The sequence below is a fragment of a genome, unplaced genomic scaffold (genome assembly GCF_019419815.1).
Source record: "Pyrus x bretschneideri cultivar Hongxiangsu unplaced genomic scaffold, Pyrus_bretschneideri_v1 Contig25, whole genome shotgun sequence".
NCBI lineage: Eukaryota > Viridiplantae > Streptophyta > Magnoliopsida > Rosales > Rosaceae > Pyrus > Pyrus x bretschneideri.
Genome location: NW_025999557.1, coordinates 1801737 through 1873825, shown reverse-complemented (window position 1 = coordinate 1873825; position 72089 = coordinate 1801737). Strand labels below are relative to the sequence as shown.

Genomic DNA, 72089 nt, shown 5'->3' with positions numbered 1-72089 from the left:
ACAATCTTGACCATTAAGGAGGCAATCTATTCTCCACGTTCTGGTAGAACGTTACTGAGTTTTAGAGATATTCGAGATAATAAATATCATCTTGAAACCACTAAAGATCATAGTTCTGAATTTTTTTGTATCACTTCATACGAATATGGCCAGAAACATATTCACGAGAAGTTGGAACGTCTGCTGGGTGGGTTGTACATCACAACCATTCACGACATAGAACGTTAAAAGCCCACAGTGTGGCCGGCCCTATGCCTGAGTTCCAGGACATTTTGTCGCTTTGGCATGATCGTTTGGGACATACTAGACGTGACATGATGTGCCATATCCTCAAATCTTCTCACGGGCATAAGTTGCATCCCTATGTTGGATTTCCGTCATGCAAAGCGTGTTCTTTAGGGAAGTTGAATATTTAACCCTCCTATACAAAGATTATTTACGACCCCCCTAAATTTCTTCAGAGGATTCAAAAGGACATTTGTGGACCTATCCAACCAACATGCGGACCATTTAAATATTTTATGGTGTTGATGCTCACATGTTTGCTTGTTGTCCACACGCAACGCCGCATTTGCTAAACCGCTAGCTCAAATCACTAAACTAAGGGCTCACCACCCTGATTATCTGATTAAGTCGATTCGGCTCGATAACGCTGGAAAGTTTATGTCACAGACTTTTGACGATTATTGCATGTTAGTAGAGATTGATGTGGAACATTATGTGCCCCATGTTCACACCCAAAACGGCCTGGCAGAAGCTTTCATAAAGCGCCTTTAATTGATAGCTCGAACTTTGGTTAAGAGAACCAAATTGCCAGTATTTGCCTGAGGCTATGCAATATTGCACGCAGCTATGTTGGTCCGCCTGATGCCCACCGTTACCCAACCACATTCACCATTACAGTTGGTCACTGGATAAGAGCCTGACGTCTTGCATTTATGTGCCAATAGCGCCGCCATTACGTAGCAAAATGGATCATCAGAGAAAAATGGGAATCTATGTCGGTTATGATTCGCCATCAATTGTTCGATACTTAGAACCCTTGACAGGAGATATCTTTATTGCACGTTTTGCGAATTGTAATTTTGATGAAACAGTTTTTCTGTCATTAGGAGGAGATAAGCATGTTAACATTCCCGTAGAACGCCACGAATTGTCGTGGTATGCTCCCACTATGTCTCATTTAGATCCCTGCACTGCCCAGTCTGAAACTGAGGTGCGTCGAATTATAGATTTTCAAAGCATTGCTCAAAGCATGCCAGATGCTTTTAATGATCTAGCTAAGGTAACAAGATCACATATACCTATTGCAAACATACCTGTAAGGATAAATGTACCCCGGATACGTCAACAACCAGTCTGGGAAGTCTGGACCATCCCCTAAGGTAGGGATGCCGTACCTTCCACGCGGTAAGGTACATTGACGGCTAACCCATCATCTGCTCCGACCCTGAAACGTGGCAGACCCCTTGGTTCAAAGGATTCACAACCCTGGAAGAGGAAAATGGCATCAATTAGTGACCCTAGTTTGAATCCAACCATCGCTCACTCATCCGTTCCAACGCATGAGGTTATTCTAGATTATGGTGATGCATCAAACGAAACATGTCGGTCTTCCGAGAATCACGAGATTTCGGTCCACTGCACAGTATTGGATGAGGTTTAAAATAGGAATAAGATGATCGTTCACGATGCATTCGCGTACTCAGTAGCTACTGACATCATGCTTAGCAATGCCATTGAACCACATTCCGTTGATGAATGCAGACGTAGAACCGATTGGTCAAACTGCAAACAAGCAATCCAGGCCGAACTCGATTCGCTCGCGAAACGTAAAGTGTTTGGACATATCGTTCCTACACCACCACGTGTAAAGCCTGTTGGCTACAAGTGGGTTTTCATAAGGAAGCGTAATGAGAAGAATGAAATAGTACGATACAAAGCACGCCTAGTAGTGCAAGGCTTCTCTCAGCGCCATAAGATTGATTACAAGAAGACGTATTCCCCCGTAATGGACGTTATAACATTCCGCTACCTAATCAGTTTGGTAGTTTCTGAAAAATAGAATATGCAGCTTATGGATATGGTAACCGCGTATCTTTATGGGGATCTAGATACGGAAATCTATATGAAAGTTCCAGAATGACTTCCATTGACTGGTTCAAATAGTTCTAGACCATGGAACACTCTCTCAATTAGGTTGAGGAGGTCACTCTACGGATTGAAACAATCCGGGCGGATGTGGTATAACCGTTTGAGTGAATATTTGACAAGTCAGGGTTATGTGAACAACGAACTATGCCCATACGTGTTCATAAAGAAGTCATATTTCGGATTTGTAATTGTTGCAGTTTATGTCAATGACATAAACCTCATTGGGACTCCAGCAAAGCTTGAGGAAATTGCTGCACACCTGAAATCGGAATTTGAGATGAAGGATCTTGGGAAAACTCGATGTTATCTCGGCCTGGAGATCAAGCATTGTTCGAATGGAATCCTAGTACATTAATCGAAATACATCCAAAAGGTGTTGCGTCGTTTTAATGAGGATAAAGCGAAGCCTTCGAGTACACCCATGGTCGTTCGAACTCTAGATGCTAAACGAGATCTTTTCCGTCCAAAGAAGGATGAGGAAGAGATTTTGGAACTCGAAGGTCCTTATGTAAGTGCAATTAGGGCTTTATTGTACTTGGCTCAGTGCACTAGACCTGACATCTCCTTCGCTGTGAATTTATTGGCTAAATACAACAATGCACCCACGCGCAGACACTGGAATGGTGTTAAAGACATTTTTCACTACCTCAAAGGTACTACGGATTTGGGATTGCTCTATACCTGCTAATCTCCGAGTGTTGCCGCCCCCTATAGCTCTCAGATTGATTCTCGCCTTGTTGGTTACTCAAATGCTGGATATCTGTCTGATCTACATAGAGCACATTCTCAAACGGGCTATGTCTTTACCGTTAGAGACCAAGCAAACGCTAGTTGCGATTTCGTCTAACCATGCTGAGATTCTTGCCATGCATAAAGTATCACGTGAGTGTTTTTGGCTAAGAGAAGTTATGAGACATATTCGAAGCACTAGTGGTCTTACATCAGTCGTTGACCTTCCTACGACGATCTTTGAAGACAATGCAGCATGTATCGAGCAGCTGAAGAAAGGATCCATCAAGGGAGACAACACCAAGCACATAACACTAAAGTTCTTTTACTCACAATAGCAGCAGCAACATCAGAACATTGAAGTCAAGCAAATCCGTTCCCAAGACAACTTAGCCGATCTTTTTACCAAGTCATTGCCTAAGTGTACATTTCAGAAGCTCATCCAAGGAATCGGTATGCGTAAATTATCTAAGTTGATTCACTTGTAGTTCTCTTATTTAGAAGTTATGTCAAACTCAGAGGGAGTATCTTGAAGTATACTCACATGATCTTAATGTACTCTTTTTCCCTATGATTAGGAGCGTTTTTCCCATTGGATTTTTGCTACCTAACTAGGTTTTAATGAGGCACCCATCTCGGGATGATCATACTCCGTTAAGTTCACTACCTTCGTCCAGTTTGACGAGCGTTTTAGACATTATGCATATTTTCTTACTTTTCTTTTTAGTCTATGGGTTTTCCCCATTCCTTGGGTTTTACCATAGCAAGGTTTTTGTGAGTTTTTACAGATGCATACTTCAACGTAAATTTGAGACTTGCGATCACCCGTTGTGCCGATGACTTCATCAACTATTTTACCTTATCTGCTGAAGATCTATGTGATGGTTTCTTGAGTATTTACACATTCAAGGGGGAGTGTTGCAGTCATATTTAGAATAGGAATGTGATTGTGTAAATCCCAGGGAATCTGGGAAAGTATTATATATTCCCATTAAGATTAGATTACTTATTAAATGTTGTAATCCTAAAGGGAAAAGTTTTACCCTTTCTACTACTATAAATAAAGGCACAATGGGGTGAGTCAAACACACTTCACAATTAAATCAATCTCTCTTCTCCCTCAATCTTGCTGCACCCCTTTCTCTCTATACCCTTGAGCGCTCAATCAAATAGGCCTACAACAAAATTGTTATTTTTATTATTTTTTAAACCTCAATTGTATGAGGAGAATTTTTATTGCTAAAGAATATAATAAAAAAAATACTCTTATAATTTTTTAATCTCAATGGTATGGGGAGAATTTTTATTGATAACGAATATAATAATACAATGTTATTTTTATTTTTATTATTTTTTAAACATCAACTAGGAGAAAATTTATTGAACGAATATAATATAAAAAAACTATTATGTCACTAGCAACTTTAAACAGTGAGGTTTATTAATACAACCAACTGCACACTATAAGAAACATTATTTCACTAGAACTTGTATATGAATCGATTAATTTCAAATCGTTGTAACCCCATATGGTAGGATGAATTAAAACTGTTAATACCAATCCTTAACATATTGCATCAATGGTTAACAAGTGCTTACTGACATAGGAGCGGCTATCTCATGCATACATCATGATGCGATTGTATAACTTCTTGTGTTTTGGGGCATGAAAGACGGATCGTCTTTCACCTTGCTACATATCCAAATATTTTTCCATTTTTATATGCTATGTGTTTTCCTTGAAAAGCCGAAATAAACTACAACTTATATTTTTGATAGATTTTAAACTATACCTTTCAAAATGTAATGGAATAATAATTGGACTAGAAAAATTATTAAACCAAATATGAATAGAGTATAAAAATAGCAAAGTCATCCCCTTCTTTATTTGTTTCGCGTACTAGAATATTAAACGAAGATGAATGTTAAGGAAACTTTTTTAAAATTAGAATTTTTCATGAATTTTCTATCACTTTAACGTCAATTCTTATATCAACATTATAAAATATTATGTCAAAAACATAATATGACAAAAAATTAATAAAGAGTTATATTTTGAAAGAGTCTCAGTAACATTTCTCTTAAACCAAACAAAATTCATGGTGGGACGATTTGTAAACCTTAAAATTTGCGAACGTACTTTAAATAAATTTGATCCCTTCTTTTGAAGTTCTGTATCGAAAGGTCGCAAAAAAGTTGTTCAAAACGCTTTGCCCAACGTATCATTTGTGACTGCTCTATGCTAACATATTTCGTGCCGTGGCAGCACTTGGGTTGAATCGATCGACATAACAACAGTGAACAGGCGCAATGTTCTAGGCTTGCCAAGTTGCAGATACACAGCTATCTCTTGACAATTGCCTTGTTGTGAGCTTAAACACACAGGCTACGTACGAGTGTGCTCAGTGTGCGTGCTCAAGGTAGCCAACTTTTTAGGCACGGTTATAAGATACCCGGCCCCTTCGTAAAGTGATTAGTACAAGGGAGCAAGAAGGAAATGTTTTTTTATTTTATATTTTATCAAACAATAAATTTGTTAAATTAAAAAACCGATGGGGTTTCAATCTATACTGTGGACCGTGGTGCAAAGCCAATACTCTTTTTCACCATTGTGGTAAATGACCATTTGTGAATAACAAGGAAGTTGAATTACTATATAATTAAGTGATTAGTCAACAATTACTTATAAATACTTATAATGTTTTTTTTTCTTATCTTGACATATGGTTAATAGACTAGTTGAAAATCAAAGTACGAATAACAAACGAATGGACATAGTATGAAATTACAAACATTATTTAATAATGAAAAACAAATAAATAAGATTATCGAGACGGCTACAACTTGAGGGCTACATTTTGACTTACTTGGGCAAATTGGAATTACAGAACCTCTTATTAATAAATAACTAACTAAAATTAATAATAGACAAAGAATCCAAATTCTTAACCTACGAGAAAACCCTAAGACATACATAACAAAATACCCTTACATACTTTTCCAATAAGAATCTGCAGTGGTAAGTTGTTGATTTAACTATAGTAGCTTATTGGCCAAATCAAATACAATACATAAAATATGGTTTTTAGAAAACAAGAATGTGACTATGGAATATACAATTTAAATTGAAAAATTTCAAAACTGGACAAAGAAGATGTAAATAAGGACTGAGATGCAAATTAAGTGACACTAAGTGTGATTAAACATGTATATAGGATACTCTACGTAAAAAATTATATAGGGTAGGTTGAGACTAGTTGATAACTTGATATCTAAAATGCCTTAACTCAACCAAAATAAAACCCGCATTGGATCAATTTTTTTATTTTCTTTGTATGGAAAGAAATTCCATTAAAAATAATAAAATCATACATATGACAAACACGTATTAAACTTGCCTTTTGGAATAACTCAAGAGATTGCACATGTCAAACCAACATCACAATCCTACAATGACAAACCCATAAAAAATAGGGAGTTTTAATAAAAAGCTCGTAGTACTGTTCACTTTAACGAAAAACCATATTTTTACACTAAAAAGTTAAACCTCGTACTATTCACTTGACCCTTTATTTTGTCCTTATCGTTAAAACTCAAAGTTTTCAAACCATTTTCATTAGTTTTCCTTAAAAAAAATATCATGAATAAAGTGACGCATAAAATAGTATCATGAATAAGGTGTCAATGCAAAAGAACAATGCGATCCTATTCTTAATTATTCTTTTTTGCCAAAGATATTATTCTTATTTTTAATTAGCGATTTTCTTTAATAGTACGTAATACTAAATGGTATGAAAAATAAATAACTGAGATTGAAAATAGGAATTCTAATAGTTGTAAAAACAAAATCTAATGGCTAAAACACATGTGGCACCAAATGTTACTAGCATTGAAGTCACAACTTTGATTAGTACTAATTATAATTTGTAGGTGCAGTGTCGTTACTGATAAAATGATCTTGGAAACAACTCATATCTCAAATTTTAGGTCCCAGCTAATGCAGATCGTTTCATTTGTTTACATTCACGTCACTTTGAACCTCATTTATTTATAAGTATTTTTTATGTATACGCCGTATAAGTTGAAATAGAAAAGTTGAGTTTTCATAATACATTATTAATTAGAAATTTTAAAATGCATAATAACCCACGGGCTTCCATTTTATTATTAATTTTGTTTTTCTTTTTGTTGACCGACTCTCTTAAAATGACATGATAAAATAGACAACTAACATGAATTATTGATTTGTACCAAAAATAAAATTAATAAGGTGTTGACTAACTTTCGTGGTCTAAAATCATGCAATGGCCCCCGATGAGGATATTGCCAAACCAAATCATTTTCGGCAGAAAAAAAAAAGTTAAAACTAGGTAAGAAACCTTTCAATTGAAATATCAACTAATAAAAGAAAAAAAAAACGATAAAGCACCAATAATTTCAAATTAAATATTTCAGATTTTGAATAAGATGTGTCTAAATTGCTACGTATATACTTTCTTGTATCATATATTTCTTCTCATTATTTGCACTAATCTGCAAGTTGGATTATTTTAACTACTTGATTAGCACCTAACACAACAAGCAAACAAAGCTTGAAACATGGGGCCAGCTGGTTACTTTGTTACGACAATCAACTCTTTTGAAGGTTGCGAAGACTTACGTAGGCATTTTAACCTTCCTCTGATCATCATCGTGTGATTCACCAGTACCAGAAATCAAAATTAAATGTGCCGTAGTATACGAGCTTGGAATTCCTAGGTGACCTTGTGGTGGTTCTGCTAATATCCCTTCACTCCTACTTAATGGTTGGTGCTAAGATAAATATATCATACATATAGCATAAAATAAATCTCATAGTTAAATATATAAACATTCCTATGTTAAAAGGATAGGACTTGGCTACTAACCCATCAATGTCAAATCAAGCACAATCCACATTTTCATATAATAAAAACAGGTCCGCCTCCAAAAAATTGTTCTCAAGAATATATCATATGATATTGATAATGATGTTGATCAGTCTTTATTTGTTATTTTGGTAAAATTTTGAAACTTTGTTATATATTTTCAATGTAAAACATTCTACTTTCTCTGGAGTAAAAAGTGATTAAATGGATGAATTTTGAAGCAATTCCAATTGGAGGATGTTTGTGAGTCTTTCAAGATGATTGTATCAAAATCTCTGATTTTTCTACTAAGTCGTTTGACTGTGACGATGAAATAAAGGCCCAGCGTGCAGCTTTCCCAAATTGATATTTTTGGACGTTTTGGGTATTTTGAAGGTTAAGATGACATATTTTGAGGAAGATTCCTTCTGAGGATTTGTAGGGGACGTCTTCACCTTTCAAAAGAGACCTTTTAGGACCAAATCGAAGTTGATTTGGTCGGTTAAAAATCTGATTTCTTGAGAAGTCCGAATTTCAGTTTAAACAGGAAACCTTTTATTTCCTAGTTATCTTATGTTTCCTAGTTTTTAGAAGACCTTTTCTAGGAAGGATTTTATTTTCTAGTAGTATAAATAAGGCTATTTATCCATTAGAAGGGGGATGCATCAATTTGGAGAACTTAGCTAGGCTTTGACGATTTGTATTTCAAGGTGTTTTCTATGCCTTTTTCTATTTCAATAAAATTCTTCTTGTTTTATGGTTGTTCGTAACTAATTTCCATTTGCTAGGGCGAAGCCTCGAGCCTTAACATGAATATGTAGTTTTTATTTAATTGCTTTTGATATTATTTATGCATATTTTGAATTATTAATCACTGTGTTTAAACTGTCTCTGTATCTTAATGCTTGGCTACCATTAGGATATTTAGATAAGTAATCGGATGCAATTTGATCGGAATGCCACCGGAGGATTGAGTATTGCTTCTTGTGATTGATAGTTGTAACTTCACCTAGGGCGAATGCCACGTCTTAGGGGTTGAATGGTTTTTCAAAAGGTTTTCGCAAAGCGTAATGAGTCATGCATGTTTATATTTGATCTGAATGCCACAGACAGATTGCATGTTTCATAAATGTTCTAGCTTGAATGCCACAAGTAGAATATGCATAAGGAAAACCTAACCTTCAAAGTTGCATGTGTAATTCATAAGTAATTGGTAAAACTACATAAGATTGTTAAAATGATGGCGGAACCCTAGTGTCCTTTTATCATTATTTTCTAAAATTGTTCCCTTTCAAATTGGTTTCTTTAATTGTTTTAATTTAAAATTCGTTTTTAATATTCTAGGTCATAAAATCAACATTTTTGAAACTTTGTTTTAAATAGTTAACTAAGAATTAGTTTAAATACAAATTATTCAATCAATCCATGTGGAAACAACCTTGCTTGAGCTGCGATACTACGATAATTTTGTACCCTTGCAAGTATTTTTATCTCTACTTTAACAAGTGGTAAAAATTCCTATCAGAAGTTGTAATGTGGAGTTTCAAAATTGAAAAGATCGTGGTGGATAACAAGTTATGACATGTGAAAGCTAGCCTTAACAGAGTTTCGAGATGAAAATTTTTAGTTTTATCATCGTCAAAGGTTTAGCATGTTACATTGTAATTATAAGATCAATTTAGAATGATTTAATTCCATCATTATAATCAGTTTAACATGTTATGTTCAAAGAGATCAATCTAATAGTTTAGCTCATCATTTAACATATTAGATATTTAAGAGAGAGAGAAACAATTATTTTTACATGTTAGAATAATATGTATAGCATTGGACCCTTAAGAAAACAAACTACGGTAAGTACAGATTTTACCGACTCTCTTACATGAAGTGTCAAAATTTGCAGACAGCTGCTTGATTTCATGAAGATGACTTGCATGCATCAATACTCACAACTATATAGTACGTAGTGAGTTGTATTCCCACCCTTCATGTTTGTGAAACCTACACATTAGTGAGGACAAACAAGATCAGCTTTGGGCAAGTGGCCATCTACCACAATGGTGAAGAAGAATGTTGTCATTGCATCATTGCATAGGTTCAATCCCCGCCAGCTCTCTAATCGAATATTTAATCTAACAAATCTATTGTTTGACAAAAAAAATAAAATAAAACAAGATCAGCCTAGGGATGCATTCGCGATTACAACGATATGTTTATACTAAAGGGATAGGAAAATAAACTGGTATCGAACTTGTCGTTTACAAGATTTGAACTTACAACCTCTTACTTAAGTAAAAAAAAAAAAAAATCTCTAAACCGTATATTAAGTGGCTAAAAGTACCTTTGTTAAAAAATATAATATTAAAAGGACATAGAGCATTGATGATTAAACCACCACATAGTGTAGGTAGGTAAAGCTCGTTCATACCAGACATTCACCAAAATGGAGAAACGAGATCCGAATAAGAAGGTGGCCACTCATAACAGTACAACAAAATTATCTAGGCTATGAAATTGCGAAGAAAACAATGAGCAGGAAGAGAGAGATTTGAGAGATAGAGAGAAGGTAAAGATTTGTATATTTCACATTGAAAACCAAATGACTCTTACATTATGGTTATATAGCAACCATTCTTACAACCATAATGTCTATATTGCCCTCTAACAATCCCCCTTTAACTAACTACAATCACAACTAACTCAATCAATTACACATTGACAAGTGTCATCATCTTAGCTTTACAATTGTCAACATCTTAATATGTCCATTACTCCCGCCTCAAACTTAGCTAGGAGCTCCTAGACTAAGTTTGTGACAATGTCGAATGAAGACTGGACTATGTAGTCCCTTAGTAAAAATGTTTGCCACTTGGTCTTCAGTTGGAATGTATTGGACTTTCAAGTCACCGTTTTGAACCTTTTTTTTTGAACAAAATGATAACCGGTGTCGAGATGCTTTATCGGAGAATGGAAAAGAGAATTTGAAGTCAAAGCTAGTGCAAAAAGGTTATCACAATGTAGACATGGAGGTTCTAATATAGTTTCATGAATGTCTTTGAGTAACGACCTTATCCAATACATATCTGCAACACAATGTGCAAGAGCCTTGTATTCTACTTCTGTTGAGCTCCTGGAAACAGTAGCTTACTTCTTTAATTGCCAGGAAATCGGATTGGAACCTAAGAAGACCGCATAACCAGTTATTGATCTTCTTGTGTTTATATCCGCAGCCAATATGAATCTGAATATGCTGAAATATTGAACTCATAAGATTTGGTATATCTCAAACCACATGTCAAAGTGCCTTGTAAATATCTCAGAATTCTTTTGACCAAATGGTAATGAAGCTTTTTAGGATTAGTCATAAACTGACAAACCATATTAACTGAGTGTGCTATGTTAGGTCTAGTAAAGGTAAGGTATTGTAGAGCTCCTACAATGCTTTTGTAGTGAGTTGGATCTGCAACAGGTGTGCCTTCATCAACAAGTAATTGAGTATGTGGCTTAGCTAATGTAGAAGTAGGTTTATAGGTCGCCATTCCTGCTTTCTTGAGGAGTTCTTTGATATATTTTGATTGATTGATAAATAAAGATCCATCTGTCTCATATTGAATCTGTAATCCCAAAAAATATGTGAGCTGGCCCATATCCTTGAGAGCAAATACCTAATCAAGACTTGAAATCACACACTGAATTTTTGCAGAATTTGACCCAGTTAGGATAATATCATTCACATATAACAAAATCAATATAATATCACATATAAAGCCAAATCATAGTTTAAAAAAATAGATAAGGGACATGCATTGCATGGAAACATATTTTGGAAAAATAGATAAAAGTTCAAGTATTTAAATATTCAGCCAATCAGTAATTTTTACCTTCCTGCAATTTTTTTAACATTTCGAATAAGTGTATCCAGGTTTATAAAATAGTTAAATTTATATACTCCTTAATTTCTTCCCCTTGTTTTAATGTTCTATATGGTTCTGATAAGCAGCATGGGGCGATTGAGCACTTTCTTATATGTTTTTTTTATCTTTGAAGGAGAAAATGCACATCATGCGTAAAATCACATCACCCTCTAATAATCTTGCAATTGTCAACAAATTAAGAACTACTTTTGCCTTTAACTATTACTGAACTTCTTCCTCACAGTCATTTGCCAAGCGCACAAACTATAAGAAGCACAAAATGCTCTACTCAACGAAGCTAGAGAGTGGATATAACCAAAAAGACTTTTATCCATAAACGCAAAAATAGCGACCACGACAAAAAGATGTATATAATTATAAGATAAGAAAAACATGAAAGAGAAGAGAGGAAGAGAGCAAGACAAATTATTGCCGACCTCAAAGCACAATGCATGAATCGAACTAAAAATTTACTATATTAATTCATGCTAATTAAAACACGTAACTTTGATGAATTGTTGGATGATCAAATACGAGGACAATATAACTTGGAGCTCTTTTATGCGATGCTGCTCCTTATTCACGAACTGATGGGGAGATTTAGAGTTTGTGATGTGATAGGAAAGTGCATAGAGACGTTAAACTTATATAAGCATCTTGTCTCAAGTACCCTACCCACTAACGAATTCTAGAAATCCTAACGAGCTTATAGCTAGTATCCTAAAGCCCATTAAATCGTATTCCACGCAGAAACTCCTTAAGCCTAAAGGAATTAAAGCCAGGTCAAAGATTCAATGAAATATGAGAGTTGCTTATTTATCCAGAAACAAAAAGAGAGAGAGTTTGTTTATTAGTTATAAGTTGGTGGCTCTAGAACTTCTTGAAAATAGCAGATTTAATATAAGACAAAGCCAGATAAAGATTTGGATAATACAGTTCTCTAAACAAGTGAGGGTCCAATAGAAAGGCAGAAATCAAAACTACGAGAACAATTCGTAAAAGACAGTGAGCAAAATAATTGCAAAAATTCGACACGGACTCGAGCCAACCAAAATGTAGTGAGGATCCGAAAACCTTGAAAACCCAGAGCTGCATGAGACTTGATGGATGAGATCATTACCTCGAGACATTTAGGCATGTTTACAAGTATAAATTGGGTTATGAACATATTAGAATAATTTTTTAAATGTCCCGAATTGAAATGAAATGGAAATAATGTTGATTTCCAATAACTTGTTTACTATTAACTACAAAAGATCAGATGAAAATTAGTTTGTTAATTTACTAATAACTACAAAAGATCGGACTCGAGCCAACCAAAATGTTGATTTCACGTAATCCTCCCGACTTAAGTACAACTTCTTTTTTCGTTATAAATAAATTTTTCCTCATAGTGTTTAAAAAAAAAAAAAAATTTAGATTCCCAACTACCTTTAATGAATCCCATTTCTTATAAATTAGGAATGTCATGTAGGACATTCTTATTTAAATAAACAAAGAGGTAACCTGAAATGGGAATTAAAATTTAGTGAATCTCATTCTTCACATTCTCATATTAGTAAACATGCAGGGTAGTACCAAGGAAGGGAATTGTCGTCGAACGACCACTCTTGAAACCAGAAAGAGTATCACCAAGCCTCTACGCCAACACGGGGTCTCGACAACACCAACTAAAGTAGATCCATCATAGAAACCAAGTGGAATTTGACCTCAACAAAGTTTGAGTTTAGACTCATTTTTCTGGTGCGTGTTATTATTATCATCTTTTTTTAATCGGGACGAAGTAGTACAATTCTTAAGGGAAAGAAGGAAGAAAAAATTTGAAGCACCATTATTTATTGTTTGTTGAAAGCAGGGCCAAGAGTCTAAACAAAACTAAGCAATAATAAATTTAGACTTAAACATTCTGAGTCGATCCTCACGAACAAAATTATTTTCTAATGTGTTATCGTTCCCTTAAAAAACATTTTAAAATTCTACTAGAGTCACTTCCACGTTATAGTTCATGCTAACCACTTTTAGTCAAGAAAAAGTCATGATCATTTAGCCTTGAATTGGTGCAGCCAATCAAAACTATGAAAAGCCAGTTTTGAGGAGTTTGAAGAATGAAGCATGATGAGGACTCAGAATTAAAATTTTTAATGTGCCCTAATCGATAACCTTGATTAGGGTTCGTGGTCATTGATCAAACTAGTATGATCTTATCTCCCTAATCAGCACAATTTCTTGATTAGGATTCCTCCTGTTGGTAAAAAAAAAAAATGGTAAATAAAAAAATCTTGATGCCTAGGAAGATTGTGTAACAACAAATGTGATGTTAAATTAAAAAAAGAAAAGAAAGCCGTTACGATTTACATAGTTGAAATATGCTTTAAGATAGCTGAAATATGTTTTAAGAAGAGAGATAGAGGAGATGAGAGAGAGTTATATCAGTAGAGACTATTTTTCTTCATTAGAAAACCATACGATTTACATAGTTCATTTATATAGAAGTTTGCCAAACTTGCAGAGCAAGTACTCCTCTTTAACTACCTCCTTATACCAACTAATTCACTCTAACAAGATTCTAACTAACCAACTATATGTATAATAACCTATTTAATCTTTTGACAAGTGGCTTTGTTTTGGCCATTGATAACTTCCTCACATGGATCACATTTTGAACTTTTATTCTTCTTACATCCTCCCTCAAGCTGATGCTCGAGAACACTAAGCATCAGATTGTTGCAATGGTGTTGAAATAATGGTGCAGACAAGCCCTTTGTTAGGATATTCGCGGATTGGTCTGTCGAAGACACATGTTGAACTTGAAGATCACCCCGAGTGACTCTCTCACGGACAAAATGGTAGTCGATCTCAATGTGTTTGGATTTGGCATGGAACACAGGATTTGTAAAGAGGGCAAGAGCTGAGACATTGTCACAATATATCAACGGAGAGGAATGTAAAGGTATATGCATATCACAGAATAGTTGTCGAATCCAGGCAAGTTCTGCAGCCGTGATTGCCAAAGCTCGATACTCAGCTTCTGTGGATGATCGGGATACCGTGTGTTGCTTCTTTGATGCCCATGAGATGGGGTTGGAACCAAGAAATACAACAAAGCCTGAAGTGGATCTGCGATCATTTGGATCACCTGCCCAATCTGCATCACTATAAGATTGCAGATGCAATGGTCCAGGTTTAAAATGAATGCCATAAGTGGATGTCCCTTTGAGATACCAGAGGATTCGCTTAACTACAATAACATGAGAAATCATAGGATTGTGCATAAATTGACAAGCTTGATTGACAGAAAATGCTATGTCAGGTCTTGTGAAAGTAAGATACTGCAGAGCGCTAACAACACTTCTATATTGATCCGGACTGTGATACGGCTTCCCATCATCCTTGAGAAGTCTGTGATATGGGAGACATGGTGTAGCACACGGTTTAGAGTCCTGGAGGTCAACTTTATCAACTAACTCATTAATATACTTTGCTTGAGACACAAACAATCCTTCTGAGGTGTAACTGATCTGCAATCCTAGGAAGTAGTGCAGAAGACCCAAGTCCTTCATTTCGAATTCTGCAGTGAGTGCTGTGATCACTTGGTTGATCAATGGAGAGCTGCTACCTGTGAGAATGACATCATCAACATACAAAAGCAATAACACCGTGCCCTTGGAAGACTGTTGTATAAACAGCGAGGGATCAGCCTATGAAACTTGAAATCCCAAGCTTGGTAAGAAGCTGGTGAACCGTTCATTCCAGGCTCGAGGAGCCTGTTTGAGACCATATAAAGATTTGTGAAGTTTGCAAACATAGTGTGAAGGATGTGTGACACTCGCAAACCCCGGAAGTTGTGCCATATATACTTCCTCTTGAATAATGCCATGTAAGAAGGCATTTTTGACATCTAGCTGCCTAAGAGACCACTTGAATTGAGCAGCTAAGGCAAAGATCAGCCTTATAGTTGTAGGTTTTACCACAGGGTTGAAGGTCTCCAAATAATCAACACCCTCTTCATGACTATACCCTTGTGCTACAAGTCAGGCTTTGTACCTTGCCACAGACCCATCTGCATGTGTTTTTATTTTGTAGATCCATTTGCATCCAACTAAATTCTTATTAGGTGGTAATGGAACTAAAGACCAAGTCTGTTGAGAATGAAGAGCCTCTATTTCCTCTTGCATGGCAATCTGCCATTCAGACACTTGGGAAGCAGTTTTGAAAGTTTTTGGTTCAGAAGCAATTGTAGCTAACAAAGCTTTCTTTTTGAACACCCCATTCTTGGACCTTGTTTGCATGAGATGCATATTCATTGGGATGGGCAGAACCACATTGAGTCTCTCAGGGTGGAAATCAGGATCCACAGGGATATAGTGCTGTGTACTGGAGCTAGGTGGAGGGAACTGCTGTAAGGAAGAGGCACAAGGTATGTGTAATGCAGGTGTGTTATGTGCAGGGAAATAATCAAACTCTGGAGCACAAGATGCATTGGGTTCCAAGGATTCTGAGGTTCGAGATGCAGAAGAAGATTCTGAAGCACTAGATGAATGCATAGACAATGACTCTGTGGTGGGAGATAAGATGGAATGAAATGAGGGTGTAACTGCTTGATTTGTTGATGTGATGACTGGAGATAACATGGGTGGATGCAATGTAATAGGTGATGCAGAAGATAATTTTGAAGTGTGTGACACTGTGAAGGTTGAGTATGGAAAACTGGCTTCATCAAATAAAACATGTCTGGACACTCGAATTTTCCCAGTGGCTATATCTAGACATAGGAACCCCTTGTATTGACTAGCATATCCCAAAAACACACAAGTTGCTGTCTTAGGTTGAAGTTTAGAAGAAGTATATGGTTTGAGCAAAGGAAAACATGCATAACCAAAAACCCTGAGATGATTAATCGCAGGAACAGTGTTATATAGCATTTGAAAAGGGGACTTCATGTGTAAAGAAGCATAAGGCATCCTATTTATCAAGTAAGTAGCTGTAGCACAAGCATGAACCCAAAATTGGTTAGGGAGTTTGGCAGTTTGAAGAAGGGTGACAGCTGTTTCTACAATATGCCTGTGTTTTCTCTCTGCTAAACCATTCTGTTCAGGTGTATAGGGACATGATTTGTGATCTAAAATCCCATGTTGTGCTAAAAATTGGTGAAACTTGGTACTTTTATACTCACCACCACCATCACTTTGAAATATTTTAACTATAGCAGAAAACTGTGTACTCAAATAGGCATGAAAATGAACAAAAGTGGCAAACACTTCTGATTTATTTCTTAATGGAAAAATCCATGTGTAACGAGTACAATCATCTATGAAGGTTACATAATACCTAAATCCTTCATAGGATAGTAAAGGGGCAGGTCCCCATACATCACTGTGGATTTTTTCTAAAGGATGTACAGATCTGTTTACAGGGAATTGAAATGGTAATTTGGTGAACTTGCACTCTAAACATGGTGTACAAATGGATGAACATGTGTCTAGTGATGCAGGTACTTGAGATTGATGTAGAATTGCAGAAGTAATTGCATTGGATGTGTGCCCTAGCCTTTTGTGCCATATGCTGGAGTGAACTAGTTTTGCAAGGAAACATGAATGAGATGTAGGTGATGAAGCTTGCTTCTGTGAAATGGTGAATGGTATAGGATAGTAACCAGATCTACACAGCCCCTTGAGTAGGATTGTCCCTGTGGATTTGTCCTGAACCCAAAAAGACACATCATCACAAATGAATCTGCACCTATTGTCTTTGCATAGTTGATAAACGGATAACAGATGCTGAGAAAGCTTTGGAACATGTAATACATTCTTAAGAGTGAGGGAATGATGAGGAACAACCAATTTAGACGTGCCAATATTGGAAATATGCAAACTTGCACCACTTGCAGTGGTAATTGTATCAGTTCCTTGATATGAAGTAGAGAGGTCCAAATTTGCCAAGTCAGATGTCATGTGTGATGTAGCACCCGTGTCTGCAAGCCAAAATTGGTCAGATGATGCTGAAGCTTGATGATTGGCATGCATAGCACTGAGATTAGTGGTTGGAGGCCTCCCTTGATACGCAAAATTACTTATGTGATAGCATTGAAGAGCTGAGTGTCCATATTTCCAACAGATCTAACATTGAATAAGAGAGCTCGAGGCAGTGTTGGTATGTCTTTGAAAGCAATCTGCAGCAACATGACCCTTTTTGTTGCATATTTGACAAGTAGGAATCTCAGAAGGGTGATCCGGGCAGTGAGATTGATATGGCTTTGGAGTACTAAGAATACCAGGATTACCGTTGGAAAATCTAGGACCTGAATTGTATTGGAATATGCCTATCCCTTTGCCCCTGAAATTGTTACCCTTAAAGTTGCCAAAGTTGTGGTAACTCCCAGTGTTGTAAGATCCAGTAGTATGATTGGAATTAGGAAGACTGGATCTTCCATTGTGCCTGAAAGATGGATCAGAGGATGATCGTGGTTAATCTTGATCAAGAACAAGTGCTTTCCCTTTGTCAGATTGAATTCCAGCAACCATGGCACTACCAAAGGACAATCCAGAAGAACTGTCAAAAGACTGATCAATGATAGCTTCTTTAGCCAGGAGTTGAGACCTGAAGTCTTTGAGAGATATCCCATTCTCCCTGCCTCTGATCACACATCGAAATGTGTTAAAGTCTGCAGGTAGTCCTTTTAATGCAAGAATTATAATATCTTTATCATAAAAAATTACTCCATCTGCGGCAAGGTGATCTCTTGCATCCTTAATCTTTTGGAGATAAACAGAAACCGATTCTGACCCTTTCTTGATATTCTGAAGTTCTGTCTTCATCTGAAAGATCGTTGCTTTTGTCACAGCAGAGAATCGCTCAGTGAGATTCAACCACATCTCGGCAGAACTGTTGCATCCAATGATGTAGGAAATGGCAGTGGTTGATAATGTGGCAATGAGCAACTGCATTAGTGCATGATCGTGCATTTTCCAAACCAGGTATTCATCATTTTCAACCCCTTTAACTTCAGAATTGTCGTTGAACCGTGGAGGGCACTTTCTTGAACGATCAAGAAATCCCATAATTCCATGGCTTTCCAGAAGCAATCGGACCTGAACGCTCCAAGTAAGATAATTGGAATCATCAAGCTTTACTGTAACAGAAGTGGAGACAATGGAGAAAACACTGGTAATCGGCGACTGAACAATCTGTAATTGAGCTGCAGTGACCATGTTGCAGATTTCATGAACAATCATTGGCTGAGACGTTTGATCAAACAGTTGGTGGGCAAACGAGAAGAAACCAACTTTCTGAGCGACTGGTATGTTTTCCGTCGCAAAAAATATCACAGAAAGATGCAAACTAGAGGGTAGAGAAGAGAAAGAAATGCTTTAGAGGTTGAGCGGAAGCATCGGATCGGCCGGCAATGATACCATATCAAGATAGCTAAATATGTTTTAAGAAGAGAGATAGAGGAGATGAGAGAGAGTTGTATCAGTAGAGACTATTTTTCTTCATTAGAAAACCATACGATTTACATAGTTCATTTATATAGAAGTTTGCCAAACTTGTAGAGCAAGTACTCCTCTTTAACTACCTCCTTATACCAACTAATTCACTCTAACAAGATTCTAACTAACCAACTATATGTATAACAACCTATTTAATCTTTTGACAAGTGGCTTTGTTTTGGCCATTGATAACTTCCTCACATGGATCACACTTTTGAACTTTTATTCTTCTTACAGTTTAGTGATATTTTTTTTTTTTAATTTGTAAGTGAGATGTTTTAGGTTTAATTTTTGTCAAATGTGAATTTGAACCACATTATTATGGTAAGCTCATTGTCAGACTTAGCCCACAACCCCTCACCTCTTAATGTAGATACTTTCATTTGTTCAAAAAGAAAAGCATTCTCTCATGAAGAGAACAATTTTATTTCTATTTGTTAAAGAGGAACACATAAATTGTTTTTTTTTTATTTATTGTTTTTTGCAAATAAAGAAAATAGATTTATCTCTACTAATTAATAAAGAGCAATGTTATTTCCACCTCAATGTCTTATCTTCTCACCCACCTGTTAATGATTTTTTTAATTACAAATTTGTTCATTTACAAAAAGATTGATAAGGACATTAATTATCTTATTTTGCTTAATTTTTTTTAAAAAAGGTTGGGCGTGGGAGACGACTTCTCTACCTTAAAACCCTAACTCATATTTTCATCTCTTTTCATTAAGAAAAAGTAAAAAAAATATCAATGGACTTAGAAGATGACTTTTTCATTGAACAGGTGGAAGATGACGCTTCTACAGAAGAGGTAAAAGATTCTGTTTCCATTTAAAAGGTAGAAGAATAATTTGAGTGTAGGTCATTTGAATTTGTTCATCGTATTTTTGAATTTGTCGTTGTCAAATTTTTTTAAATTTGGATACCTCTGTCGTTTCCATATGAATTTGCAGACTTTAGTGGTTTTCATTTACATATTATTTGTTATATTTTTTATAAGTTCATATGTATGTATATATTAAAGGTTATTTTGGGAATAATAGTTGGAGGGGAAATAACATTTTAATTTTTTAACTTTTTAAGGTGGGTGAGATTATAACGTGAGTGGAAAAATAAGACAATGTGGTGGGTCTAGTAGCTTCCTTAATAAAACACTCATTGTCAACCAAAACCCTGTGAAATTACTATTTTAACCCTCTAATTAAAATAGAATATGAATAAGAAATATGAAAAAAAAAAAAAAAAAAAAAAACAAACGAAACAAAACAAAACTTCTCACTCTCACATTCTCTATCACTCTTCCTTTCTCCTTCTATTTCAAAAACAAAAATAAAAAATTTTCTCACACACTTTGTGTGTACCCATATACTAATAGATAATAAAAAAACTCGTTCCTTTGAGGACTTCCAATAAAATTGGAAGAAAACCCTCATCGAGCTTAAGTCATACATTCCGCTCGTATATAAGTAAAAAAGCAACAAGCATTCTCAAACTATGCATTTTTAGGACTAGACTTTTTTCTTTTAAAAAAGGTAAATTCTCACAATATGGTGATACTTTTGCAAAGCACTATTCTCTTATTGGATAGAGATTCCTAAACCCTAAACCCAATCTCTTATTGGTTAGGGAAACTGAGCAACACAATTAGATCGATCTCATGGTTTATATTAGTTAATGATTATGAGAATTTTAAATATAAATAATAAAAAAGATTATATTTAAAACATGTCAATGAGTTTTGAATGAATTGTAGTATTACATAGTAAAATTCAATGACAAACCAAGTTCCACACAACTTTCTCTTATTTTTTGATCCATCATAAGTATCATATAAAACATTTTAGCCCAAAACCTCCTCTGACATTCAACTTTTTTGACAACCACAATCATTGCAGGGTTTACAGCATAATATAAACATATTTTTTTTCCATATGCTACTTTTATACCATCTTTATTTTTCACTTAAAGATGCTAATTTTATACATTAAAATCTTTTCATCCGTACAAGATTACATTAATTTGTTAAAAAGAGTAGTATGAGAAGAAAAGAAAAGACATTTCCCAAAAACACCATGTAAATTGTAAAGTAACGAGTAAACCAGAATACAAATTAACAAAAAAGTGATCTGAAAGAAGGACACTGTGGCTTAGCAAAAGAAAGAAAATACTTCTACCAAAAAAAAAAAAAAAAGAAAAAGAAAAAGAAAGAAAATGCAGGAAAATACAGAAAAAGATAAGCTGTTGCTTTTGCTTAACCCTTCTGTCTGAGAGAGATAGAGAGAGAGAGATAGAGAGAGAGCATAAAAAGTTTGAAGGGGGGGTGTCACTTTCAAAAGGCGTGGGTGGTGGCATATAAAGGATCTAATCTACCAGAGCATCCTGCAGACGGTGAGTGCCCTTGACCTCAAACCAACGGTTCTAACTTATGCCCACCAAGTAAAACCCTGAAAATTAAAACAACCTCGAGAGAGAGAGAGAGGAGGATAAATTTCGATAGATTTATCTGATTAGATCAGCTTTTAAGTCGTACAAGATTAGTGTAGGTAAAGACTTGGTATGCAATGCCACGAGTTTAAATTTTATCACATAATATTATACTATTGGTGCTGTGGGGATCATAGTGAAAGCAAACATAGAAGATATGTTTGTGTGATATGCTTTAAAACCTATGTGCCTTGAGGATATTTGTGCTAACCCACATAATACGTCAACTATAACGATTAGATATTTTATACATAATTTAATGAAGAATATTACTAAACCGTACTGATAGGCAGAAAACAAAAAGAAAGTAAAATTGGAAAGAGTAATACTTGCATCTCACCATGCGAAGAATGCACATATCTTCCTATATGTGAATAACGTGTCTTGACCGGATAAGTTCATTGATCGAAACCGTTCAATTTATTAATCTTCATTTATAGATCACTCTTACAAAAAATCATTCAAATTGGAGATCTTTTAATCATCCAAAACGCATCAAACAAATGAACGACTCATTATGAATATATTATTTGGTATTTACGCAGTAAGTTTGTTTATATATTTGAATGACTAAATGATCTCAGATTGAAATAATTTTTTTATATAAGTGATACAGAAATAAAAATTAAAAAGCTTTGAACAAGTCGGATTATAAAATTTATTAGATCAAAATATGTTATTTACAAAGAGAGAATACAGGTATATCCAATTGTAAAAAAAAAAAGGGAGAGTTAAAAGGAATTGAAAGGAAGGGATGAGGATCCTCTTTATGAGGAGCCTAGGATTCTAATATCTTGACCGTTTATCGTATATTGTGTGGTCAGTTTTCGTTAGGTACTATTTGTGTTTAATTTTAAATAAAAAAATTCAAAATGATTTCTCGTTGCATAATGTACAATAAACGGTTATGATGTAAGAATTTGTAGAATCTTCACAAATTGAATTCGGATGGGATTCAAATATGAAAGAGGAATTAAATTTTGGAGCTGACTGATTGAAAGAAATGGAGAAAACCTAGAACAAAATAGTTTGATAATCTCCTACTTAAACGATTACGGTTAAGTTATATCAATATTTTATATTTTTTTATAAAAACAATAAAATTAAAAATAAAATAAAATATAAAAGGAGACGAGAGAAAGGAATGAAAATAAAAAGAAGGAGAATCTTACTTTTTTTTACCTTTTCTTTCCGTGTATTTTGTATAGTTGAAGTGTTGTGAAGGAGGTGCAGATATATGGTACAATGAAAGCAGAGAGAGAGAGAGCAGACGCAATGATGAGATCACAGAGATCTTTAATCCTCTTTCTGACCAAACACTGCCACCCTTACCACTGCCATCATCAACTCCACCTGTACATATAGGAGGAGAAAACAATTTAAAGTGTGTAATTTTTCTCTCCTCCCTTTAATTCCCCCAATTTCTCACTTTATTTCTCTAGAAATTGGGATTTAGTTTTCTTGTTGTTGGGTTTGCCTGCTCTGCTGGGTAGTGTTAACCCCTATATATAACCAGTTCTGGTAATTAAGTTAGTCAGTCCACATAATAAAGCTGAAGAAGTGTACAATTAAGAGGCACAAATACCAAAAGGAGAGAGAGAGAGAGAGAGAGAGAGAGAGAGATGGGTTAGGCTGGCAGGGGAGCTGGTTTAGCCTTTCTCTTTCAGTCTGGTTTGGGTTTAGATTATGGTGGTAGGGGTGGGGGTGTTCGTGATATGGAACTGAAAACATTGACTGACAGAGGCTTTTGGGAGAGCCAGAAGCAGGAAAAGCAGAAGCAGCTTCAGGGCTCAGAGGAGAGGTGGCAGCACAAGCATCAGGAGATCCCAGCGGCAAAGAAAAACCACTAGCAAAAAGAAGTCTATTTGTAAAAGTAATTGTTGTAGAAGCAGAAGCAGAAGCAGGTGTACTGTTCCATTAAAAACTGGAAGAGGAAAATCACAAGGGTCTGACTCTGGATCCTCAAAGGAATCACCACCATTATCTCCACCAAAACCCAATTCTCAATTTTAACCATCTTGTCCAAGGAGAAGAAGAAACCCAGCAACAAACCCAGCAGAATCACCACCAAGCTTTCAACTTTCCGTATTTCCAGCAAGACCCACAAACCCAGCACCAGCACCAGCATTTCTTTGGAGAAACCCAGCAGTTGCAGCTGCAAGAGCAGCAGCAAGCTCCAAAGAAACGCAGCTTCACTTCTTCTTCTTCTTCAACTTTTGGGGAACAGAGCATCGAATATGCAAGATCAAAAATGGGGGATTCTCACCACCACCAAGCAACGACGTCGTCTCGCCTGGGGATAAGGCCGCCGTCCTCGGGCGGAGGAGTAGTCAGCACCGACATCGTGGAGGTGGTACGAGGCAGCCACATTGTCCGGGCGACGGGCCGGAAAGACAGGCACAGCAAGGTCTGCACGGCTAAAGGCCCGAGGGACCGCCGCGTCCGGCTCGCCGCTCACACCGCCATTCAATTCTACGACGTCCAGGACCGGCTCGGCTATGACCGACCCAGCAAGGCCGTCGATTGGCTAATCAAGAAGGCCAAGGCCGCCATAGACGAGCTAGACGAGCTTCCCTCATGGAACCTATATTCGACTTCAACCACCGCGTCGGTTCCGGGCGTGGAGACCCACAATCCGACCACGACCGGCATACACTGCTTCGCGGGAGTGGACGCAATTGGGTCTGCTAATCGAAGGACAACAATGGTGGGGAGTGGAGTTTCGGAACAGCAAATTGTTCAGAACCCAAATAGCAACTTGACTTTCCTCCCGCCGTCGCTCGACTCGGACGCCATTGCAGACACCATAAAGTCCTTTTTCCCAACGGGTGCTTCCGCAATCGCAGCTGCAGCCGAGGCTCCGTCGTCGACGATACAGTTTCATCAGAACTACCCACCTGATTTACTCTCCAGAACCAGCAGCCAGAGCCAAGATCTGCGCCTCTCTCTGCAATCCTTCCAAGACCCAATTCTCCTCCACCAGCACCACGCTCATACCCATCAAAACGAGCAATCCCTTTTCTCCGGATCCCAAAACCCGCTCGGGTTTGATGGGTCCTCCGCCGCGTGGGCAGAGCATCACCACAACCAGCAGCAGCAAGAGATAAACAGATTCCAGCGAATGGTGGCTTGGAACAGCGGAGACGGAGATAGCGGTGATAACGGCGGTGGATCATCGTCGTCAGGCGGGTTTACATTCAACTCGCTGCTACCAACACAGCAGAGTAGTACTAGTTCTTTGCAGCAGCAGCAGTCGTTGTTCGGCCAAAGCCAGTTCTTTTTTCAGAGGGGACCCCTTCAGTCCAGTAACTCGCCGTCAATTCGTGCTTGGATGATGGACCAGCAAAACCAACAATCCATTTCTCACGACCATCATCATCAAATCTCGCAATCCATTCATCACCAACCGTCCTTTTCCAGTATGGGATTCACCTCCGGAGGTGAATTCTCCGGCTTCCACATCCCGGCACGAATTCACGGCGAGGAGGAGCACGACGGCATCTCTGACAAGCCGTCCTCTGCTTCCTCCAATTCTCGCCATTGAACCGAAACAAAAAGACTGAACTTCTCTTCAAAAGGTGCTACCTTTGTAAATTTTGGTTCTGATTTTTATCCCCTGTTTTGCTTGTTTTGGATCAATTTTCACACATTGTGTGCTTGTTGTGTTGGTTTTTGTCATTGCAGGGCTCAAGCTCTCATCTCATCTCTCCCTTCCACAGGGAGATTACAAGAGCTACCTGTTGATTCCCAATTCAGATGTGGCCAGGGAGAAGATTTTTCGGTCGCTTTGGTTCAATGGCGTACGCCTTGGGAAGAAGAAATCTGAGTGCATTTTCGGGTTTTTTCCGCTCCCTCGGTTCGTTTTAGGTTTGATTTCATCAGTTTGTTGCTTGTTATGTTGTTGTAGCAGCTCTGTTTACATGTTTGAGTTGAGCACTTAAAGCTCAAACTTTTTGCTTGCTTTATATTTGGTTTGTGTTTCTGTTGCTAGACTAGCAATATGTTGCTAATCTGCTTTATTTTCATTCGTAGAGTTAAATGGAAGTTCTGTGTGTTTTGATACATTAGCACAAACCTGAACCCCAAAATCGGAATTGTTCCGAAAAAGATTGAGAGAACCCCATATCACCCTATATAGGAAATTTGCAGGTTTTAGCCTCTTTCACTCCAGAAATGAGAGAGAAGCACAAAGGGAATTAAGGCCTTTTTTCTTCATCTATTTGTAAATAGTAAACTTCTCATTAGGAGAAAGAGTAGCCTCTAGTTCCCTATGTCATTCTTTTGTTCTTTACTACTTTTCAGTGAAAGGGTTCAAAGTCCTCAGCAGCTTGCTCAAACCTGCAAAAAGAAATTGAAAGCTGAATGCATTGGCTTTTGTTTATCAATCCTTTTGTTTCTGCTTCATGCAAGTCCCTCTCCTGGTTTCCGAAGACGGAACAAAAATCATGTTCCATAAGCAGTAGAAATTGTTGGGGATGCAGTAGACTCGTAGCTTCTTGTTTAAGTCCATTTTTTTGGTAAATTCCCGACTTAAGCAGGGTTTTCCCTTTTAGCTCCATATTGCTCTGCTTTGGCATTGCAGCATATAAGGAGTAAAATTTGAATGTGGAGACTAGAATTTTGAAATGGCTAAAACATCTCTTGTTTCTTGTGAAAGTGACAGCATAGTTTGATGAATCTTGAAAACCACATTTACCCAATTTAGTGTGAGCTGAACATGGTCCTGTCGACACTTTGACTGCAACAAGAATCATTGTCAACCTTTTTACCTACATTGAATCCCTTTTTTACCTCAACTGGTAGAATTTTTTGTTCAACTAGCTTAGTTTGGTTCAACTGGCTAGGGTATCTGACCGCATCATCTGTAGGGACATCTTTCTTAAAAGTATGCGACCCCTTGTATTTTGATGTCACCCGGTTCCACATTGGACCCAACTGATGTGATAATCACCCTAGTCCATAAAACTACCGCAACGATTTACCTACACTAAATATAACTTGCGGTAGTATCCTGAATCAATAACGCAATGTCGTGAATTTTAACTTTGCCACATAATACTTTGTTATTAGCTTGAGACACTATCACAGTTGCACTCTCCTGTAACCGGTGTAGGCAAGTCACCCTCCAAAGTTACATTTGAGTTTTGACACAAGGGTGCGTCCATGTTTTGGAAGGAATCTAAGGGTCATGATCTATGTGAACTAAAATGATTAGGGTAAAAGACCAAGTGGGGCTAAGTGGAGTACATCTGGAGGAGGAGGAGGAGGTGGAGGAGGAGGAGGGAGCCATGAAGGGGTGGGGATTGGGATGATCACAAACAGACTCTCAATTATGGAGAGAATGAAAACACAGATGGATACCACCAAAAAATCTGGTACTTGCCAATCTGTCCAGAATGGTCCCCTCCCCTCTCTAACCCCTGTAAATCTCAGTGCCCTAATAAAAATCTTTTTAAGGCTCCTAGCTGGAAATCCATTTTTTATTTGGTATTTTTTTTTAAATTTTTTTGCCCATCAAGATAAAACATCTATTAGGTAGCTTCTATTGCGATGGTGACACTGCAATAGAAAGAAATGTGCAAATATGGAGTTTTCGATTTTTTTTTTTTTTTTTTTTGTGCAAGTTCAACGGACACGTAGAAGATAAGACGGTTGGGTTTGAGTCGCTTTGAAATTGCGTTGGCAGTCAATCCCACTTCGATTCTCAAAAGAATTCCTCTCGAGTTACCACCGCTTTTAGCGCTCACTGTAATTATTCATAAAATGGTTGGGATTTAGGTCGCGATGGAATTGTGCTCGCATGCAATCCCACTTCGATTCTCGAAAAGAATTTCTCGAGTTACAATCGCTTTTAGTGCCCTTCGTTACTCTTCATATGGCGGTTGGGGTTTGAATCGCATTGCAATGGTGCTCACATGCAATCGCACTTTGATTCTCAAAAAGAATTTCTCTTGAGTTAATATCGCTTTTAGCTTTTTGTTATTATTCATAGGACGTTTAGGATTTGAGTTGCATTACTATTGTGCTCACATGCAATCCCACTTCGAAAGGAAATCCTCTCGACAAACTACTACTTTTAGCACTCTTTGGCAATATTCATGTTCAAGATGGAGTTGCTAGATAAATATGCACGTTTGCACAATTTTTACTTTTTAAAGTCGGATTGGAAAGATTTTAAGTTAAGAATGTATTGTTGGGTTTCAAGATCATTTCTACGGTAAGATATAGCAAAACGTGAAAACTATTCCACCATATCATAGCGTTTTGGACTACTAATACAAAATCACGTATCTTTTCATATGACGTTGTATTATGATTGAGTACGCCACAGTCATAGTGAACTCATCTCCTTATCTCATGTCTGAATTTAGATGACCTAACAAAGCATTTGGGTAATGAATGAATAATGTGAATCCAATTATATTAGTTATTACTAAAAAAATATATTAATTAAGCTGCGGTGAAACTAATATACTATACGTTCACTCACGCATGTAAGGTGAAAGCTTATTTATCTTTTCCCTGCATGCTGGTTTTCTGCTCTACAGCTTTCAGCCCATATTCCGCCCCACATTTCAAAGAAACTTCTCTTGAGAATACGGTTTGTTATACCAAATATAATAATATAATAAATTAAATATTTTTGTAAGTTTCTAACCAATTGTATTATTACATTTTATATACCGAACCGTGTTCCACCACAGTAAAAACTCTTCGCAGATTTCGTCACAATTTCTTATTCATTAATTAATACAGAATTAAAAAAACATAAAAGAAATGATTGGAGATTAAAGAATTTAAATCATTGAGTTGAGCAGTTGAGATTATAGGTTAAGGACACACACAAGATCTTGAATTGCACGGATGGGCATTAAAAATAACAAGTAATATATTTTATGCAATATAATATTAATTATAAGAAGCCAGCATACAAAGCTCGTTAGGTCGCACCAACGACATGCGTACAAAAGCAGCACACAATGAAAAATGAACCCTATTCTAACCATGATTTGTTTAATGGGAGTGATTTCAGCACTACTTTTTTATCTTTTACACTCCTCTCAATTTTGTTCGTTGGTTATTCTTTTAATTTTTCAATCTAATAACTAGAAACGAGAAGAAAGTGAAAACATTTTTTTTTGGTTACTCACTTCTCCTTATTTCTGGCAATAAAATTAAATTATTTACACAAAAACAAGGACATAGTTAAACATACGTGTGCGAGGAAGAAAAGCAGTGTGATTATCATTGAATTAACTCTTCAATTATTCAAGATAATTTGATTTAACGGCACGCAAAGTTTCACTTTATAACTTAAAGAGATAGAGTAGTTTTAATCTCGTGAATGACAATTGTTGATTAACAAAACAAGAAATAACTCTTCGCTTCCTATTTGAAAATTGCTTGATACAGAGTTTGGAATAAGCATAAACTCACAAGACTCGTCGTGAAACCATAACTTCAACAGTAGTGTTCTCTGAGTCGTCCACCTGGAGCTCACCAGTTATGCTGGCATGCATTCAATGCCAGATGATCTTATCAGATCGTACAATTGGATTAAGATCCATTTCCCAGGAAAAAAAAAAATCTGAAACACACATTAATCTGTTGGCCTTTGTTATCGCCATTCCTTGGAAATGGACCGCTGGAGGTGCAATGATTACTCGAATTGCCAAAGGACCAGACAATGCATTTATTTTTTCCTTACATTTGTTGCAGAAGTATCCCTGAGCTATACAAGCCACAGTTGGAGTCCAGGTTGTCCGACAAAGGTCTTATTTGAGTTTTGATTGCATCAACCATCGTCGGTGAGATTTGGAGCCGTGACTTACTTTGACAAAATAAAGACGGAGTATTGCTAGGCGATAATCGAATATTCCATACTTTGTTATATTCTGGAAATGATTTGTTAAGAATCCTTTAGCAAACTCATTCGAGTGGGGGCAAATAACACTTTAAGGAAACCATTTAAGTCATATATCAAAGTTATCATTCAAGTTATTCTCTATATTTTTACATTTATTCTAACAATTGTTTAGATTACCTTAAAGTCATCATTTAGCAAACTCATTCGAGTGGAGGCAAATAACAATTGTTTCTTGAGTGCTGCTAAGACGCTCCCACTCCGACTATATGGATTTCCATTAGATTACCTCAATGATAATTGACCACCAAAATTCTTGATCCATGGTGAACAAAAGAATAAGCCTATATGGACACTAGTAAGGCGATATAATCTCACATCGAAATGTACTACAATAATCTACAAGTAAAAAATACGTGATCTATTGCTAATAGCATTGATGCCTTTTAAGATAAAACTTCATACCTATAAGGGACTCAATTTGAATGTCATTAGGTTATATAATTTTAGCCTTCTATATATTTCCATTATTAAGAGTTCACAAAGAGAGTTTGAGTTGATAAGCTAAGCCCGCAAAACCAAGTTCATACGGTTCTTCTATCTCATTCAATGCGTTGCAACAAAAATCTTCTACTCAGTTTCAATGGTTCAACGATCATGCAGCCTAAGGATTTGAATTATGTAATGTATGTATTGATCTCTTTCGTTACTACTTGTGTTTTTAAAGAGTTTGGTTTCATACTTTCTACTCTAAAATTATCTAGCCACGTTACATTCAATTGAGTCCCTTAGTAGTATCATCCCTCTGCGTCTAACGACATCCCTCTCCACGCCATATTGCTCTTTTCGTTGTTGTCTCTAGTCCCAATGTGGCCAACTTTCTCAATTCTCACTATTAAGTTGGATCATAACAACTATCCATTGCGGAAGACTCAATTCATCCCTCTCCTTCGTAGTCGGGGTCTCTTGCCTTTTGTTGATGGTTCATCTCAGTATCCTTCTGCCTTCGTAATTGATGATAAAGGAAATTTGACTGATGATGAAGTCAATCCAGTTTTGAAGCATGGATCCAGTAAGACCAATTAGTCTTGTTGAAGCATGGATTGACTTCATCAGTCAAATTTCCTTCATCATCAGCGATAAGGGCAGGACACACACAAGATCTTTAACTGCACGGATGGGCATTAAAAATAACAAGTAATATATTTATGCAATAAAACGAACAATATAATATAAAGCATAGGAATCCACAAACAAAGCTCATTAGGTCGCACCAACCACAAATGTACAAAAGCAGCACACAATGAAAAAAGAAACCCTATTCTAACATGATTTGTTTGATGGAATAAGGATAAACTCACAAGACTCGTCGTGAAACCGTAACTTCAACAGTTGTCCTTCACCTGGAACTCACCAGTCATGCTGCCATGCATTCAATGCCAGATAATCTTATCAGATTGTACAATTGGATTAAGATCCATTTTCCAGAAGAAGAAAAATATCTGAACTCACCATGCATTCAATGCCATGCATTCAAACTGATTAGAAGCTTTCTGTTGCAACGGATTGGATGAGATAGAAGAACCATTTGAATTTGGTTGGCCAGCTTAGCTTATCACTCCACACCAAGAACCAACAACATTTGATTCTCTGCATTCATGAGTATTCTTTGTGTTTGTCTCTTTTGTAATTTGTTGTGTTTTTGAAGAGTTTGGTTTTATTTGGAACTCCCTTTGTCAACTCTATATAATGAAAATTTATAGAGGGCTAAAATTATATAGCCTAATTACATTCAAATTGAGTACCTTACTAGTTTCATCCCCCTCTGCGTCTAACGACATCCCTCTTTACCCCATGACTCTTCGCTGCTGTTTATGGTCCCAATGTCGCCAACTTCTTACTATTAAGTTGGATCGTAACAACTATCCATTGCAGAAGTCTCAATTCATCCCTCCCCTCGTTAGTAGGGGTCTTCTGCCATTTGTTGATGGTTCATCTGTGTCCTCATGCCTTTATCACTGACGATGAAGGAAATTTGACTCCTAATTTGACGCATGGATTCAACAAGACCAAGTAGTCTTGTCGACGTTGTCGTGGCTGCTCAGTTCTCTCACTCCCAATGTGCTGTCTGTTATTAAAAGTTTTTGTTGCTGCTAAGACCCCCCAGGAACGATATGCTTCATCACGCAATCGTGTGCTTCAACATCGTCGTGAGTTAATGAATCTAGGATTGACTTCATCAGCCAAGTTTCCTTCATCATTAGTGATAACTGGAGGAGGACACTAAGATGAACCATCAACAAATGGCAGAAGACCCCTACTACGAAGCAGAGGGATGAATTGAGCCCTCCATAGTTGTTACGATTCAATTTAATAGTGAGAAAGTTGGCGACATTGAGACTCAAACGTCAGCAGAAAGAGCCACGGGGTGAAGAGGGATGTCTTTGTACGCAGAGATGGATGGTACCGGTAAGGTATTCAGTTTGAATGTAATTAGGCTAGATAATTTTAAACTTCTCTATACTTCCATTATATAGAGTTTACAAAGAGAGTTTCAGATGAAACCAAACTCTTTAAAAACATAACAGATAACAAAAGAAAGAAATAAATACATATATATATATATATATATATATTACAAAAATACTTAATTCAAAACCCCAAGGCTGCAGAATCGTAGAATCGTTCAAACTGAGTAGAAGCTTTCTGTTGCGACGCACTGCATGAGATAGAATAACCAGTCCAATTTGGTTTTGGTGGGCTTAGCTCATTAATACCTAAGTCCATGTGACCTGACATGGACAACTAGCTAGCCTTTGCTTCAATTTCAGACCTAACAAGGACTATAAAAGTTCACGCAAACAAAAGTTTATGGTGCATGCATTTTGCTGCTTCACCTACGACAGACATGGGCAGTAATGCGTTTCACAACAGCAAAACTGGGTTAATCTGGTTTCACTTAGAAGAAATTGATTCACTTTGGAAAGAATGGACAAAATAGACTCCGTTGTTGGTCGCAGTTCTTATTGATGAAAAGTTCACAAGAAATGGCAAGGGAAATGTGGTAAAGAATGTTTAAAACAGATAGAAAACTGTAGCTAACAACCGAGGACGCAGAAGTTAAACAGGAGTAAATTCTGTTATGAGTACCAAAAGGGCAAAACAACGTACCTGCAAAGGAAGGTAAAGAAAAGATGCCGTTGGCAAGTAGATGAAAATTAGGTTAACCTCCACACAACACGTATTAATCCTTGGAATGCTACGAAATGGCCCTCGTTGCTCATACAGAAAAGCAAAAAACAAAAAGACTCGGTACAATTAGTAGTTGAACACTTCACTATATTTGTATTTTATTTTGTCAATTTTCTGTTGTGATATTGTTACATTCTTCAACGTTACCTCAAGTTTCTTAAGCTTAATGTGTGTGGATCCCTTGACCATGGCGAGATCAAATTTGATCTTATTCTATTCCCCTAAATGTAAATACTCAGTGCAGTTGTTGCTTGTACCCTAAACCATTTCACCTTTAGTCAAATATTGATATCTAGCTCACTGCTCCCCTTGGATGAAATAATTTCTTTCTTGCATACCATTTGATTTTCTGCATCATAAATGAATGATACTACAAGAACAAAGAGTTTAAAAAAAATACAAATGACTTAATCATACCGAAGCACATACTCACACGAAAATCTTTTATATAGAAAGCAGAGCCCCACTTTGGCGTCACGGCTTCAACAAAAATCAATAGGACAAAATTGCCCTTCAACCAAAAAAATCCAAAAGGAGCTTAATATAATATATCAAATAATGCATAGGTAATTTGGTCATTATAAAATATAATATAAATATAAGTGGGAAGAGAAAAAAGAACAAAAAAAATAGAATGATGAGCGAAAGTTGATGGTGCCCACGTGAAGAGGAAAGAAAAATATAATAAAAAATAAGAAAAATCATGAATGTTGTGTTTAAAACATCTTAAGAGGCATGTAATGCCAGTTATAAAAAAGGTATTTCGGACGTAGATAATAATGTGATTAAATAAGTTGTCAAATGATTGTTTTTTTTTTAACAAACGATATTATCTACACTAAGGGAAATGGGGTGTGGCGGCTTAGCCTCACAATGGGCTAGCAATAATATGATTCAATCAATTGTTTATTAAATATTATTTTCTTTATAAAAAAAGTCTTTCGCTCGCGGATATTAATGTGATTAAATTAATTGTCAAATGATTTTTTTCTTTCTTTCTAATAAACGATATTATCTACAACTAAGGGGAAGGGAGTGGGCTTAGCCTCAGAATGGACTAGCAATAATGTGATTCAATCAATTATATATTAAATATTATTTTTTCTATTCTTAATCTAAATTCTATAGAAACCAATTTTATTATGTGAATTCAGCTACTTTAATTGGTTTATGAGGGGTTTTTTCTAGTATAATCTAAAATTATTCATTTACTTCAAATATCTGACTTTTCTTTTGTCAATTTACGCATATAAATACATTTAAAATGTGTAAGTCGTGCGTAGCATGCCGTGATTTAAAAAATATCTTCTGCACGCGTGTGAGCGCGTGCATGAAAGCTAGTTATAATATTCGCGCGCGTGCATGAAAGCTAGTTAGAATATACAACCGAAGCGCGAAAATATTGTACACATTATAATGATTTACCTTAGATGTCAGAAATGAAGCTTAAATCTGAGCGGCAGCTTACCAGGACCTGCATTTGATTTTTGGACACCAGATTGTACCTGCCTTAAAATAGGGTATCAATGCAGATTAGAATAGTAACAGACACAAAATTTGAGAGGCAATTCTTCAGCAAAAGTTGATGAGCCAATCAATTTCCCAATGAAAAACTTTAATACAAGTAAAAGTAATTTACGTTGCTTCCATGTTCAATCTTTCTTTCCGGAGATTAACCATCTTCATTAACCCGAATCTCTCCCTGTACTCATTCGTATTAATCAAGATGCTGCTAATATGCCACAGTACAGAACACTTCACATATACCAGATACAATTCAGAAAACTGCAGAATTTCCTTCACAAATCAACCACATAAATCACTTGCTCTATCACATAAACCACATTACAAGTGCTAGGAAATTGTGAGGACACATACCAAAATATACAAAACGGGATCGAAAGAGGAACCAAATGATTCCGGATCGAAACCTAGAACTCTAGATAAAAATCAATAAAAATACACTAAACAGTCAAACAATATAAAACGCAGAGTCTCGTATGCTTGCAGAATATCAAATGGTTAATATGGTGAAATTTCGATGAAGTGTACAAAAATAAGGTTAAAAAATTCAAACATAACTGAAAATATGGTCCCGGCGGGGCTCGAACCCGCGACCTTCGGCTCATAAGACCAACGCTCTAACCAACTGAGCTACGGGACCTATTTGTTGTAATAAATTGATTTAACATTCTTATAACAGATTGCGGATTGAAAATTCTAAGAACAATTATATGGCTATTCTATTAATTCACACCTGTTCATATGATTCGTAAAGGGGTTTTTTTTCTAGATGGAGTAGAGTCCAACCAAAAAATAGGAAGCACCCACACCTAGCTGTTCATTCACCTAATTTATGTCTATACTCCTTATTAAACGTTAGTTTGAAAGTATTTTGACTAAAAATGTTTTTGGATTTCAAAAGTACTTGAAGTGCTTTTTGCAAGAAATACTATGCACTTATGAGTTATGTGCTTCTTGCAAGATGCACTTCAAGTGTATTTCCAAGATTCACTTGCATTTTTATTATGAATTGGTTCTATAAACATTTTCACCGTAAGCGCTTTCATTCATTTCAAAAAGAGCCCTCATAAGACATTTTTTGTCAATCAAAAGATGGTGAAGGGGCCATTCTAAAAATCTATCCATAAAACTAAAGAAAAATAATCAAAATAAAAATTATGGCCAATATGATAAGGGTTTTATCATAAATGGTCTCTGGAATTGACTTACATCATCAAGATGATATCTGAAATAAAAGATCAATCAATGTAGTCTCTGAAAATAAGTGCCGCAGATCAATGTAGTCTTTCAGTCACAATTCTGCCAAAAATTCTATTATATGTTGATATGACACATAAATGGGTCTCATAAGATTTACGAGTTTTAATAACAAATGTCCTTGAAATGACCCCACACCATCAAGATAGTTTCTGAAATTGAAAATCGATCACTGTAATCTCTGAATATAGGTGTCGCTAATCAATATGGTCATTCCATTACAATTCAGTCAAAATTTTTTGTTATGTGCTGATGTGGGATTAATAATTTAGTAATTAATTTAAAAAGTTATCAAAATACCTTTATGCAAAGTGACATTATCTCAAGGCAAAGCTCGCCGTTCTCCGCGTCACAAGGATCACCAGATTAGTGCCCAACAAGCTCTTTAAGATTAGGGTTGTGAGGAAGTCGATCGCCCAAATTTTAACATTGACATCATAAAACCAATCTAAGCCGTCACAAAGGTGATATCGATCTTGGTCCAATTTGTTTAAGGGTGTCAAAGAGTATAAAGATGAGTGTCGTAAGAATTTTTTTTCAAAGAAGAGATGGCGAAGGCTACCATAGATAAAAGTAGAGGAGTGTGGGTTGGGATTGGAGTTAATTGCGAGATTGGGTTTTTGGGTTGACAAATTTTTAATTATTAAATTATTAAACCTTTTTTTCCAATTTACTTTTAATTTAATTAGACTTGTGAAACAAATTTATGTGTTATCAGCACAGAACATATTTTTTTGACATAATTGTGACAGAATGATCATATTGATATGAGACACTTATTTCAAGGACTACATTAATTGATTTTCATTTTGATGGAGTGGGTTAATTTCAGGATCATTTGTAAGAAAAAATGACTTATGGTGCCCATTTATGTGCATATCAGCATATAACAGAAATTTTGACAAAATTATGACGGAATGACCGTATTAATTTGCGACGCCTATCTTTTCTTCCTCCTCTCTCTCTCTCTCTTCCACGTTGTTCTCCTAAATATAATAAACTTTTAATGACGAAACATTTACCATAAACAGTAACTTAAAATATAAACTACCTCTTTAGCGACCAAAAACTGTTTGAAGGTCGTCACAAAAAACTTTTAGCGACCAAAACTATTTATATTTTCTCTCTTTTAATTTTATTTTTTACTTTAATAATCATGTGCATAGTATGTGTACAATTGCTTGTATATATTATGATTTATGATATGCCGATCTTGACTTGGGAAGAGAAAATCATTTAGAAATGATTGCCAATGTTGCTAGATTTTTTTTCTTTTCGTTTTACATTCAAAATATATTTTTTTTTTTTTGAATAGGTATCAAATTACATTAACTATTATAAATTGTCTTTCCACAATAAACGCAGCAAATAGGTATCAAATTCTTGTTCATCATGGGATTTAAATTTGAAACCTACTCCCAAAAACTGAAGAGTAAAACCAGTTCTTGGATCAATAGGCAAATCTCATTATTTATTATGTATGATTGGCATGTGAACCTCAAGAAAATTCACTCAAGATCCTAATTTAATTCCAATTAGAGCTAGAAAACATGAAAGAACAAGATTTTATGGAATGAATAAGTGACATTTTTCACGGTTTTGTTTCATCGATGGGCAAATAGCGTACGTTCTGCAAATATAAGTATATTTAGATAATTTTTTTTACTCAAAAGAAGAAATGTTTGTCTAATATCTGTCTGTATATAAATGGTGGATTGCCTTGGTACCTATGGTCGTCCTCTTCATCGGTCATCGGACATAGGTAACAACGTCGTTTTCATTTGCTGATTTGGTTTGAGTGTTTTTGTGGATTAATTCTTAGTTCAATTTCTATCTAACATTTGGTTACAACTGTATGAAATTTGATTTGGGCTTTGTCTTAGTTTAGTGTGCTTGTGTATTGAAGGTGTGTTAAAAGGAATTATTTTCTCATGTCATTTCTCAGCTTCAATTAGTCTTAACTTTTTCTTTTGGTATTACTTTTATTTTAATAGATATTTATTCTATCAAGCAGAGGAAATAGTTAATGTATTTCAAAAGAATAACTAGCCGGACGATAACCTCAAGGAATGCAATTGCATGTGATTATGGAAGAGCTCAAAAAATGACGACCAAGTGAAGAACTTTTGTAGAAGATTATGAACACATGCCAACAAGTCATTTTAGTGATCGCTTTTTTTTCCTTCATGTTTTACATTATTGCAAGTGTTGGGAAAAAATGTAAATAGTATGTTTGTTTCTAATTAAATTTTGAATGCTCTTCCCTTTTAGATGGAAAAAAAAGTACTGGTCATTTGGGAGCATGAGTGGGTTCAGTTTCCTCAGTTAAAGGCTATAGCAAGAAATATTTACCTTGGCAAATGTCTCTTATGCCGAAGAAATTGTAAATTCCTCGCAGACGTTGTGAGTTTTTTTAGTTTTTGCTATAATCTATAGCGACAAAAGAACTATTTACGCGACAAAATATGGACCCATCAAGGATTGTTCCTTGCAATAGGGGCTCAACAGCGGGAAATATTTTTCTTCGCGTAGTCTTTCCCCCAAGGAGCCTACTACGAGGACCTAGCAAGGATAAAATTATTTCCTCACTAAAACTCTATTACGATGAAATTATGACTTTTAGCACATAAATAATTTCTCAGCAAACAACTATTTTATTGTAGTGTCAAACTCAGTCTCAATTTTTTAAGGATGCGTTATTTTCATACACCCCATTTTACCTCTCATGCACCTTTTGATTTTAATTTTTTAATATTTTTTAGAGTCTGTGTGATGTAAATTGTCGTGCCAACCATGACATACTGATTTTGTGTCAATCGGTAATGGTACGGTATTGGTAATGGATACCATCATCACGGTATTACCGTACCGAAAATATAACATAATATATAATTATATTAACACATATTTATAATATTCCATTGCTTGCTTGATTTGTATAATGAGTATAAGAGATTAAAAAAAATGCTTGCTTGATTTGTATAATGAGTATGAGAGATTAAAAAAAATGCTTGCTTGATTTGTATAATGAGTATTGGAGGGGTAGTTCTTCTACTACCATTGGGGCTCTATTGGAAGATGTGGAACTAAATGAGGAGTTCATAATTCAAGCTTATGGGGGTGATGTGAACAAAATTGAAATGATGAAGGAGCTTATACAAAAAAGAAGGAAGCAACGCCTTTTGGAGATATCCAATGAAGTTGATAAGTACTTCGCTGCTCCTTATATTAGCATTGTTGTTGGTGGCTTTGATCTCTTGAGTTTGTGGAAATCAAACACAAAAGAGTTCCCAATTCTTTTCCAAATAGCCAAGGATATCTTTGCAATCCCCACTTCTACCGTTGCTAGTGAAAATGCATTTAGATTAGGGAGGAGGGTTGTGGACTCTTTTAGGGTATCTTTGACTCCTAAAATGGTAGAGGCACTAGTGTGTACTAGTATTTAGTTTAGGGCGGATGAAGTAAACTTCTACAAGGAACCAACGGAAGATATACTTCAATTTTACAAGGAAGTGGAAGAAGTGGAAATAAGTAAGATATGCTTAATTTTTTTAGTAAATTTGTTGTTAAATGGTTTTCAACTTTAATTCTTCTAGCTACTATTATGTTTTCTTTGTTTGTAATGTAGGCTTGACACAAGCTCAATCTTCTACAAGTTCAATGCCTCCTCCAAAAGCTTTGACATCTCAAACTTGAAGAATTGATCAATGAATTTTACTTTTTGAAGTTTAGTTCCAATTTTCATTTGGTTTGAAACTTTAACTTCTATTTGGATTGTTAATTTCTATTTGTTTTGGTTCGTAACTTCTATTTGGATTGTAAGCTTAATTTTCGTCATGATCTTGATACATCATTTGAATTATTGTGTGTGTGAATTGTGAATGGTGAATAATAGATGAATTTAGGCTACACTGTATGAGACAAAGGTACAAAAAAAAGTTTTGCCCTTGTATTGGGTTAAAAAAACAAAAAATAGATTTTGTCCCAAAACAAAGTGGCAATTACCATTGCCATACCATGCCAACCGAACTTCGGTATACTGAAAGTTTGGTACAGTAATGGTAATAGTTTTTGCCAAACCGAAAGTTTGGTACGGTAATTGGTACGAGAGTTTTGATATGGTAACTATACCAAACCTACCCCTACATTAAACACCGAGTAATGTGTTTATTTAGTCGCCAAAGTTATTACACGATTGAATATTAGGTCCCTAAATTGTTTTTTTTTCTCAGTAATATAAGTCCTGAAACTCATTAACAATTGTCAATTTCATCCCCTACTTATATAGATCTTAAACTATTTTATTCAACTTTTCATCGATTCAAGTCACGTGACTTTCATATGATACACATTGGAGAATATATTGGCAGTTTTCATTGAGTTTAAGTACTTATCTTATTGTATGAAGTTAACTTTAGGGATAAATTGGTTAGATTTGCAACGCTAAGGGCTTATGGTGAGGAAATGACGATATATCCTCTAAATAGTGTCATGTGCAAGTCAGATGACTTAAATCAACAAAACATTGAATATAATAGCTTCAAATATAAAAGTAGGGATGAAATTGGTAATTTTAATCCATTTAAGAACTTATTTTACCATAAAAATAATCTAGAGAACTAATTTTCACTTTTGTTTTTGTACTGGTTGCCTCATAGCTTTATATATAGAGTAAACTATAACAATGATTCCTTAACTTTAACTCAACTGGAGAATGGTCGCTCAACTAAAAATCCATTGTCATTGGTCCCTCAACTTTAATCCAACTGGAGAAACGGTCTCTCAACTTTAATCCAATTTGAGCAATAGTCTCTCAACTTTAACCTAATTGTAGCAATGGTCCTTCCAACATAACTCATTTTGACAAAATTCTAACGAAATTGATGAAAAGGATCGTAGTTACACGTTTTGATGAGTTGACGGATACCAATTGTAGCAAGGATCCTACCAACATAACTTATTTTGACAAAATTCTAGCGAAGTTGATAAAAAGGATCATCGCTACACATTTTCATGAGTTGAGGGACCAATGGTACTTGATTTTTAGTTGAGGGACCATTGCTCCAATTTGATTAAAGTTGAAGGATCATTGCTACAATTTACTCTTATATCTATATTGAGGTGAGACGAAAGTGGTATTAAGATGTTAAGAAAATGTACAAACTTTCAAATAGGGTTCTCTGGACTAAATCAATAGGGTTTTCAAGCCAAAAAGAGTGGTGTCATGGAGGCTCCACTGTCCTTTTCTATGGAATATATGGGCGGTGGGTGGCTGGTTTTTCTTGAAAGGCACCATTTTTGTTTTGTTATGAAAAACTTGGGATAGTTTGTTGTGGCCAAAGTAGGGTCCCTCAAGAAAGTTAGAGATTAGCTTTGCTCAGTGGTATGTCACAAAGCAAGATTGGAGGATTCAAATTACAGTGACCTCTCATCTTGTGTTATCTATTTTCTATTTCAGATTATTAAATTTATAATTAGATTATGATTACCTTAATTAATTGACTCAAATCCTGAATTGGCTGAGAATCTAAGATTGCTGTCAAATTCTTATTGGATGGGATTTAAATTTAAGTATCTAACCTATGAGCTTATGGCTCATAAACCAAATGAAAATGAAATAAAATAGGATCTAGCGTGTCCAAATTTGGTAGATTTTTATTTTTCATGATACATATTAGATATCGCTTAAAACCTAAACCAACTTCTGATCACCAATAAGTTTGAGAAATCTCATATTCTAATCCTTTTAATTATTCACTTAATTTATAAAGCTAAACCATGCGGAACTATACGTCTTGGTTCATAAACATTTGGTGATCTAAGTGATCCAACTAGATTAACTAAAAAGGAAAACTAATGAAAATGGCTTGAAAACTTTGAATTTAATGACAAATACAAAATAAAGGGTAAAGTGAATAGTATCATGATTAACTTTTTAGTATAAAAATGTGGTTTTTCGTTAAAGTAAACTGTACAACGCGTTTTTCGTTAAAACTTCCTAACTGAAATCAACTACGTGATAGTCACTTGAAAGCAAACATCATATGTACGAAAAGCAAGCACTTTATACTTTTCAGTGTAGATTTTTATATTATTTGTAAATGTGTACATAAATATATATACATATATATATATATTACTATTTTTTTTATGAGAGGTACCATACCGAAGAGCCTAATATATAGCACGAAAGCTTTTGATGAAAGTATGTTCAATTGAAGGGAAAAACATATAAAAAATTGATCCATGTTGTATCTCTTCAACTATGTTCTTGCTCTCAGAGCCGGCTCTGAGGGTGTGCAAAATGTGCTACTGCACAGGACCCTTGATTTAGAAGGGCTCCCAAATTTTCATTACATGTATGCAGATACATATAAAATAAATTAGATGCAAAAGACAATCATATATGTGGTTCTAAGTGTAGCGGTTTAGCTCTTTTACCTTATAGCCCATGTGTTGGGTTCGAATCCATGTGCTATTGCTTTGCTATTTTTCAAGCTTTTGCAAATTTGTAAACTTAAAAAGCAGATAACAAAAACGCATCTATCATGTATCGAACTCAAGACCTTTGAAGGTAAGGAAAAAAACTTGGCCGATCAAACAACTTATTTTTGTTGCAATAACCTGTAATATTTTAGTTTTATAGATGAAAAGATTGGAAAAAAAATATATATATAACATCAAAAAAATAAAAGGTCTCCATCTAAGTTTTGCATAAGACCCTTAAATACTCAGGGCCGGTCCTGCTTGCTATAGTTCGTAGGTAGATATGAAGCGCATAACATCTTTTCTTATAAAGCATAACTTTGAAAAAAGTTAACGTTATAAGTAAACTTCCTAATCAATTTCAATAAATATCATTTATAATTGTTACCACTAACTTTTCATAAATAGGAAATAGAAACTAACAAGTTGAAATTAAAGTGCAAAAAGGAAATTAAAATGGGAAACTTGAAACAAGTTCAATTTTGTGAACAATTACTGGGTATAGTCCAATTTTATTTAATTATTGGATTAGGTCCGATGACTCATTGTCCGTATTAGTTTATTGTTATGTTTTTGCCAAAATTACCCCTTAATGATAAGTAAAATAATTAATATTATTCCTTAATAGATTTATAAATCCATGATTTTTATGGAGTTGAACTAATTTGCAGAGATTTCATGTAAAATTTTGATTCAATTCACTCGAAATCTCATGGGAAGAGGTGAGATTAGTGGATACTTAAAATATACTACAAAATCTCTCCAATTCCTTTAATTCCTCAATTTTTCCAAATTCTTTAAATTCTAATTCTAATTGAATATACTTTGTCACATCCCGGCCCGGGGTCCACCATATCCCAGGCCCACTCCACCACCGTAGCACGATATTGTCCGCTTTGGGCCCCGACCACGCTCTCACGGTTTTGTTTATGGGAACTCACACTAGAACTTCCCAATGGGTTACCCATCATGGGATTGCTCTCGCGTGCTACTCGCTTAACTTCACAGTTCCGATGGAACCCGAAGCTAGTGAGCTCCTAAAAGGCCTCGTGCTAGGTAGGGATGAGAATATACATATAAGGATCACTCCGCTGAGCGATGTGGGATCTTACAATCCACCCCCCTTAGGGGTCCGACGTCCTCGTCGGCATACCACGGCCAAGGTTAGACTCTGATACCAAATTGTCACATCCCGGCCTGGGGTCTACCACATCCCGGGCCCGCTCCACGACTGTAGCACAATATTGTCCGTTTTGGGCCCTGACCACACCCTTACGGTTTTGTTTCTGGGAACTCACACGAGAACTTCCCAGTGGGTCACCCATCATGGGATTGCTCTCGCGCGTTACTCGCTTAACTTCGAAGTTCCGATGGAACCCGAAGCCAGTGAGCTCCTAAAAGGCCTCGTGCTATGTATGGATGATAATATACATATAAGGATCACTCCCCTAGGCGATGTGGGATCTTACACACTTGGAATGTTATGAACTATTTTAAAATTATAATTGAATACACCTGCATTTCTAAGAATTTTAATAAACTATCTTCAAATCCTGATTGAATACAAATTGAATTTCAGAGAATGACTTAAAATCCTGATTGAATAACCCTGGATTCATTAATAAAATTAAAATATCTCAAAATTCCAATTGAATACACCTCCCTTAGACTTACTTATACTGTGAAATTAATTATAATTGATTATTTATTTTTAAAATAAAGGAAAACTAATAAAAATGGCTTCAAATCTTTGCATTTTAATGAAAAACCATACACTGACTTTATTTAATGATAAGGACAAAATAAATAAATAAAAAAACATAAAAAGTAAAAATCGCGATCAATGACGTCTGTAAAGAAGCAGCTGTCATTCACTGCTTCCTCGGCTGGACCAAGGAGGCACTCCAGTCCTCTTAGGTATGATTCTAGCTCCATTAAAGGCACTCTAGTGGCAGCAGGTAGCTAGTAATCAATCTAGTGAGAAAGAGTGTGTGTGCATGTAAAATAAAAGCGAGCATGTAACTAAGGTAGATTTTGTTGAGTTGAAGAAGATTGAATAAAAGATTGGCCAGGCTTTGTTAGAGGGTGGAGGAGGAAGCAAAGAGACAAGAAAAATCGATCGGTTTGTGATTTTTGTGTCTGTTTCAGTTGTTGCCATAACTAATATCAACTTCTATTTTCTTATTCTTCTCAATATCCTTTATGTAGCGTCCCCTACCCACCCACCCAAAACTCCATCAGACCTAGATTTCAAACCCAAATTTGATCCAAGATGCTAGAAGACATTACTAGCAACAGATTACAACAAAACCAAGCTAATTTTACCTCCTCTTTTCAAATGTTGTAGCTCGATTCCATTAGAGCAACTCTCACCAAGAACCCCTGCTTGGATTATCCTACTTCCCATTACAAAATTTAACATGCAATGGTACCATAGGGATCCCCAGCTTGTGAAGGTCTTGTATTTGGTTGTTTGAGGTCTCAATTGAATTGGAATTTGTGATGATGGTGTTTGGAGTTCTTTTTGGCTATGGTGGTTTAGAGAGAAGGTAGAGAGTTCGAGAAGAGAGAGAGAGTTCTGGAGTGTTCAAAAGGAAAAGAAGAAAGAAAAAGGGAAGAAAAGAGAGTGGGCCGAATTACAAACACAGCACAGTAGTGTAGTACCGTTAAGTTTCATAAACAATGTAGTAAATTTCATAAATAATGTCGTAAGTTTTCATAAACAGTGCAGTAAGTTTCATAAACAATGTCGTAAGTTTCATAAACAGTGTTGAAGTTTCATAAACAGTGTGAGGACACATAAGTCCGTGCATCAATTTTTTTAATATTAAAATTATGTCATTTTCATTAAAATTTAAGATCTGGGTTTTTCATTAAAATTTAAGTCTTTTTAATTAAATAAAGTTGTAGCATGGTTTTTTATTAAAATAAACTTAGTCTAAGTCATTTTCATGAAAGTTCCCTTAAAATAATCCCCTACTTGTAGAATTAGTTTTGTGCCGTGTTCTCCTCCCCTTTCTTCTTTTGAATCTTTTTCTTTCTTCTTCTTATGATTTATTCCTCTTTTTTGAAATACAAGATCAGTAGATGACAATTTCTACTTTCTTTTCAGTGGTATAGAGCTTTGAAGTATTGCCATGAAAATATGATTTTCATGCGTGCACTATTAATTTCTTCCTAAGTTTTAGTTTGAACTTTGATTATACATATTTTTCTTTTTTTTTAGTGAAAACTTTATAGGAAATTAATTCACTTTTTGTTTGCTTTGTTTATCTACCTGTATTATATATATTTTTTTTTATGAATCTATCTCTATATATTTATTTTATTCTACTTATATTATAGATTAATTGTATTTTATCTACCTATATATCACAAATTTTTCCATCTCAAATTAATTGTGTTATCTACCTATACGATATGTTCTTGTTCATAGTCTATCTGTATCACATATTATTTTGTATTATCTATCTATACGATAGGTTTTTGTTCATAGTCTACCTCTATCATAGATTAATTAATATTATCTACCTACATCACAAAATTTTTGTTTTATTTTTTATCTACCTCTGACAATGTTTCTTTTAATTTTTGATAAACTTATAAGATTTGTAATAATGTGTTTTTAAAATGCTTTTAATTAGAAAATGGGTAGATAAAGGTATTTGAAGATTCAAATTTTAAAAATTCAAATTTAAAGAATTAAAAAAAAATTCAAGGGGTAAAATAGGTCTAATAGAAAATCAAATAAAATTGGACCCAATTCAAAAGCAGTTGATTTTTTTGGACCTGGATCAAACTACCCCAATTAAAATTAGGGTGAAAATGGAGATGGGGTCGAATTTGTCAGTTGGTCCTCACATTTTTTTTAACTATTTTTTTACCTTGAAAGATGAACAATGTCACATTAAATATAGAATATACCACATATGATATAGAAACAATCATAACTTCAAAGACTTATAACAACATGTCATTCAAATCACCAATATTTATTCATTGGCGTTTTGAAATGACAATAATAGGGAACGAGCTTTGCTTTAACAACATGTCATTCAAATCACCAATATATATTCATTTAAAATTTAAACTTACATCAATAATGTGTACAAGATACAAATTTTAACAAAATTGTATATGAAACAAATTGAAAAAGGTAAAACTAAGGGACACTTAAACAACTGAAAAACTCACGTCACAAAAACAATTTCAAGTTTTGAACATCATTGCAGAAAACAACAAGCATTTATCTTAATTCGTATAAGAAGAGTTTGCATATGGTATTTGTTTATTTTTCTAGCTTTCCTATCAAAGAAACGAGTATGTAATACTCAAATATAGTGCCAACCAAAGTGTGAAAGGAATTTTGCCATACGAACTCGAAATCGATTTTTAAATTAAAATGCAGTCCAAATAAGAATGTGAAAACTCCCATATACACCACATTATACTTTTCAAATCCCAAGAACATGCTAGTAAAAATATATATGTTACCACATTTGGCAAATTTAGTGGTGGTGAAATCCATGCAAGTGTCGGTGTTAGGATGAGAAATTTACAGTGTATCGGAAACACCATTGGATATACCAATTGTCATAATATAATTGAGTGAATTTTTTATATAAGTTTTCAACCAATTCTATTACGACATAATGTATCAATCATGTTTCCGACATACTAAAAAATCTCTTGATAATTTAAAAGGGCCTCCGTACGTGGGAGTTGAGGTGGTAGGCCCTACGCTAAAGCTACAAAACCCAGGCATGCATGGTTGCCCAAAAATGAAACAAACAAGCAAAGCAATTGTGACAGTGTTGCTTCGCAGCTCAATTTGGTAAATCGTAAACAAACGCAATTGGAATTTGGAGAGCAAAAATCTGGCTTTTTGGCTTTCGGCTTTAGGCTTTCGACTTTCGGCTTTTGACTTTTGGCTTTTGGCTCTCACTTCTCTTCTCAGGGAGAGAAAGTAGTGAGTGAGTGAGAGAAAACAGAGCTCATAAGAGTCGGTCTAGGAAGCAAATGAGGAGTGGAGCGAGAATGTGGGCGACAAATTTGAGAAAAATATTATTCATAGTGCTCTAGATTTGCATGGTTTGAATTTCAAAAAAAACCCTACAAAAGATACAGATTTTTTGGTCATAAATTTGCATATATAAACTCACTCTCTCTCCTGTGTCATCTGATCTGTCTCAGACAAGCAACTGCATGTGAGTAAAATCTGAACCTCTCAGATAATCTCTCTTCCTCTTCACTCACTCCCTCTCTCTCTCCTTCTCTCTCCTTTGCCTTTTTAATTTTTGTACTTTTTTTTTTGCTAAAAACTTGGTTAGGCTTTTGGGTTTTTTCCTCGCTAAACGAGATTTTGGGCAATCTTAAATTCCTCTGTGAGTTTGTTTTCATATCATGGTTTCTTGAAAATCAAAGGTTTGGGTCTCTCTCTCTCTTTCTCCAATCTTTGTTTCTTTAAACTTCAGAAAAAGTTATAAAAACCCAAATTGTTATTCATGGAAGAAAAGAGCAAGAGCAAGCACTACAAAAGCCACAAGAACATGTAATCCTACTCCAACTAAAATCATCATCAAGATCGAGCTTTTCTCCCATAAATTCCCTTTTCAATTTCTGGGTTTGATCCAAAAGTCCCGTAATTGTTTTGTCAACTGTTGTAAAAGTAGATGGAATTATTAACATAGCAAAAGAAATGGCTCATGAGGAAGAACAAACCCAAAACACTAGCAATGGAATTATTGGGTTGGGAAGCAATAACATCATCAGTAGCAGATCTTCATCCAAAAAAACAAAGCAGAAAAAAGTGCCACAGAGAGGACTTGGTGTTGCACAGCTTGAGAAAATCAGGCTTGAAGAACAGCAGAAGAAAGCAGCTGCTGCTGCAATTTTGTCCACCACCCCACCATCTTCTCTCTCATCACCAACTAAATCTACTTCATCTTCATGTCCTAGTTCGGTTCCGATCAGGCATTTTTATCAGCCTCCCTCTTCAATCCCATTCCCATCACTGGATCTGCCTTCTCCAAACTCAATTTTTCAGCCGCCGTTGATTCCACCGGCCCACAGCGGCGTTGATGGTAGAAAGTTAATGATCAGCAGTGGCACTGTTCCATTTGGAATGAGAAATAGTTACAACAATAATAATATTAATGGTTGTGGGAATGGGAATCATGTTCCCCACTTGTGGAATCCGTGTGAGTTCAATGTTCTTGATCATAAGGAGAGTTCTAATCCTGGGTTGGATCCTGGATTGGCGTTCAGGTCTAATTTGAATGTGCCTTTTGAGTCCAACAACAACAACCCCATTTGGGCTATCTCCAATTTTTCAACAAGAACACATCAATTTCATCAACAGCACCCTCCTCCACCGCTACCACCACCACCATCACCTCCCCCTCCTTCAATGGTAACACATTTTTCTACTCTATTTTCTTCATTATTTGTTTCATAAATTTTGTAATTATGTGAAGAAATGATACATGCGAGTTAGGCATATTAAATCAGGGTAGTGTGTCCTCCTCTCTATAGATTAAAATAGTTTAAAATATGGTCATATCAAAAATTAAAATTTAGTTACATGAAGAAATCACTTTTGATGATGCACTTTTCTAATTCTATTTGCTAATGAATTGTTGGGATGTGGAAAATCTTGCAGGTGAATGTGTCAACAGCAACTTCAACATCATCAGTACTAAATTTTCAGATAGAGCCCCCTTCAAACCAAAGCTATTACAGCAACTATGCTCCTATGTGGCCGGATGAAGAAAAGGTTCGTTCTGTTCACCTCTATAATCAGCCTCGATGATTGCTTCTTTTTCCTGAAATATATATCTAATTTTAGCATCTCAAAAATGAAATTTCTCAGTACTTTATTTCCAAATCCTTCTTCCTAGTGGGAAATAGTCCAACCATTGGGATCTCATTAGATTTGGAAATCCTATTTCTTATATTGGAATTCAGAAAGAATTTGTATATTTTATTTCAGTTTGTTTTATTTTGTTGGAATTGAATTTGAATTTGAGTACTGTCTGTTCGGTAATTTTGTGAGGCACCTAAGAGATTGGTGTTTCTGCAAACCTAGGCGTAGCAAGCCAAGTTGCCAATAGCAGTGTCATCTTCCATCTAAGCCTAAACTCTAAATTTCCTCCTCGTAGTTTAGATAAGAATAGAATATCGCTAAAATACTTCCATTAATTCTTACTATCTTTAATATATAGTAGATGGTTGGCATGAAGAGGCCATATCCATTTTCTCTAGAGAATCCATCAGTCTCCTTCATCAACTTCAAGTTCCCTACCTTTGTTGCTCCACCTGTAAGAACAGATGAAGGAACTTCATGTGGGAACAGCTCCCCCTTCAATTTTGATCCAGCAATCAACCCAAATTTCAGGTCAATTTGTCTCTAATTATCGTCCCCTTATTTATAACAAGCACATTATTTTGCTGACTTGGTTTTCCTTTCTTTTGCCCCATATTCAGAGAAGGCCCTTCATGCTCAAATTCAATTTCAGAGTCGAATTCGAGAAGCAGCATCAAAGAAAATGGGAGTGTCAATGGAGATTTTCTCACCCTAGGCCCTCCTTCAACTAGTTGGACATGTCCTAGCCCAAAACTCAAACTCCCTCCATCTTATCTTGCTTTTCATAACCGCGAAGTTCCAGATTTCGAATCATTCCCCTATCAAGTGAGATAAATGAACACTTTCCACTTCTCATTTCACTAACTTTGTTTTGCATTTTCATTTCATTTTCTAATTTTTTTCATTCATCCGAATCGTTATAGGGGAATAACGCAGATGACACATATTACCAGCCTGGACCAAGTATTCCAAATCCACAACAAGCTTTCTACAGCTTCTTCCCACCAGCAAAGTCACAAAGTGGTAGGGCAGCAACCACTCTAAACAACAATTGTAATGGTGAAGTAGGAGAAAGTGTTGATCTCAATTTGAGGTTATAAAATCCGTTTCTATTTATTGATTAGGCCATTTCTTGTGGTACTTGTTTTCTCTGGAAACCATATTAGAAAATTCCTTTTTTTTCATGATTCAAATTTAGACTTAGATGGGTCTAAATTTGCATATGTAAGCTTGAGCCTTGTGAAGGGTGAAAAGTTTGAAAAAAAAAAGGGAGATGCAGATTTGTCAGTATGAGTGGTTACAATTGTATTTTTATGAAGCCGACGTGCTTGTGTGCCTTGGGGTTTTGGGAACTTGTGAGTTATGTTTTGAGTTTGTTTTTGGTTGGGGGATGATAGATGACCGAGGCACTGCAGTTGCTAACAAACTTTTGCATGTGGATTGTGGAGGATCTGAACTGATTGTGCTTTGTCCTATCGTCTTTTATGTGGGGTGGGCACATACACTTTCATTATAAATTGTAAGGCTTATTTTTAGCTCTATTCCTAGAACTCGATTTTAATTTCATTTTGCTTTCTGTTACTCAAAAGTCGTTACTTTTCTCTTCAAAACTCAAAGTTCATTTTACTTTACCCCCTGAAACTCAAAAGTCGTCCCTATAAAACTAAATTTTCACTCCACGTTGCTTTAGATCTGTTAATTTCTTATGTGGGTTTGATTTGAGTGTGTCAAGCTAATCAATTTTTTTCTTTTTTATCTCTTCAACTTCTTTTAAACTTAATATTTTTTAATTGTTGAATGTTAATGTATAATGGAGAATTATAATCAAATTTATTGCACATGTGAAATAGTCTTATTGAGTGTTAGGTCCCACGTATGTTTCCAAAAGCGACCTGAAAGTCCACAAGTCAAAGTGAAATGAATTTTGAATTTTAAAGAGTAAATTGATGACTTTTGAGTTATTATGAAGGATAAAATAAGATCAAAATAAAACTCCATAAAACATAACTAAAAATAAGCCTAAAATATATTACTAACGTGTGATGTGAGACTGTGGGCCCATATAGTCTTATATTTAAGAAAGGGATGTGATATCCACACATCCCATTTTACTTCTCACACACCTTTTTAATTTTTGGCCGTCGGATCAGATGAATTGAAAAAGATAAACGGACAAAAATTATCAAGGGGTGTGTGAAAAGTAAAATGAGGTGTATGGATAGCACACCCTTGTTAGCATCAGTCTCACGCAACTAATTTTGGCCGTTGATATTTGTATGTTCCATTCATGCATATATAATTGTAATGGCATTTTTAGAAAACTAATACGATCAAATTACTCAGCCATCACAAAGACTCTCTTGCACTCTTCATACACTTAGCGACGAGGGTTTCGAACGCGTAATGATTGATTCTCTTGTCTGAACCGCGTCATTATTCTCTGTCTAAGTAATTTCCTTCTACCTACTTTTATTCGTTTCAAATCTCAACCATCTTGTTGGATTCACACCTCCCACTTTATATATGCGACTAAAATTGGCGTATTTGGTAGAATGGTGACTAAGCTACATATAGACGATGGTAAGATGAGGTTTGTGAATCTAGAGAGTTGTGAGTTTTTTTTAGTACAACGATATATTTTACATTAAGGGGAGGGGAGAGTTCGGCTAAGCCATACAATGGATAACCTAATTTGGTATCGAATTCGCTATTCACGATATTTGAACCTAAAACCTTTTACTCGAAAATAAAAGGGAATACTACTAGACCGTAGTATTGAGTGGCAGAGTGTTGTGAGTTTTAAGAATTACAGTTTAGTGCTTTTTTTATTAATAAATTGCGGGAAACTTTAGTTTGAGTTTGTTGTTAGTTTTGTAGTATCTCTCTAGGAGAGTTGATTAGTCACTAAAGAAGGTTTTGATTCCATTCATGCTCATCATCATTGTCTCTTGCAAAATATTGTATTCCTTGAGCTTCATAACTTTTTGGACTGAAGGCTGGGCGCTCATTCGATTATTGCAGAAAGGGGCGTCCTGATCCGGACAATCGGCTTGTTTAGAGTTCATGGCTGGATGAGACCTGCATGGTATTCTCCATTCGAGAAATGTCGCTGTTCTTGGTCTTCAGGAGCTTAGGGTTCGTCAAACCTCAATCGGCGGGGCTTCGTTCTTAGTACCCCAGGGGTATTTTGACTTTACGGATTCTGGGATCCTTCTCCAGCATCTAGCCCTAGGATTCATACATCACCAGCATGATTTCTTCTGGGTTTTACGACGTTTGCCGAGGCCTGAATGATTAGGGATGCTCTGGGGTCCATTTTTGGAGTCATGGTACTTATGTTCCAATTCCAAAGATAGAGATTTGGGTAGAGGGCATTGTCCCGCTTAAGCTTTCTAGGTTCTTCATCTGTCTTTCTATATCTACAAAGTTGGAATGGCTCGCAGCATAAGTAGCAGTCTGATTCTTTGTAGTTTTTCGACAGAAGTATTGATCTTGGTCAGAGTTTCCCATATTTAGTCCATGGAAGGGGGAGGTCTCCTGACTAGGCCTCCTCCATCTCTAGGAGCATCCGCCATCCCTAAGGGGTCGTTGTTGGCTCCGAGTTTGGCTGTTGTAGTCGAAGGTAATGGGTTTGTTGCCCTAAGGATAACTGATGCATCAAAGGGAAGGTCTTCTTCGCCATACGGGTTGACGTGGTCATTAACTGAACTTTTTTCGGCTGACATGTTCGCTGGTGGAGTGGTCTAATCGAGAGGAATATAGGTTTTTTTTCAATGAAAGCACCAATTGTTGGAAACAAATCTGCGCACCTCCGTAAGCAGCGGTTGAGCACAAATTCGTGTAATCCTGAGCAACCTGCAAAACAATAAACAACTCGTAAACAAACCTTAGGCCGAGAGAGGGGTGTGCTAACCAAAGGCTCTCTGATAGTCAAGTTAGCGAATGGATTTTTAGACTCAAGTAGTGGACAAAAGAATTCAAGTGTATAGGTTGCTTTACCGTAGATCCTATTCAAGATAGAATCCTCATTCTAAGTTGGAAGAATCCTAGAGGATATCTAGTAAGCAGATATTGCATCATCTTAGGAGTGTGATTACTTGTAATGCACGCCTATCCCTAGATTGTAAGAAATCCAAGACTTATAGGATTGATTGTGTCCATATCTGGATCAAATCGTGTGTCTTGCGGAACAAGTGTGGTTATTTAGTGGAGTCACTTGAACTCCACCTATTGCCTTGGATTTGCGTCAAATATTCAGATTATCATTGTCCAAGGACTATCATCTATTGGATGGATGAAAGAATTACTCCAAAGATATTATTACTTAAATAATATCTTAGAATTATCTCATAGTATCCTTGATTTGATATGATTGTATTTCCTTACTTGATTGTGTTAGTCTTCAATAATGAAGACGTTAAAGATAAGATTTAGTTATTAACCCTATCTTTAATACCTTTGACTTTTCTCCTTACCATGAGCATAAGAGTTTGGAGAGATTGTAGTCAGCAGCTTAGGTCTTCAAGAGGATTGAACTAGGCATGGAATAAATGTGAGCCTTACCAATTTAATAATGGCATTCTTGTCATCTCCATAATTTGCTGAATTATTTTTAGCTCCACATTTATCGATCAAACTTTGAACATAACAGAGAAAGATAGAGAGGAAGAATAGGGGGTGGCTTGGGAAAACTTAAAAAAATTGAATTGTTTAACAAGAAGAAATTGAAAAAACTAAATAAAAAAACCAAAACAAGCTGAAATCTATTGGTTTAGTTCAGTTTTAGTGGTTAAGAAATCGAACCGAAATAAGTGAACCGATGTCATTTTACACATGATGAGTCGATATTATACTATATATTTTACCCTATTCTTAATTATAACTTATTGATTATTTTGTGAGAATTTTGATACTTTAAACTATATTTCCAATGTAGGACATTCGACTTTCTCCTAGGAAATAAATGAACAAACAGAATAATTTTGGAGTGATTCTATTAGAGGATCTTCATGTGTCTCTCAACTTGTTCATGTCAAAGTTTCAGATTTTTCTATCCATCGGTTTATTTATAGCGATTAAATAAAGGAGCAGCACTAGTGTTGTCAAAGTGACGTTTTGGGCTTAATTGGGCTTTTTGGCGTCCAAGATGATGCCTTTTGGGTTTGAGGCCTTCTGCATTTATGTTGGAGACATCTCAAGCTTTAATTTAAGTCGTTTTGAGTCTGTTTTGAAGCCCCGAAGATCCATAAATGTGGGATTCTTTGTGACTAGGTATATTTCCCAAAGTTAGAATAGTAATGTACGCTTTAGTTATTTTATTCTGTTGTGTTTCCTACTTTTTAGAACACCTTTTTAGCAAGGATTTTATTTTGTAGTAGTATAAATAAGGCGTTTTAGCCATTAGGGTTTTTTTTTTTGGAGAAAAGAACGCATTACTTTAGAGAATTCGACTTAGAGAGCTTTTGGTTATTTACAAGGTGTTTTCTATCCTTGTTTTTAAAAATATTTTGTTTTATGATTGTTCGTAACTAATTCTTTTTGTTAGGGTAAGACCACAAGCCTTAGCAAGAATATGTAGTTTCTTTTCAATTTTCTTATGATATTATTCATGCAGGTTTGAATTATTAATTACCGTGTTTAAGCTATATATTTATCTTGATACTTGATCACCATTAGGATATTTACAAAAGTAATTTGATGTAATTTTGGTCGGAGGTCGATCCCTGAACTTGATGATGGCTTCTTGTGGTTAATATGTGCAAGTTCACTTAGGATGAATATCACGTCTTAAGAGTTGCATGGTTTTTGAGTCATGAATGTTTAGATTTGATCTGAATACCGCACAAGTTGCATGTTTGATATACACTCTATGTTGGGGGTCCAAGTAGGCATACTTTAGTAAAACCTAACCTTCAAAATATGCATGTGTAAGTCATAAGTAGATGGAAAAACTACGAATGATTGTTAAGGTGACGGCGGAACCCTAATGGAGAACGACATTGCTAGGGTTTTTTAATTATTTCTATTAGATTACGTTTATAATATTTTAGGTCATAAAATCACCTTTTTCTCAATCTTTGTTTTAAATAATTAATTAAGATTTAGTTTGACATAAATTATTCATCCAATACCTATGGAAAATGACCTTGTTAGAGTTGTTATACTACGATTACCTTGTACTCTTACAAGTATTTTAAGTGTTTTTATCCCTACTTTTATAAGTGGTAAAAATTCTATCAACACACTTAAGGCTATTTCCCCTAAGTATAAGCAAACTCTCATTTGAGCTTCAAATGGTTAGAAGTTGAACTTTTGGAACCTGAAACTCGATTTGTAATAGATTCCTGCTTTAAAGACTTGTTTGTTTGTTTAGTGGAATACTTATTTTATGATTGTAATGTTAAATTGTGGTTTATTTTTTAGGAGTTTTAACAAAACACTCCTGGTACTGTTCACTTTTAACGAAAAATCACATTTTTACCTTTTCTTAGTACTATTAACTACACATTTATTTGTCATTTTTCATTAAAACTAAAGTTTTTTTTTTTACTTTTCGTTAGTTTCCCTTTATTTTTTTCATAGTTCATTGAACATGTAAACTCCTAAGATGTAAAGTGATTGATTGCTATTCGTCAAACTTGAAATCAGATTATCTTTCCCAAATATCTAGATTTTTTTTTTCATTTCTCTCCAACTTTCAAGTGAACAAAAAAAATCAAAACCAAACAGAAATAGGCCAAACCGAATTACTTCTGTTTACTCTTTAAGAAATTAAAAAAACTGAACCAAATAATAACTTTGGTTTTGGCAAAAACTAAACCGTATTAAACGGAGCCCACCAGTAAAGAAAGAAAGAAAATGAAGAAATAAGAGAAAGGGGCCAAAGGCCCAAAGACGTTTCCCTACGCGTAGAAAATAAATGAAAAAAGTTATAAATTATTATGGCCGGCACGACTTATTCGCAACACCTGATATTTTCCGCACAGGACAAGTTGGAGACTAAATTGTCAGTCTGTCATTAATCTTGAGTTTTCTTTGAAAGTTCATCTGAGCATAAACAGGTCATGTTTATAGACATATTACATATTAAAGGGCTCTGCTCTACCCTTCGAAATTTGGACTCACTTGGATGGTTGAACAAAAGGGGCAAAGGCAATGCACTCTTGCATTTATATCTGAGGGGTGCTGTCTGCTGTGTTGCTTGTATTGTCGTGCAAGCTTCATATCTTCATTACAACTTGTGTGATTAATTGTGTTTCTGGCTCTTGATCCTGATTGTTATTGTTTTTTAAGATGGGGGGAATTATGGTGCTTTTGCTATTAGTCATCATCCTACATGTGAACCTTGGCCACGGGGATGCTAATATGACGATGCGTTGCAGAGAGAACGAAAGGGAAGCGCTCCTTGCTTTCAAAAAAGGCCTCATCATGGACGAGGATAACCAAGTAATATTCTCTTCGTGGGGAACAGAAGCCGCAAAACAAGACTGTTGCAGATGGAAAGGAGTCTCATGTGACAACCAAACTGGCCATGTTGTTCAGCTTGATCTCGGAGACGATTTTTTGCAAGGTACGATGATTAGTCCTAAACTGATTGAGTTGAAGCATTTGAGGTATTTAGACCTTAAGGGAATTTTCTTCAACGGGAGCACAGTTCCAGATTTCATTGGTTCTCTAACCAACTTAACACACCTGGATCTTTCTTGGTGTTATTTTGGTGGAAAATTTCCAATTCAGGTTGGAAACCTTACCAACTTGCAATATCTTGATCTCAGTGCTAATGACTTCTATAATGTAGAAAATCTCAATTGGCTGACTCGTCTTTCTTCGTTGACATATTTGGACTTGAGTTTTGCCAATCTCAGGAATGCTTTTGATTGGCCGGAAGCAGTTAATAAACTCCCCACACTAACAAACTTGACATTACAGGACTGTAGTCTTCCTTCTCCTCCAGTTCGTTCCACTCTTTCAAGCATAAATTCCTCTAAATCTCTTTCTAGCATCGCTCTTCCCATGAACCATCTCTCAACTTCTTCAATATTTCTATGGATGTCCAACTACAATACCAGCCTTGTTGATCTTGATCTCTCTTTCAGCAAATTGACCGGTTCGATTCCTGATGTGTTCGGAAACATGAGCTCTCTTGCACATGTTGATCTTTCTGTCAACCATCTTGAAGGAGCAGAGCCTCATTCTTTCACTAGGTTATGTAGTTTGCAATCATTGATGCTTGGCCGCAACAATTTGAGTGGACAGTTTTCCAAATTTGTTCAAATATTGCCTACATGTGCTCAAAACTCCTTGGAGCGTTTGTGGCTCTCAGAAAATCAACTTGCAGGGTCATTACCTAATCTTACCAACTTTTTATCATTGAAAGAGTTGTATATTCCTTACAATCAATTAAGTGGAAGAATACCAGAAAGTATCGGGCAAATGTCAAAGCTCGAGTTAATTGACCTTGGTATGAATGCTTTGGAAGGGGAGATTGTAGATTCCCATTTCTCTCTCCTCTCCAAATTAAGGCGTTTAGATTTATCATCTAACTCACTAGTTTTAAACTTCCATTCTAATTGGACTCCTCCTTTTCAACTGGACTATATAAGTTTGGGGTCATGCAAGATGGGTCCGTATTTTCCGAAGTGGCTTCAATCTCAGAATGGGTACTCATACCTCAATATTTCTAATGCTGGAATTGTGGATATCCTTCCAAGTTGGTTTTGGGGTACGACTCATAACGTGACATTTATCAGTTTTTCCCATAACCAAATTGGAGAAATGTTAAAAACTTTGACAGTGGATTTTGCAAATTACCCTGAAGTGCATTTGAGGTCGAATGGAATTGAAGGTCCAATTCCCGCAACTCTGTCACAGGCGTCATATTTGGATCTCTCTAATAATAACTTTTCAGGGTCAATTTCTTTCTTGTGTGCAAGTGCATCTACGGGCTTAACTTTTCTTAACATCTCAAACAACAATCTCTCTGGAGAACTTCCAGAATGCTTGACACATTTGGACAATCTAGTCATGCTTGATTTGAGTTACAATGCTCTTTCTGGAAAAATTCCTATGACAATAGGCTCCTTATTTGGGATCGAAACGTTGAAATTAAGAAGCAATGAGTTTGTGGGAGAGTTGCCTTTATCCTTGAAGAATTGCACAAGTTTAATGGTTCTTGATCTTGCAGATAACCAATTGTCGGGATCAATACCCAAATGGTTGGGGGCTAGCCTTCAGAAATTGGTTATCCTAATGCTTTCCTCTAACCACTTCAATGAAAGCTTGCCCTCGCAACTGTGTGATCTAATACATATTCAAATTCTGGACATCTCTGTGAACAGCATCTCTGGAGGCATACCGAATTGCCTAAAAAATTTTACTACACTGGCTCAGAAAGGAAATGAAAATCTAACCGTCGAACATTCTTATATGAGAAATACTGATCAACATTCATCCGAGGGGACTGATTATGATGATGATGCAATCTTCAGATGGAAAGGAAGCATGCGGGTTTTCAGGAATACTTTGGGGCTTGTGAGAAGCATTGATTTCTCAAGCAATAGATTGACTGGGGAGATTCCGAGCGAAATCAGTCATCTCGTTGGTTTGGTTTCTTTAAACCTTTCTAGAAACCAATTAACAGGTCAAATTACTCCAGACATTGGAAAATTGGAGTCGCTGGATTCACTTGATTTGTCAAGAAATCATATAGATGGAAGAATTCCAACAAGCCTTTCTCGGATATATCGTCTTGGTGTCTTGGACCTGATACACAACAACTTGATTGGAAAGATTCCAACTGGCACCCAGCTCCAAAGTTTTGATCCCTCTGTTTATGCTGGAAATCAGCTCTGTGGACCTCCACTTCAAAATCTGTGTGATAGTGAAGAAATAGTTCCAGATCAAGTCAGCAACGAAGAAGATAAGGATGATCAGCTTATACGCTACGGATTTTACATCAGCATGGGGCTCGGATTTTTTGTTGGGTTCTGGGGAGTTTGTGGAAGTCTGATATTCATCAGGGAATGGAGGTACACATACTTCAAGTTCTTGAATTATGTGACGGTAATGTTGATCAAGCGGAAATTAACGGATGCTTGATAGATAAGCTGTAATGTGTGGTATGTACTTTCTCTCTCTCTCTCTCTCTCTCTCTCTCATCGATTCATCACAATTAATTTGGTTTTTATGATCAATTGTCTTCTTCTAACTTACCGGTGCTTGTTTATTTTCATATGTAGCTCCAGTCATCTTCTTCAGTCCAATTGCGTGGTTTCGGCATCTGCATAAGCTTTCAAGTATTGGATGCTGCTTAGATGAATTTGTTTTTTAACTTTATGTTTTCTCTCTAGTAAGTATGGCTGATGTTAGGTTCTCCTGCCGTATCACTTGCTCTGTTTTTTACTTAACGAGGTTTGGTTTATGTCCCCCTCGTCTGTCTTTCGCTCTTTATTTTAATAAGATTAAGAGGATGAACGGTGAGCTCTCTCACCTCGCTTTTTAGTTTAATAAGATTAAGAGGATGAACGGTGAGCTCTCATTAGAAGATGGTTCCCAACTAGACCTAACAATTTCTTATATGACCCGTTAACACGACAAGTAAACAAAACAAAAATAATGAATTTTAGATCAACACGATAATTAATCGAGTCGTTATCGAATCACACGATAAGAAGCCATTAATAATATATCCTTAACAAGTTTAGACGAAAGTAACACGCAGACAACCCGTTAAGAAAAATGTTATTTTGATGATTTTAATTTTTTAAACTACTAAAAAACTTACTATAAAATAAAATAGTCACAGTGTATATGTATATATTGTATATTAAATATGTATTATTATATTACTATTCTATATAAATTTAAAATTTTAAGTTTTATTTATTTATTTATTTTTGTGGTATACTATAGGTCAAGAGTGAGATTAAAAATTAATAACACACATTAAACATAAAAATATAAAGTAATTTAAAAAGACCAAACATATTAAAAAATTATAATAATTAATTTACAAATACGAAAAATATGAAAAAAAAAATGTAAACGCTCATGATCGCATCATTAACACTTTGAGTATGGGTACATCATTGTTTGAATTTTCAAAACCATACAAACCATCACGAATAGTTTTTTTAAGGGAGTTCAAAATAAATAAAATTCATAATCATTAATGTACAAGTCTGAAAAATATGAAAGCATATAAAAACATGCAAAGTTCCTCAACCTTCAAACACAACTCTTTTCATTTTGCATATCTTTAAACATTTGGTATTTTGTAGTAATGTACTACTGTTTTTTCATTAGGCTCTTATTTTGGAGTATGTAATACTTGAAAGACAAATGTTTTTTTTTTTATATTTTGAAGTAATATTTATGTTTCGACAAAAAAAAAAAGGTAATATTTATGTGACAATGAGGTATGCATATACTAATTTCAAAGTATGCATATACTAATTTAGTATTGTGTTTTTTTTTTTTTTTGGTCAAATTATGTTTTTCATATTCATTATTTATTGATTTATAATATATTTCCATTAACGGGTAACGTGTCGGGTCATATTACCTAATAATATTAATAGGTTGATTTCGGGTTGGATCATATTACCCGTTTACTTTAAGGGATGTTACACGACACGACCCGTTAAGGTATTGGGTAAGTTACGAAAACGACACGAATACGGAAAATCCGACACGAATGCCAGGTCTATTCCGAACTTAATTTCGAGGAATAGGAAATCATCCGCATCCCCTTTCCCATTTTGTATTTGTGTTTACTAATATGTAGCTCTAATTTGTAACTTGTAAACCTACTTCTCTTTTGTACCGTGTTTGAGACGAAAGGACTAAGTACCTAAAAGAAATTCGTCATCCTATAAAATAGACATGATTGTGACGCTAATGGTACAAATACAAGTCCTCCTTATGCCGGTACTGACTGAAAACGGGATTGATATACACTTTTGCAGATATTTTTGCTCCTCATCTTTTTCTCTCCAAAATTTGCAACGGTATTTTCTTGTCTATATAAAGTTGATGCAAGTTTGTATTTTGAGATGTAGACAACTTCCATGTGCATGCTTTGGTTGTGCTACAGCTTCGACATTGAGTACTCTATGGAACTAGTGTCACAAAATTTGGATGACCAAAACAAAATATATTCTCCTGAATACTTGGTGACCGAAAATTGTATGGTCACTCATTGTTAAACTTGATATAAATTGTGGAAAAAAAAATGATTGTGCTTTTAGGTTTCATCACAATCACAAATCACAAATCACCCACAGTAACAAAAACAAATTTTAGGTTTTTGTTGGTTACTAAAGACATGTGTCCCCATGTCCTGTCGTTGATTATTTTCTTCTCATATTAGCCTTTGGATCACCATCAACGGTGGGATTTAACTTCCTATTTCTCAGACATCTAGGTCTAGCAAAAGATCTGGACGTTATATCGTCGTCCTTTTTCCTGTTTTGCATTGTAGGAATATCGAATATGTGGCTCTGACTTGGTCACCTGTATGTGTGGGCATCTCAAACACGTTACTAGGGGAGAAACATTTAATAGGATAGAAGTTGTGGCACCCTGTCTTAAATTTAATATTATTTTATTCTTTAGCATTAGGAAATTATGAAAATGTCCTGACGGGTGGAAATCCTATGTAGACATTCAAGTCCTTATCACTTTTTATCACTTTAGACATCTTTCTAGGTTGTACGTGTCTTTACAAACACGTGAGCGCAATGAGGCATAAATTAAACAATTTATTCACGTTTCCTAATGAGGGGCAGAATGGTAATTTTGCATTCTCGGGAATCCATTTCTTTGTTTATCAAGACAACAATAAGTTGTTAGTATTGCAGGCTGCAGACTGTAATACCGATGGCTTATTCGTTGGGTTCATTAAGCAAGTGGGCAAGTAGGCCCGTTTACGTTAGTATCTTATTAATTAGGTTTCGTACCTAATTAATTATTATTTGGGCTTTACCCAAAGACACACACATATCATCGTAGTACTCGACGATACGAATTCGTGGGTGTAAACAGAATCGATTTTAGAGTTATAATGAAGATTTTACGAAGCACAGAACATTGAGGGTAATTTAGTAATTTCACATCGCATGAGATATTTTCCAATTTTCTTTTTATCTTTTATGGCTTTGGGCTATGTGCCAAGTTTGGCCCACATGCCACTCCATCTCTCCCTTTTGTCTCTCTCGTGTCTCTCAATTTCTCGAGCCCCCTCTCCCTTGCTGCCACCTTACTCATCTCTCCCTCATTTCACTTTTTCACCCTTCTCTCTTAAACTCTACCTCGCAAACTATTTCCTACCTCTGCACACGTAGAGAGGTCAAATGGCCACACAACAATCCATCATCACTTGCCCACGCCGACGAGCCATACCACTAGACGATGAACTTAACGAGCGTTACTACCCTTGTAACTCAGAAACCAAAAACATGAACAGGAAACCCTCAAACCCTTGAGCTCTATCAAGAAGGAAGAACTCCGGCGAGGCTTCGACTTTTCCGATCAAGGGCAGGCCTCGGGAACTCCGCTTTTTTACCTTTTCATTGTATGTGAAGGATCTTAAGGTTTTAAACTTGTTTTGTAGGGTTTGGATGCATAAATGACACGGAGGAAGAAATTCCCCAGTTTTTTGGCAACAAAAGTTGTGGCCGTCAGGCCATTTTTCCAGCCAACGCCAATCACCACTCGGCCTGAATATGGTACTAATTAGAACAAGGAAGATGGAGTTTATAGACTCAAGAAGGCATTATATGGTCTTAAGCAAGCTCCAAGAGCTTGGTATAAAGAAATCAACTCTTATTTCACTAAGGCTGGTTTTCAAAAAAGTCTCAGTGAAGCAACATTATATGTGAAGATTGCTATAAGTGGAATACTCATTGTTTCACTATATGTGGATGATATCATCTACACTGAGAGTTCACAAGATTGATGATGAAGTTCAAAACTAAGATGATGAGACGGTATGAAATGACGGATCTTAGGTTGTTACATCATTTCTTGTGTTTAAGTGTGATACAAACTGACACTTGCATTTTCTTGCACCAGAAGAAATCTGCAAAGACATTACTGGATAAATTCGACCTCAAAGATTGCAAATCAGTTGCTGCTCCTCTTGCAGTAAATGAAAAGCTATCTAAGACAGATGGAAGTGAACAAGTTGATGAAAGCTTATATAGGCAAATAGTTGGAAGTCTGCTATATTTGACTGCTACAAAGCCGGACATCATGTTTGCAGCAAGTTTGTTAGCTAGATTTATGCATGGTCCTACCATAAAACATATGGGAACTGCCAAGAGAGTACTTAGGTACATTCAAGGCACACTTGATTATGGTATAGCATATGATAAAGGGAAAGAAGCAATGCTCATTGGCTACTGTGATAGTGATTGGTCAGGGAGTGATGATGACATGAAAAGCACGTCTGGAAATGCATTTAACCTTGGATCAGGTGTATTTTCTTGGGCATCAGTCAAGCAAAGCAATGTTGCATTATCCACTGCAGAGGCTAAATATGTTAGTGCAATAGAAGCCACTACACAAGCAATCTGGCTAAGATTTGTTTTCTTAGATTTTGGTGAAAAACAGGTTGATGCTACACCAATTCTATGCGATAATACCTCAGCTATAGCCATAACCAAGAATCATGTGCACCAGCATAAGACAAGGCATATAAACAAGAGATTTCATTTCATCCAAGATGCTTTGCAAGATGGAGAAATCAATTTATTATACTGCAAAATTAAAGAGCAAACTGTAGATATTTTTACCATGGCATTGACCAGGGACCGGTTTGAATACCTAAGAAGAAAGCTTGGAGTAATCTCAGCTAAAGACTTCGAAGGGAGTGTTGAAATATAAGTGTTTTAGCTGAATAAACTTGTATTTAGTTTCAGTTTACAAGTTTAAATGTGAGCCATTGGATTACATTCCAATTGGACAGCTAAGATGTAATCTTAAAGTTAGTGACTTGTGTTGATACATGTAACTATCTTATAGGGTTGATTGCATGAATGGTTGGATTTGAGTTTTGTATCATAGAGAGAGAATCTCTCTCTCTAAAGGTAATATACCTCTCGCGCTTTTTGTGTGAGCTCTGAATGAATGAAAGCAACTTTCTGTGAGAACCTTCTCTCTACAACTCTCTAAGATTTATTTTCAGAAATCTTCATCACCATTTTTCAATTCATTCCTTACCACAGAGATCAGTCTATGAGATTCTAACAACCTGCAATTACAAAACAACTCCAAATTTATCATTATACTGAAGTGAGAAACACAATTATTTTTGTTAGGAATGTCGGTAATACAAGATAGAGAATGCGCAAAGTAAAGTAGAAAATGGACACCAAGAATTTATGTGGTTTGACAATTTATGCTTACGTCCACGGAACAACGATCAATCTTCACTATATGAAAATAATGAGTACAACAAGAGTAGTCTTACCAAGCCAAAGACAAGACTTGATGGGTACAAGAAAGTATAACACACACTTTCTATCACTCTAAACTTCACTCACACAATGTGTAGTGAAACACTCTCACTCTCACTCTTGGAGTGAAACTCTAGCTTTGGACTTGATCCTTTTCTACTCACTTCTTTCTTGATTGGTTACGTCACTACAACATCACACCCATATTTATAGGTGAGGGCTTGGCATTCTACTAATTTCTAGTTCTTTCTACAAACTAGAACTAGTTTCTAATATATTCTACAAACCTCTAACTTAGATAATTCTAGACTAGCCATCCTATTTTGCATGCTAGAATTTTCTAGCATCCATCCTTTATAATGGGTTGGACCTTTAATGTCCTTCATCATGAATTGGACCCATGGTATACCAACAATTTTCCCATTCCCAGTTCACAAAAGCTATTAAGAATTTTGATCTATTAATAAACTCATGCACAAATAAACTACTAGGTAGAAAGGTCAAGGGTTGAAACAAAGATGGTAAAAACGGGAGTTTTATTCAATTTAACTCACGAACAATTGGAGATCATGTTATTCCAGTTTGTTTGTTTGAATCATAATTTGTTCTCTCTTGTTAGTTTTTTTCAAAACTTATAGGGTCTCTGAACAGCGAACAACCATTTGGTCAAGTAACTCCATTCTGCTAGACGAGGTCCGAGTGAAAACCAAGTGAAAATCTTATGAACGACGGTATTGAATAAAAAATAAAAATGAGCTCCGAGGAGAAAAATACACGAAACTTTTTCAAACATTGAGCATCCTTTCCTCTTCATGTCTTTTGATGTACAAATATCAAAATAAACTGTGGATCGTACGATAGACACCAAATAGATTAACATCCTCTCCTTACTATATGTTATCTATTTCTGAATCCCAGTAGTAAATGTGGAAACTTTACTGTAAGAACTTCGTGTCATGTTTGACAAATGTAGACAGCATAGGACGGAAAATACGTAAACTGTATACAGTTTACGGTGGACATATATACCAGTTAAGCTAAAGCCTTTTGTGTCTTTGTTATCAGTGATAACCGAGTTCCGAATATTGCACTTGCCAACGACAACGCAGGAACTCCAGATCAATGTGAGGATTAAGCTAAAGCCTTCTGTTTACAGTGGACATATTTACTAATTGTGTGTATCATGTAAACGTTTTTTATATTTTGCCATGTTCTTCGTTAATTTGGATATCTTTTGTTAATTATTTTTATATTCGTTTATTGAAAATGAGAGTGTGATTGATTATTATTTTTATTTATCTTGAGTGTGAGATTGATTATAAACATACATACCATTTTGTTTTGTCTAATATATATATACACACACACACACTGATATGCAACAAAATGTATAATAAATATATATATACACACACACACACTGATATGCAACAAAATGTATAATAAATATATATATATACACACACACACACTGATATGCTACAAAATGTATAATAATTGTACCTAAAATATTTACCAAATATTATTGAATTGCATATATAAGCACAAGGATTGATGTACAAATATTCGAAACTTAGAAATTTCAAATTATGATGATGATCTGAAAATTTCAAAAAAAAAAAAAAAAAAGAAGGCAACCGAAAATCCAAAATTTTCAACCTGAAAGATAAGCTTAGTTTCAAAATGTTTTAAATAATTAAAAAAAAATATTATTTCTTATGGGATCTGTTTGGAAATCACCCTACTGTTGCCATACAACAACAAAATAAAATCTTATCTTACTAAAATAAATCAATTATATAAATAATAAAACGCCACTCAATTTTGTGCCAATATTTCCTTAGTGGACGAGGATCACATCCGGATCCAAATGGTAAGGATCATAGAGATTTTTACATTCTAGTCGTTCATAGTATATTATATGGTCAGTTTTCGTCAGATACTATTTGGGTTTAATTTTAAATAATCAAAATTCAAATAATTTCTGATCACACGATATACAATAAATGATTAGAATGTAAAGATCTATAGAATTCCTACTATTTGAATCCGGATGGGATTCTCATCCTTCGTTAGCTACCCTGCCGTTGCCATAATTTAATAAAAAAGACAGAAAAGATAGAGACAGACATAGAGACAGACGGATCTGTTTCCCAAATTAAATCATAGTACCAATTTTCATGCTTCTTCACCGTTAAATGTTATCCTCGGCTTTTCTCTCACTTGTTTTTACCGGACTTTCCCGCCCAAAACCAAACAGAGAATGCATGAGAGAGAAATCAGAGATATTCACCGAGAATCAGGAGCAAGAGCTCGCTTCCATTCGGCAGGTACGTTGCTGCCAAGTACATCAAGCACCCGTACACCAAAATCAGGAACAGGTTCCCTAGCACGCTGTGGGTGCACGGTAAGAACCCGTAAGTCTCCTCACACGATGACTCCGCCTCTGCCGCCGCCAAGATGAGCCAGCTGAGAGTGAGGTACGCCACCGTCGAGCTGTTGGACCGGTGGTGCACCCCATCGTGCGGTAAGGTTTGAGGACCGGAGATGTTGCGGGCTCCGCAGAGGATTAGAAACAGGATGAGACAGTGAAGTAGTGTTAGACATGGTTTTTTTCAAGTGGGCGTTTACATCTTTTGGCTCTTCAGATGTCAACAAAATTTGTGCCCGCTTTTTCCAAAGAAATTGTCGGCGTATGACATTCCTAACTTGTAATTGATCCTCAAATAAGAGAGATTTTTCAGTGTGACCGTCACACGAGGTGGTACATCACATGTTTCTATATAAATAGTGCGTTATGTGTGTTAAAAGGTTAATAACTCAAAAATTAAAATTTTCCATCACTTACATAAAAACACGTGGTGTATCATCCATGTTCTCATCACAACTAAAAATTTCTCCTCAACTAGCCGGCACTTCTAGTTTAGCGTCCGACACTTCAGCTTGAGTATTTTAGTGTCCGAAGATAAACTGGGAGCTATAAAACCGCTAACCGTAATCTAAGAAAAATGTTTAGGTCAATCACAATAACAAATTTCAGAAGATATAAATCTAGATGCTAAAACTGCAATAATATATTAGGGTTTTGCTTACACACAGAAAATTGGCTCAAAATACAAGTGCCTGAACAAATCCCAAGTTTCTAATGAAAAAGTAACAGGCGTACTCACTAGAACATTATCAGAAATCATACAAACCATAAGAAAATTGAAAACGGGAAAACATTTCAATTCATACACGAGTAAGAGTACTCAAATGAATTCGTATGACCTCATGCGTCTATGACCAGCCAACAACATAGTCAAGGACGTAAACCAGTGCCAGGGAGAATGGGTAAAGTAGGAAAGCAATTGAAGACGTCCAAAGAGGGAAGACAGTGCGGAAACTGCCTAGAAGACCCATTACAATGCAAACGATGAGAATCACCAGGACTTCGGCTGAGAAATCCCACGTTAATCCTCTAATGTAAACCAGAGCCAAAAATACTGCTAGGCAGAGCAGGTTATTCATGGTTACTGCACCGTACAACTGCAACAAGAAACGGATGAAGAGGTCATATTTCAACAATCGACATAGTTAAACCAACAGAAGAAGATTATTGGCTAACTATAAGTCGCAATTACGCTAATTATTGTTGAGATACTGGTTACTAGTATATCAATAGGATTTCAGATGGACACTGTAGAAAAGATTTTGGCATGTGAGTGCAATATGTCAATGGGAAAGCCTAAAACTTGAAAGTTTATGACATATTTTAAAAGCTCCCGCTGATAAATTATACAACTGTTGAAGGTGTAAAGGATTATCAGGCTTGCAGATTGACAAAACATGAACGGGAAATATGAAATACAAACCTCAGAAAATGTTAACGAGGCAGTCCTCATCTTTTTGCGGCTGGCAAAGATAATAGCAGATACAGCCTCACTAGAATTAGTAGCCAGAGGTAGTGCAATGAATGAGATGAAGAAAGTTGGAATGCTTGTGGCATCGGAGAAATCATCAACAGCATCTACCAAGGGATCTGCAAATGCAGCTGCAATCAGAGTTCCTACCAACAACATTAATCCTGCTTTGATGGAGGTCCACTTAACACTCTCAACACCCTCGACAACCTCATCACTTTGGCCATTCGCCCCCAAAAGAGCGTGCTCTTCTTTTGTTTGCTGTACTCGACAAAGCATTAAAAGATTAGCATAGAAAAGTCATATCAAATAAGCAAACCTTAAATCTATCTAAATAAACAAACATTACCTTGTGAAAGTCTGTTAAAAACTTCATTGTATGATTACCAGAGTCAGTACTGGTATCTCCATGACGCTTTGCCTCATTGAGCCATTTTGAGATACCAGCATAGAACTCAGTAAAACTGATTTGGGAATCATGAGAAGTGTCAAAATCACTCATCAGTTTAGCTACAGCATCATTGTTATCAAACTGTATTTCATCAAACCGGATTCCTACAATTAGTGCTTTTAATTCGGAAGCTGAAAGAAACTCATTCTTATCCGCATCAATTGTATCAAACAACCTGACACACGTACAATCAGAAAACTCGTTAGAATAATCTCTAAGAACAAATTACAAGAGTCGCAAAGAACAGACATGACTAACTACTCCATCAATAATACTAAAATAAAATACTAACGTTTTGATAGTTTCTTCATCAGGTTCACCCTCATCATTAAGAAGCTTTCCCAATGCATGCTTCTTCAGATGTTGTAAGACTCCTGATATAACATGCTTGTGCTTTGCATAAGCAATTTTCCTCCTCTGGATCCAAGGCTGAAACACCTGCACCCACAATTAAATATAAGTCGATAGCAGTGAAAATAAGTGTGAAGATCCAAATCGTAATACCAGGAAAAAGAAAATTTAAACAGATTATGGTTAGCTACAGAACTAGCATGACAGAATCGCAAAGGGTATCCAAACTTTTGGTATGAAAGAACATACAGAATATTAATGCCCTTAAAAGTACTCGGACCTTTTAATAATGAAACAACCAAAACACCCTTCTTTCCCAAAATAAGTAACCAATTGTTATGTCATCTTCAACTGTTTTTCCTATTTCTTCTTAAAAGTTGACAATGTTGGATTACTAAAGCATAAATCTTTGCATGAAAATACACATGAAAGAAAATGGACAGATTTGTTAGACGTAAATTACAAATAAGACTAAGTTTAGCAAACAGAAAAACGAAGAAAAGATTTGTTACACTACACAGATTATGTAATTGCTGACTTGCTGCATGACAACTACAATTACCTGATAAAGGCAATAGGAAAGCAAAAGCGCGACAGAGACAATGAGTGAAATCAGAACTGCAAGGCGTCTAGCAGAAGTGGAATCAAGGAGCTGCGGTAATTGCACAATAAGAAATGGGATGACGGATACAATCATAATCATTGCAGCATAGGTTGTCCAGATATCAGTACTGACACCAGAACCTGCAATTTCCAACAGTTCTGGTTCAGTTCACATCTACTTAATAAATCAGACATTTCGAAATTCTTGATTCCTGGAGTGAGAAACACAATCATTTAAAGATTCAGTCAACAATGCACATTCTCGGTATAGTGACACCCATATACACCTGGGTTTTGTGAGATGAACAAGAAGATCAAGTAGTCCAGTTTTATTGTTTGAATCATTCACAACTTGTTCTCTCTTGTTCAGAACTTCAGACATTGAATGGAAGACTAGGAAACAAATACACAACTCGTTCAATAAAGCATTCTTCCCATTACACGTCTTCTGGCATACAAATTTTCTCAAGATTTCATTTTTCAGTCTTAGTTTAGAATTTGATCACTTACTAAATGTAACTGGTAAACCGATAGCTACCTGCATTAACATCACGAGGATCTTAACCCATTCTTCATCAATCGTCATTATGTATTTCCCATTTACCATAGGTGCTAATATTTTCTGACCGCAAATAAACAGAAAATATTTGAAAGGTGGAAACAATGCATGGAAAATTAGCAATTTACATTTCTTAATAAAACATGCAAAGAGAATATAGACATACCAGTAATGCTAAACCCTTTTGTATCTCTGTTATCTATGGCAACCGATTCCTCAATGTCACACTTGCCGACGAAAACACAGGAACCCCATATTACTGAAATAAGCATTACAGTAGAACCAGCTAGCAAGCCCATTCCAACAGAGACCTGACTTTGAGCAGTTTCCGTAGTTCCAGAAAGTCCGGATACTGAAAATAATACGTTACGTATCAGAAGCAATTAAAAGTTAATTATTAAGTAGATCATCCAAATTGGAGGAGTAAACATAGAGCATCCTTAATGTAGAACACTGCACAGATCCCCGAAAACCGAACATATGTAGCAATCACTGATGTGCAGATTTAAGTACTTAAGAAATTGAGCTAACAAACTATCATATAACATTAAAGTTTCAACTTCACATATACAAAGGGTTAATTTAGAACAATTTATATTGCAGGACTCTTTTCTTTTCTTGATTTAACTTTGAAGTATTAGATATTTGTTTTTCCATCTTAAATTTGCTTCTGAACCACGATTACTAAACCGTAAACGGGTCCGAATATTCAAAATTAACTTAAAATTAGACTACTTCTAAAAAAAAACATTAAAAATGAGTTTTTTGAGTTTTTAAACTCCAACTTTCTCTCTCCTCTCCTCTCACTCTTGATATTATTTTTTTTTCTGCTAGTTCACTTCCTCTATCCTCATTACTTTCTCTCTCTCCTCCCCTACCCCTACGAATCTCTCTCTGCTCTTTCTCTTTCATCTCCCTCTCCTCCAATCCCCTATTTTGATCTCTCTATCTGAGCAATTGAATTTTGTAATAATTTCCATATTAACAATGAGTTGTTGTAGGGTGTTTTTTCTTGTCTTTTTAATAATTAAAATTTAAAAAAACATTTAAATCTCGTACTAAACAAGTTTTTGAACCTTAATGAAAATTGTTTCAGAAAATGTTTTAAAAATTTATGAATACTTTTGAATACGATACAGTGGTGCTAAGAACAAGGCACAAATGTAAACAATTAGGGTCAATTCAATTCAAGCACAGCAACCAAAGACAATGGGGTCAATTCTACATGGGTTCGCCTTTTAAAATGATTGAAAGTATTTTTAGATAAAATGTTTTTGGATTCTAAAACTACTTAAAAGTGTTTTATAGACTAATGTTAGTAAATCCTAAAAAAACATTTAAAATGTTTTCTAGAAGAAACACATAACTAACTGGTATTTCTTGTAAAAAGCACTTAAAGTATTTTTTCAAACTTTACTAACATTTTTATTAAAGATTATTTTCAAAAATATTTTCACCAAAATCGCATTCAATCATTTTAAAATATATACATTTAAACGAATCTAAAGCTCCATCAAATCTACGTCAGAACTCAAAATATATACCTTCTACTGGATCCAAATGAAAAGATGCATTCGAAAAAAGTTAAAATTCTAATTAATCTAATTCACATTTTGAAAAGGTATAATCTTCCAAATTTTTTCCGGAAAAAAGTTGATTATTCAAAAGCAAACACGAACAAAAAGGGCACTCACAAAAAGTCGAAATTTAAAAAGCATAAAACTTCATCCGAAATAAAACAAGAAATGTTACCTATTTGAAAATTTTTATCATGTCTTAAAATATTTTTTAAAAATATTTTTTGAAAATAATTTTCTTTAAAGCTTAAAAACATGATTGATTTGTGATTCAAAATTTTTAAATCAT

The 72089-nt window shown here is 35.6% G+C and overlaps 4 protein-coding genes and 1 non-coding gene across 5 annotated transcripts in view; 3 read left to right on the top strand and 2 right to left on the bottom strand.

Moving 5' to 3' along the window:
* The first annotated feature begins 22880 nt into the window (after window positions 1-22880).
* LOC103932452 (transcription factor TCP4) lies at window positions 22881-25715 on the top strand. Its single transcript, XM_009342068.3, has 2 exons — window positions 22881-25229; window positions 25336-25715. The coding sequence occupies exon 1, from the start codon at window positions 23903-23905 to the stop codon at window positions 25193-25195; it is 1293 nt and encodes a 430-aa protein (XP_009340343.1). The 5' UTR covers window positions 22881-23902; the 3' UTR covers window positions 25196-25229; window positions 25336-25715.
* A 9142-nt stretch (window positions 25716-34857) lies between these two features.
* On the bottom strand, window positions 34858-34931 carry TRNAI-UAU. The gene has a single exon. It is a non-coding gene; the product is annotated as a tRNA-Ile (tRNA).
* A 12004-nt stretch (window positions 34932-46935) lies between these two features.
* LOC103933265 lies at window positions 46936-50486 on the top strand. Its single transcript, XM_018644027.2, has 5 exons — window positions 46936-48446; window positions 48696-48809; window positions 49261-49430; window positions 49520-49724; window positions 49823-50486. The coding sequence occupies exons 1-5, from the start codon at window positions 47733-47735 to the stop codon at window positions 49997-49999; spliced, it is 1380 nt and encodes a 459-aa protein (XP_018499543.2). The 5' UTR covers window positions 46936-47732; the 3' UTR covers window positions 50000-50486.
* Window positions 50487-55881: 5395 nt separating this feature from the next.
* LOC103932458 (receptor-like protein EIX2) lies at window positions 55882-59405 on the top strand. Its single transcript, XM_009342079.3, has 2 exons — window positions 55882-59017; window positions 59138-59405. Exon 1 carries the CDS (start codon window positions 56193-56195, stop codon window positions 58995-58997), a length of 2805 nt encoding a protein of 934 aa, XP_009340354.1. The 5' UTR covers window positions 55882-56192; the 3' UTR covers window positions 58998-59017; window positions 59138-59405.
* Window positions 59406-67409: 8004 nt separating this feature from the next.
* LOC103932481 (sodium/calcium exchanger NCL) overlaps window positions 67410-72089 on the bottom strand; it is a 5303-nt gene continuing 623 nt past the window's right edge. The window contains exons 2-7 of the mRNA XM_009342106.3: window positions 70390-70575; window positions 69624-69805; window positions 69003-69148; window positions 68609-68885; window positions 68212-68520; window positions 67410-67885 (exon numbers count right to left, since the gene is read on the bottom strand). Coding sequence (XP_009340381.1) covers window positions 67637-67885; window positions 68212-68520; window positions 68609-68885; window positions 69003-69148; window positions 69624-69805; window positions 70390-70575 — 1349 coding nt within the window. The 3' untranslated portion in view covers window positions 67410-67636. The remainder of the gene's footprint in view (window positions 67886-68211; window positions 68521-68608; window positions 68886-69002; window positions 69149-69623; window positions 69806-70389; window positions 70576-72089) is intronic.

Bases quoted from the DNA above. Each gene is read 5' to 3' on its own strand.
- LOC103932452 (XM_009342068.3), top strand. From the start codon at position 23,903: ATGGGGGATTCTCACCACCACCAAGCAACGACGTCGTCTCGCCTGGGG.
- LOC103933265 (XM_018644027.2), top strand. From the start codon at position 47,733: ATGGCTCATGAGGAAGAACAAACCCAAAACACTAGCAATGGAATTATT. The intron at 48,447-48,695 runs GTAACACATTTT...AAAATCTTGCAG, and splicing joins CACCTCCCCCTCCTTCAATG to GTGAATGTGTCAACAGCAAC. The intron at 48,810-49,260 runs GTTCGTTCTGTT...AATATATAGTAG, and splicing joins TGTGGCCGGATGAAGAAAAG to ATGGTTGGCATGAAGAGGCC.
- LOC103932458 (XM_009342079.3), top strand. From the start codon at position 56,193: ATGGGGGGAATTATGGTGCTTTTGCTATTAGTCATCATCCTACATGTG.